This window comes from Psammomys obesus, unplaced genomic scaffold, assembly GCF_907164565.1.
Source record: "Psammomys obesus unplaced genomic scaffold, mPsaObe1.curated_primary_1811, whole genome shotgun sequence".
Lineage (NCBI taxonomy): Eukaryota > Metazoa > Chordata > Mammalia > Rodentia > Muridae > Psammomys > Psammomys obesus.
This window is the reverse complement of record NW_026596064.1, coordinates 3,141,451-3,211,712: the sequence shown is the minus strand read 5'-3', so window position 1 is coordinate 3,211,712 and position 70,262 is coordinate 3,141,451. Positions and strand designations below refer to the sequence as shown.

Genomic DNA, 70,262 nt, shown 5'->3' with positions numbered 1-70,262 from the left:
TCTAGCCACTTAACCTTTAAACCCTCAACTTTAGCTTCAAAAAACAAAAACAAAAAAAAACAAAAACTCAAAAAACTGGGTCTTTCTCTGTGGCTCATGCTGGCTTGAAACATGGCTGTTCTTCTTTCCTTTAAAAATTATTTATTTTTATTAATTACATTTGATGCACTTTTTTTATCACAGCCGTAACTCCCTCCCTCATCCTTTCCTCCCCCATCTCCCCAAGTCCTCCCCTTTGGGTGTCCTTCTATTTCAGCTGGAATATTTCAGTTGGAATTACAATTGTATACCAACACACTTTAACTTAAAAAAAAAAAAGTTGGGCTTGGTGGTGTACATATGGTTTCATGTGGCAGAGTACATTTTTAATCCCAGCACAGGGGAGCCAGAGGCAGGCAGATCTCTATGAGTTTAAGGCCAGCTTGGTCTACATAGTGATTTCCAGGCCAGCCAATGCTGCACAGTGAGGCCTCGTCTCAAAAACAAAACCAAACAAATAAAATACAAATAAAGAAAATCTATAGGGCCATGTTCTTAGTAACAACAAACCTACCCTCTGACTCTGTCTCTGTATTTCTCTCTTTTACACACACACACACACACACACACACACACACACACACACACAATCATAAGAGCCAAATGTCGGATGTGTTGTATTATCACTTGGCCTGGTCCTACTCACAATGAAGGATGCTTAGCCAACCCACCTCAAAGTTGAAGACTTCACAGGTTATGTCAGTGTTTTCTGGGGTTTCCAAGTCCGCTGCTTCTACACTGTAGGACAAAACTGCTCTGCAGAATCCAGAGACCTACAGAGGAAGATGCCTGTTAGTGTATGTAAGAGGAGTGCACAGTGACCGTGTGTGTGTGTGTGTGTGTGTGTGTGTGTGTGTGTGTGTGTGAGCACAGGGGTGTGAAGGCTTCTAGCCGAGAAAAGCTTTAAATGAATAAGAGGAAAGGGCTGTATCTTCCTGGTGAACTCCTTGCCTCACATACGCGACACCCAAAGCAAACAAGGAAATCTAAAGGCAATCCATACTACCATACGCCCATCAGTCAATACTTGGGTAAGGTACAGGCTACACAGGCTTTTTTTTCTTCTTCTATTTTTCAGGCTTCTGTGGGTTTCTTCCATGAGCAGACACGAGTACTGTATGTCTGTATGTAGTACTAGGGACACATACACCAGTGTTTCTGCACTAAAGACCTGGTTTGTTTGTGCCTGGGAGGATGGGGAATGCTGTTGAAGATAGATTTGTGTAACTTGAAGTGCTGGCAAGAGCAGAGCCATTGCAAAGATGGGTTTGCTTGGACCCTGTTAATGTCCGTGACTGCTGGCCCTAATTGGCTGGCATTTTATGTTCCAGAAGCCCCTAAGCCCATTTGTCAAAGGACAAGGAGACAATTCATCTCCACAAAAAGCTATGCATTGAGGCTGCCTGTACAGTTTTGAAGTCAAACGGACTTATATATGTCTTTACCCATTTACTAGCAGTGGGAAATAAATTGTGCAGAAGTTCTGAAATTCAGTGTTTGTAAATGAGTGTGATAACCATAGGTTACAAATGAGGTGAGGCTGTTAGAGTCCTTTCTCAGCCTTCACGATTCTGCAGTGGCTTTTTAACACCACATAAACACAGAGAAGGAGGAGGAATGGCTTGACTTTTGTGGCTTCTGAGCAGGGATCTAAAACTGGCACCAGTGGAAATTTGAGCAGTTGGAACCCGACAGACACAGTGACTGCTTCCTCCCTTCTGGCCGGAGAAGGTGAATGTGACATTAAACCCCAGGAAAGCCCTGGAGTTGAGATCAGAGCTGAGTTCCTGTTTGCTAACACATCCACCTAAGAGTGCACAGGTTAAGTGGTTAAGATTTCGAAAGCCTGTAATCCCAGCAGAGGCAGAGTTCGAGCCTGGTCTACTAAGTGAGTGCAGGACAGCTAAGGTTACACAGAGAAACTCTATCTTGAAAAACAAAACAAAACAAAACAAAACAAAAAGATTTTAGGTCTCCTCATCACAGGGTAACAGAGCCATACACTTGCATCTCTTGAGCAAAATTGTCGTGAATCTCGGCAGACAATGACATAGGAGGAGGTGCACCAAGACACCAGTGTGCGTTTGTTGCTTTCCCACCACTGGGACCCAACACCTGCTGATCGAGGACTGAAGCGAGGAAATACCCGGCATCATTTCCCCATCTGCAAATCAGAGGGAGTGTGAGTGTTACCTGCTAGGATGGTGTGAGTGTCAGTAAGTGAACATGTGTATGAAACATTTGGTAGAGCCTCCTAAGTAGTGAGCCCTCTCTAAGTAACAGCGTTTCACAGGCGTGTGTCACACTTACTGGAGGGTACCTGGGGAAATGCTGTGTGGAACAGTTCCTGGCAGAGAATTCCACGTAGTAATTGGTCCTTTCCCCTCCTCTCTAGAACAGAGGAACCGACATAGTTTCAGGAGCATAGAAAGTTAAGAGGAAAAATGATAGCTTCCCATCCTACAACATCTTGTAAAGCACTCTGGGAATTAAGATGATGAATGCATGCTATTTTCTTTTGATGTCTTCCTTATGAAAATGCATTACACCAGTGATAAGAGATCACCACTTGACAGAAACTCACCGCTCTTATAACTCTCTCTACCCGTTCCACTCTGAAAGAGGCAAAGTCATCATTCTCCCTTTTGTACTTGTTGAGGGCTTTATTGGCTTGTTTTCTGTAGAGCTCAGAATCCTCAAAAAAATCGAAGAGTACGGGACTGTCTTTGGTGTTGCTCAGTGCTGAAGAGACTAGAAGGAGAAGACAGACGGTGATGCCACGGTGTCAGAGTTGGAAGCAGCAGTGTCAAGGCCAGGTCTGAATACGGCATATGAAAGCCCAGCACTGAGGATGCCACTGGCTTCCTTATTACAGACGGACCAATTGAAGGTTAAAGTAACCTGTCAAGATCAGTCAGCCCGGCGGCAGAGACACCACCTGCCCTTCCCTGCTGGTCCTCGTTGTGACCTCCACCCATGATGCCCTTTCCACTCTGGCTTGTACAACATGATGTTTGAATTTGCACTTCCCACCTTTGCCAGAAAGAGAATGTCAGCTTCAAGGTAAAGTGACAGAAAAGATTCAGCACACTCTTTCAGGACTCTCCCTCCCTCCTCCCCACTCTTTCTTTCTCCCTCCTTTCTTTTTCACCCGCAGGGAATCACCCTGTAGCTGCCCTCAGACTCAATGGCCTACAGAGTGCTGGGAATATAGGCCTGTCCCATCATGCCTTGCTTTTTTCTTTCTTTAAGTAACTTTCTGTAGAAGCTGTTGGGTCATTGACCATGTCCAATCATGCTCAAATTTTCCCTTTTAGAACCAATTCTTTTGGAAAAAACAAATAGAGCCCACACTGTAGAGATTTAGAGATAGTCATCTTTGTCATGTCTCCATGTGCTTCTGAGAACACACTGTGTGTGGAACCTTTGCCAGCTGCTATTATTTTAATCTCTAAAATAGATAGTTTCACAGTGTCTACTGCATAGCCTTGTGTGAGATTAACCAAAATGATTAGCACTATATAATACAATATATAACTACATTGTATACTGTAGAGTAATATAGAACTTTTAACTATTGAAGCCAGTTCTTATCAAGTGCTAAGTATTCTGCAGAGTACTCATCCTATATAGTTCCAACAAGAATTCTAAAACAAGGAAAGCCTAAAGGGGTTAGGTAACCTGTTCCCCAAGTCACAGTTACTTTGGAAATAAAAATAATTGGGGCTGGCAGCCACCTGATGGCATGGCCCTGGGGGCAAAACCTAGACACAATGAAGACATGATTTCATCTCAACAGCGTTGACTCTGAGGTCACAGGTGAATAGTGAGGTTTGAATTTAATCAGGTCAGCCTATCGTCAGAGCTAAGTCTCTTCGAAGGATGCATTGCCTCTTTAAATCCCCACATCTCTGTATTAAATCTCTTTAGGTAAGGTATACCAGAGAAAGAGAACTGTCCTCTGTCTACTTTCAGGAGAATGTGTACTACCAGAGAAAGCCAGGGCAGGGGCCCTCTCTCATGTTCCTAATGTTATGTAATAAATAATGCTGTATGATCAAGTTCAGTTCTATGTTAATTTGGAATTACTTAGCAATTCAGCAGATGACCTGTTGGACCCTGCTGTTAAGGTCAAAGTCTGGCATTATTGGACAGCCGCTGAGCCCAGTGCTAAAATGACCAACTCCCTTCCTCACCTGAGTTCCTCTTTCCAGCTTGATCTGAGGAAACCCCAAATCCTCTAAGGAGTGCCTTCAGGAAGACCCTTTCCTGATAACTCAGTGTGTACCTGGGGATTCCTAGAAATACGCTCCCCCATGCTAATGAGATGTTTTGGTACCTTAGCTTTCAGCGAATGACCTTTTCCCATACCTCTAACAGTACCTGAGTTCTCCCCTCCCCCCTAGGATAATTAACTACTGCGTTCCCTTCTTAGGAGAGGACTGTGCTGCTGCTTGTAAATGAAGCATCTCCGGCCCTTCTAACCCCAGCCAATCAAACACACTCACCCCTGAAGCCCCTCCCACTTCCTGTTTCTCAAACCAAACCCTCTCTGTCTCTCACTCCATTCCTCCACCCTGACCGTCTGAGACTAGCTGCTTTGTCGCTGAGCCTTCACCTTCGCCTGCCTAGCCAGGCTTGCTCTGGGCCAAGCTCCCGCCTTGCCTTCAACTCGGGTCAAGACTGTTGGCTGTTCCCAACGAGGCCACCAGATTTCCCGGAGCTAAGTTGGGCTTCCAAAGCCACTTGGCTTGGCTCAGTTGGAGCTCCAGGCTTCTTGCTGCTGCCTGGCCTGGGGCCAGCAGCTTAGCCTAAAAGCTGTAACCCTCTGCTGCCAGTATGGCAGCTTGAAAAGAGCTATAATACTCGTTTCGGAGAAAATCCTTTTCTCCCGCACCCCCAGCGGAACCAGAGAGCGTGTGACATACAAATCTCGTCTGTGTCCGGGACTTCCGGGAGACGCAGAACGACAACGCGCTTACCTGAACTTGTGGTGCAGTTGTAGCCATTCACTCTGAGATCCTGAGACTCGTTCGAGTATCTTGTGGCTATTACCTTACATTGTCCAATCACCTGTAAAACAAGAGGATTTTAAGCCCTTACGGAGCTATGCTCCCCAGATTGCTTGTGAGGGAACACAGAGGCCGTATTATACCATCTCACTTAACATGCATTGGGTTTTTTTTTTTCCATCAGTCTTGTCACCTTAACCCAAACCCTTACAAGAGCATCTATTTCAATGGATTGTGACCATACCCCACGGATTGTCAAAGGAGAAAGCCCGTTGGCGTGTAAAACTCTCACTTCTGGACCTGACATCCAGTGTCTGCCTATTGCTTTGGGTTCTCTCCTGTGACAGGGAGTCTGGCCTCAGTATTCAGGTCCAAAAGCACAGCAAGCCCTCATTCCTCCCTGCAACGGTGGCCATAACTGCTAATGGGACCAGTCTTCGTGGCACACAATTATCCATTCATTAATTCATAGACTGTGTGGCCTGGAAATGACCTCAGAGTCTACCTACTCCAACTCTTTCACTTTAGAGTTGAGAAGACTGCAGTCTAAGGATGATTGGTGACTTGCCCAAGACTCAAAGCTGGTGGCGCTATCCCCGGAGGCCACAAGAGTACTTTTCAAGGCTAATGCCGTTTTTGTGAATCTTAAGGCATCAGCAGCTTTTCCCACTGTGGTGGCCCAACATGCCGCCTCTGAGTGAGCGGAGTAGATGGAAGAATGTTAGGAGGGAGAGGGAGACCCCCCTACTTACTAATTCAGATGGCCATCTATTCGGAAGACAGTCATCCTGGGGTTTTGTGGACAGGACCCAACAATCAGATTCTTTCACATTTAGGACGAAGTAGTAGACAGTGGCGGCTCCCTGAGGACAACGAGGGAGGTGAAGAACAGGTCAGTAGGGTGATGGAGCCCAGAGGCTTTCTGTTTTAGTCTATTTTAGTGTTTCATGATTTGTTTATTATTTTATGTGCACTAGTGCTTTGCCTGCATGTATGTCTGTGTGAGGGTGTTAGATCCCCTGGAACTGGAGTTATAGACCGTTCTGAACTGCCACATGGGTGCTGGGAATTGAACCCAAGTCCTCTGGAAGAGCAGCCCGTGCTCGTGCTCTTAACTTCTGAGCCATCTCTCCAGCCTCTATTTTTGTTTATACTAAAAGCAATTTCTTCCTTTCCCTTTCCTTTCTTTCTCTCCATTCTTCTTCACTCCCCTCTCTTTCTCTTTTCTCCTCTTCCCTATCTCTTGTTTCTTCTCTTTCCCTTTAAAGAACAGGATCCCAGGACATAAGAACCCAGGCTGGCTTTGAGTTGATCTTTCTGCTCAGCACTCCCAAGTGCTGAGATTACAGGCTTCTCTTACCTTTAAAAATCTGCCACTAAATGGCCCATTGGTTTGGGTAGGGTTGAAAGTGCAAGCCCAGAGTTAAAAGGGACAGTAGCCACTGCCTCATCTGGTTTGCATCTTTGGTCCTGCCCTCTGTTCCTGAACTGTCTTTCCCCCTTTAATCTTGTCTGCAGCTAAACCTGTTCTCTACTCTTGATCTCTGTGGTGTTCCTTTGTCCTTCTTAATGGCTTTATTGACCATTTATTTAGGTTCTGGCTATACAGATGTAAATTGCAAGGGCACTTGGCTCATACCTCTGATTCCAAAACTCAGGAGGATCAAGAATTCAAGACCAGCCATGTGCAGTGGCGCATGCCTGTTCCCCCAGCACTCAGGAAGGCAGAGGCTGGTGGATCTCTGTGAGTTTGAAGCCAGCCTATCTACAAAGCAAGTTCAGGACAGCCAAGGCTATACAAAGAAACCCTGTCTTGAAAAACCAAAACCAAAACAACAACAAAGAGTTCAAGACCAGTTTGAGCTAGTAGCAGTAGCATAAGAAAACAAGCAATGAAAAATAGAAATACATCTTGCAATTATTAGTTTCTTTGCTTTGGCCCATCAAAAACCAGGCTAACTGGACTTTCCTTGAAATGTCTCTCATGTCTTGTCTGTTCCTATTCTTTGTCACTGCGTCAGTCTAGTCTTCATATTCACATTCCTGGATACATGAACAGCTTCTCAGTTTATGTCCCTGTCACCTCAATCGCATTGTGTCCCTCCTCCCACCTCTCTGTGTTGCCATTCAGAAGTAGCACCATGCTCTTTGATCCTGTGTCTGACAAATGTGGCAAAGAGCTTAGAGTGGGACAGGTGGTCATTACAGGGTTCATTGTCTTACTGTTCCTCTTTTCTGCATTTTGCAGTATCTCCCCTTATCCAATGCTGGGAAGACTACAAATTGTTTTGTGTGTCATCAGCTGAGGCAGTTGTCTTCGGTCTGGCGTCCTGCTTTCAGACGCTCCACCAGAGAAGATGTACGAAATTGTTGTTGTCGTTACTGTTACCGCTGTAGTGAGAGGGAACAGCATCTCTCCACAGTCCCTGTTGGCCCATCAAACCTGTTCATATAATCTAAATGAAGCAGTAAGCTTGCTTGGCTTCAATCAAGAGAAGCCCATACTTTCCTCCAATGTCACACTCAACTCTAGCATTTCCAGAGCCCTGTTCAAGTTCCAGAATTCCTTACTTGCTTATTCAATTACTTTGTAATACACCTTCTGATCCCCTGCTCTCCTAGAGGAGATAATGCGCTTGGGAACACCTATTCAAATCCCACCCGTGGTCCAGAACCCACCAGCATGTTTCCCTTCATTAAATTGCTGCAATGTCTTTAGCACACACACAGTCACAAAACATAGGCTGTTTTTCACAGTTGGCCTATGTGCGTTTAGCAGGTTGTTATTTCCTCGAGGCGCACAGGTAACTCTAGTTTTCTTTCCAAAGTGTCTAATGTTCTATGGGCTCAGCATAGTGCTGCTAGGTACTTTCAGACCGATGCATAGTTAACAACATGCCAATGACAAAAATTAGTTTAGAGGCAACCCAACACTTTAGAGGGAGCCTCAGAAACTAAAGAGGAAGCCTGACAAAGCCATTAATTATGCGAAGCAGTCTGCTCAGGGGCTCCAGTCCCCTCGCCCTCACACAGGATTGCCCAGCTCAGCTTCTCTATCGGCAATTTCTCACCACTTCATCCAAGTGAGCGTCAGAGACTCTCAGCAGCTGGAAAGCATAGCCATTCCTCCGCCCTTTATTGATCAGGTCTAGAACTTTCTCAGCCGTAGACTCGGAAGCATTACAGTTGGTGGGACTCAGGGCGTGGACACCCTGCAGGATGACTAGAAGCAAAGCTGAGGTTAGCACCTTCATTGTGCTAAACCATCCCGGGCTGTGGTCCACCATAGGAGAGACTTTTATGGTGACACACACTCAATTGATAAAGGTCTTTATAGATTTTTGTTGTATAACTGGGGATGTTCACCTTGACCCCAGGTTCAAATATCTGTCAACAGTCTGTAAATAATTAGTGAAGAAAAAGTTGAGACATAACACTGATGAGTGGGTAAAATCATTGTTTGCCCAAACATGGCTATATCTTGTGGACAGCTGATTTGGGGTGTGTTTGACCATAAGTACTTATTGGGTGGTGTGGTGATGGAGTTGAGAGTAAGTTTTTTGTATCTGTCTCAGTTGGGAATCTCTCCCACCAGCTGCATCTTTGCATTACGGCGATAAAATTCCTCAGTGGAACTCAGCATTATCTGAGGGAGGTAACACATGCCTCTTGAAGGGTATGGCCTTCAGCTGTGGCTGTGGAATCAGATGGGAATCTCTAACCCTGGTGCTGCTGCTTTCTTGAGATGTGTAATGCTGTAGAACCCCTCAGTCCTAGTCACTGTTCTGTTGCTGTGAAGAGACACCATGACCACAACAACTCTTATAAAAGAAAACCTTTCATTGGGGCTGGCTTAGAGTTTCAGAGGTTTGGTCCATTATCCTCATGGTTGGGAGCATCGCAGCACACACAGATGAACACAGTGTTGGAGAAGTAACTGAAAGTTCTGCACGTGGATCTGAAGGCAGCAGGAAGAAAGAATCACTGGATCTGGCCTGGGCTTTGGAAACTTCAAAGCTCACTCCCAGTGACGCACTTCCTCTAAGTAGGCCACACCTCCCAATCCTTCTCAAGTACTGCCGCTCTCTGATGACTAAACATCCCAATATATATGAGCCAATGGGGGTGTCTTAGTTACGGTCCCATTGCTGCGATGAAACACCATGACCAAAAGCAGTTTGGGGAGTAAAGGGTTTATAGAGTTTATACTTCTACATCATTGAAGGAAGTCAGCACAGGAGCTCAAGGCAAGAAACTGGAAACAAGAGCTGATACAGAGGCCATGGATGGGTGCTGCTTATTGGCTCACTCCTCACTGTGTGCTCAGCCTTCCTTATAGAACCCAGGACCACCAGCCCAGGGGTGGCCTACCAACAAGGGGCTGGGCCTGTCCCCATCCATCACTAATTAAGAAAATGCTCTACAGGCTTGCCTACAGCATGATCTTGTGGAGGCATTTTCTGAATTGACATTCCTTCCTCTCAGATGACTTTAGCTTGTGTCAAGTTGACATAAAAATATCCAGCAGAGGGGACCATTTTCAGTCAAACTACCACATCCGTTGAGTCTTAGTTTCTTTATTTGTAAAGTGTGAATTGATAGTTTTTGACAGTTCTGTGCAGTGAACAAGAAGCCATGTCTATGTCAGTGATTGCAAACTTAGGCACAGAATAAGTGCTGGGCAACTGGTGCCACTTACAATTCCTAAAGTTCATGTTATAACTACGGGCCACTCCCATGCCATCCAAATTATCTGTGGCTCTTAAAGCAAATGGTACAAAGGAAGATAACAGGGACACAAAAAGGGGCTGAGAAGTTAGCTGACTATCCCATTTGGGGAAGGGCTCAGTGCTGGGAGCAGGGCTGAATACAGGAGCCCCTCTCAAAGTCTTCCAGAGTGTGGAAGCTCCACGCTTGCAGAAGCTGCAGTTGCTGAAAGAATCCAAGAGAGCCTGCCCAGGTTTCCTCCCCACCGCCGCAACAGTGTCCTCACAGCATCTCACTTCTTCCTGAAAACTCTCTACCGTGACGGTCCGCAGCGATGGTGACGGGCCTTGCCTTCAGCTTAGAAAACATTTGAAGAACCTTAAGAAAAACCCAGACTGAGATACTTCTTGGTGATAGACTCTTGCGGAGCATGTGCACAGTCCTGGGTCTCATGTCCGACAGAAGGAGAAATGTTAGTGCACCTGTGCCGATCCCTTCAGTTAGAGTTAGCGGTGGAGCCGGGTGTGGTGGCACATGCTTTTAATCCCAGCACTCAGGGAGGCAGAGGCTGGCAGATCTCTGTGAGTTCGAAGCCAGCCTGGTTAACAAGGTGAGTCTAGGACAGCCAAGTCTACACAGAGAAACCCTGTCTCAAAAAACAAAAACAAAACAAACAAAAAAGAAAGAAACTAACTAACTAGGGCAGAGACACATTGATGGAGTTCATATGTCGTGATACAGTATTATGAAAATATCTCTTTAATGCTAAGACACTGGAACTCTTGCTAAGCCTCATAGGCAGAGTTAAAAATAAATTTGGGTCACTTTAGACCTAAGACTATGTACTCAGCCTGTTTATTCAATGTGCTTTTAAGAAGACACTATAATAATCAAATTTATGTGCCTTGGATTTCCCATGAAATCAACTTTTTGTTTGTTTTATTTCAAGACTTTCTTTTTCTTTTTTAAAGTAACCTTGGCTATCCTGATCTGCCTGCCTCTGCCTCCCAAGTGCTGGGATGAAAGCTGTGTGCACTCTCACCACCTGTGGGCAATCAACTTTTTACAACCTAAGCCAACGCATAGCCATAACAGCCATATTCTAACATGTATCATTTCCATGTCCCTCCATGAGTAATGCACGTGTGTTTGAAGGTTGAAAATGGCCTTATGTAATCCAACATAAATGTTGCCGCAACATGGATATTGCTTGAGAAATAATGATGTTTGTTATCTGGGTCATTTAGAGTCAGTGATTTAATCCCTTGTAAAACTCTGTTAAAGATTTCTGAAAAGTATTCCTTATTCTTTCCCCAGGTGGTGCTTTTTGTGCTCTTCAATAAATACAAAACAGAAGCTCTTTGTTAGGGACACACACAGAGAGATGGAGACAGAGAGATTTACAAAACAGCCTTCAGGCAGGCACGGATTCAGACTCCTATCATAGACAGACAGGGATGAGGGAAGACACAGGAAAAGCAGAATAGATTATTCAAATCTGGCCTCACTCTTGGTTAAATGGCACCAAGGGGAAGTGCTTTGATTTCAGTCCGTAACACAACATGGATACATTATTGGTGATTATTAATAATAACTCATGTTATTATTGACATTGCTCACCAAAGGCCCAGGCTGGCTCTAGAAGTATAAGGCAAACAGTTAGGACAGCATTCAAGACTGCACTTTTAGAATCACTTCCATTGGCCTATGAAGAGCCAGTGTTGTGACTCAGAATCACAGGAATGGCAGGTAAGAGAATAACTTTCAGGAGTTTTTCTTCAAGTCATCAGGCTTGGTAGTAATCATATTTCCCCCCTGAACCATCCCACCGGTGCAGCAGAAACCAGTGCTACCAAACTAGATATGCTTGACACCTACAGTCCCAGAGCAATTAGCATTAGCAACGTGCAAACCACTGATTATTTGACAAGGATCTTGGTTGGCTTACTCACATGAAATATGCAGACTATAAAAAGGAGATTGAGAACTGAAAACTAAACAAACTGTATGCATCTAAGAGGTGAACCAGAGAATAAATGGAACTCAAGTTTGGAATTCTGAGAAGAGGGTGTTTTTGTCAAGACAAGAGGCACAGAGACATGGGAAGATGTCTGCTTGAGGAAGTTTGAAGAGTAGACCATTCAGCATGGCCACAGCTCGAAGAGCATGAGTAATGTAAATGAAGACTCTGCTTTGACCTTAGTCTAAGGATTGTAGAAAAGAAAAAATGGTAAGGAGTGGTGAGTATGGGAACAGCCTACTTCTTTAAGAAAAGTTCATAGTTAGAGAACACAAAGCCCAAGGCCCTTCCCCACCCTTCTTCCAGTGTGGATTATAGACTACCCTTAGGAAAATCCTCTGCTGGAGCTGGTGATGATCTTTCTCTGTTTGCCCCCACATCTGCCTCTGTTTGATTTTCTCTATCTGGCCCTATTTCCCAGGATTTCCAGGGATTAGTGAATACCAACTTCCCTGTTAGCCGGTTTACTATTAGGCTCAAAGAGCCAAGGTGTAGCGCAGATTGGAAGAGGCAGGAAGAAAGCAGCAGTGTTTATCCAGGTGATCAGCCTCAGATCCTCTATGCTGTCACCGAGGCTGCTCCCCCAAGGCTCGCCCTGATTCACAGCTCAGCTCACACTGGGCTTGGGAAGCCCACTTCTCTTCCTGCCTTCTTTGCCAAGATGCTAAAGGCCTTCTATTGTGGCTATCCTCCAGGCACCTCAAAATCTTTTGTCCTTCCCTTCCCTGGCCTAAAGGGTTTATTACAGATCCTCACGTAGCCCTTCTGCTTCTTGTCAGATGCTGACTAATCTTGCATGCATATGTGTACCTGTGTTTCCAGTTGAGAGGAAACTGGTTCCACGATGTTTTTAAATATAGAAAAAGGATGGCCACAATTGAATGTTATGATGAGTGCTTTGGTCTCTTCAGTGGTTGTTCTGAGGGTTTATATAAAAATGGAAAGTGGTATACCTGGTGTCACCAATGGATGGCACAAGACAGACAGACAGACACACACACACACACACACACAGAATTCTCTTCTTTGTGACCCTGTCTCACTGAAAGGGCCCACTGTCAAGACCCCAGGCAGATGAAAAGATGCTACGGGTTGGAAATAGTTTAGGCACTCCAAGGGAGTCCTTTAAGCATAGGGGAGGCAAAGAGAGCATTAAGGAAATGTGTTCATTTGTAAAGCTGAGCACATACCTTGTCTGATATGATAAATGAGAGGTCAGAAACAGAAAATGGGGTAGGAGAGTCCATGATACAGTACTCATGAGATTCTCATCTGGGATGGGAATGTTGGTGGTGATGAGCTATTTTGAGATCACTCATTCCTAAACACCAATTTGAATATTATTCATTCATGGAAACACTTTCACAGGAAAACAGACTGACCGCCACACTCTAGCCACAGGCCAGCTGTCCACCAACTCAAGCAGGAAGCCCATTTGTGGACCAAATTAGGTGGCCTGCCAAGAAACTACAGATGTTCTGACTACAATGACAGCAGCAAGTTCCCACTTCTTCAAATATGCAGGCACTAACACATGCCACATTGTTCAAATACAGTCATGGAAAGAAAGCACCGGAAATCTATCGTAAATGCAGAACTATGAGCTGCTTGACAAAGAGTTCAAAGTAATTACTTTAAGAGAAATGAAAGAAAAAAAATTAGGCGGTTAGGGAGATGGCTCAGTGGTTAAGAGCACTGGCTGCTCTTGTAGAGGACTCGGGTTCAATCTCAGCATCCACATGGCAGCTCATGCCTGTCTGTAACTACAGCTCCAGGGCTTGTGACACCCTTACACAGACACAGACACTGACAAAACACCAATGAACACAAAATGAGGATCAATTACATATATATATATATATAGAAATAATTCAATAAACTAAGAAACAAGACATTAAACATTCATGTTATCAAACAAGAAATTGACCTGATGCTCAACTAGATGCTTCTCCTTACTGACTAGCATTCCTGGTGCTGGGAAGGTACTCTGCACACTACCGGAGAAGAAGAGTAATCCTCAGTCTCTCACAGTTACAAACTCTGTGACCTAAAATGGCAGCTTGCCTGCAAGATAGATGGACTAGTGCAATCGTGGCAGAGACGTGGGAGCAACCATTCACTTCTTGGGTGGACCTAAGTCCTGCCCCACAAGATGGAACCTGTGCCCAACATGTTAATGAGACTTGAAACTTTGTAGGCCCTAAATAGGATGACTTTCTCAAACTCCAGGCTCAGGGATCTGTGGAAAATAGGAAGTGGGAGGATTCTAAGAGCCAAGGTGACAGCGGTTTCCAGATTCAGAAGGGCTAATGGGTGTATGGTGTCACAGAGAGTGCGGCATCACACACAAGACCTGCATAAGCTCAAGCCAGATAGAAGTCTAGCATGGAAAAGGGGGAAGCGGACGCCCCTAACTAAGAAGCGGCTTGCAGTTGAGGGTAACTGCTTGGAGTGATGCTGGGTGATTCCACCCCAGGACAGACCTCAGGCTCAGGAGTAGTTAACCAACAAAAAATGGACTCCATGGTCTTCTCTGTTATTTTTGTTCCTTTGTTTTGTGCCTTTTGGAGGGAGGGTTAGTTTTGTGTGTCTACGTGCCTCCCTTACCCTCAAGATAGGATTTCTCTGTGTTGCTCTGGCTGTCCTAGAACTCGCTTTGTAGACCAGGATGGCCTTGAATTCACAGAGATCTGCCTGCCTCTGCCTCCTAGAGTGCTGGGATTATAGGCATGCACCACTACACCTGGCTTATATGCCTTTTTTTTTTTAAAGAGAGAGAAAGAACATGAGGTTGGGAGGTGACTGGGAATGGAAGCAATGTAATCAAACTCTACTTTATGAATTTCTCAATAAAAAGAGAAAGCTAGAGGGTTTCTACAGTGCCTCATCTAACAACATTGCCCTTTTATCATTAAAAAAAAAAACCAACAAAAACACAAGGGCTGGAGAGATGGCTCAGTGGGTAAGAGCACTGTCTGCTCCTCCAGTCCTGAGTTCAATTCCCAGCAACCACGTGGTGGCTCCCAACCATCCATACTGGAATCTGATGCCCTCTTCAGCTAAAACACTCATACATAAAATAAATAAATAAAATCTTAAAAAAATAAAAAAAAGTTACCAGAGACTGAAGCTACACAAAGCATTTCAGACAACAGCAGGTCTCAGAGGTTACAACACACTCATTAGAGTAAATCATCTGGTGACGTTATAGCCGTTTGGCTTAAGTGTATCATGTCTGTTCTGCATGAGTAGAGATATTAAAAAGATTAAAAGGAAAGGAGAAGAAATGAAAGGGTGCTCAGAGTCTGAGCAGTTTGCACAGGATGCCACCCAGCACACAGAACCCAAACGGCGTGGCCCAGCATGGAGATTTATTCTCATTTCCTCTTCCAGACAACACGTTGAGATCAAGAAGCATCAAGAGGACACACTTTATTAGCCTGTCTACATTTGGTCATCTGTCCCATTCCCATCACCTCATCTGGTACAGGGGACCACACCCCTGTGGAGCCCTGTTTGGGATTCTCAGGGTGGGAGGAGCATGGGACTGGTCTCGGTGGCGGGCCCTGGGCACTCAGCAGAGCGCCGTTCCTTTCCTGGGAAAGGCAGTACCACCAGCTTCTTTTCCTCAGGCCCCAGGTAGAGGAAGGACACATCCAGCGTGTCCCCCTGGGGATTCGTGGTTAGATCCAGCTGCACGGGAAAGGCTTCCTCCGGACTCTTTTCCTCAGAGCCCTCAGGCTCATTCAGTTCAGGCAGGTGCTGGACAGATCCTCTCGGTGCCATTATGGAGGGGGAGCTGGTGGGGGCTGTGTTTTTCTGAGAGGCCTCATCCGCCTCCGGGAGTTTCTTGGACTCTTGGGTAACAGCAGAGTTCTCACCTCCAGGGACCTGAGCCTGAAATAACAATGTTTTCAAAGGCAGAATTCTACAGAGAATGCCCCGACACACACCCTACACCACGAAAAACTGTTTTGTGACTGCATATTTGTAACATGGTCTTGGACGGCCCAGGTTCAAGTCCTGCCTCAGGTCTCCTGAGTGCTGGGATTACAGGCATGGGCCACCATACCCGTCTTTGCTTGGAGCCTTTCTGAATGCTGAGAGAAACCAGTTACCACAGTGGCTCTCAACCTCCCTAGTGCTGTGACCCTTTACTCCGGTTCCTTACGTTGTGGTGACCCCCCCCCCCACAACCATAACATTATTTTCGTTGCTACCTCATAACTGTAGTGTTGCTACTGTTATGAATCGTAATGTAAATAGCTGTGTTTTGCAACAGTCTCAGGCAACCCCCATGACAGGGCCATTCGGTTCCCAGGGGGGTTGTGAAAGGTTTGTGTACCATTGTGCTACAGGGATGGGCCTCCTGATAAAGAGATTAATAGCTAAACAGTTATTTCTTAGAGGCCAACTGGAACCCAGACCTACAGAAGCTGCACAGAAGGTCTTTGTTTTCAGAGCAGTGGTACAGAGGGGCTGAAGGATTTTTTTCGGAGGCCCCAGTGAGTTGCGCTGGCTCTCAGGAGTGGCAGCAGGTGGCTTCTTAAATTGTTTGTTTTGTGCCAGGCTCAGGACAGTACCCTCCATCCAAGTCCTCTTTACTGGTCTTAGGGATCAGGACAGGCAGGTGATGACTGTGGCAAGACCCAGACAGGTAGGTAAATGCCAATGGCCACACGCGACAGAGCAGGGAAGAAGCAAGCCCAGGCTCCTGCGGGGGTAGGCTCAGGCTCCCTCACAATAACTACCTGGTATCTGTGGATTGAAGTGACTCTCCGTGAGGCCACAGATGTTTCTTGGAGACACTGAATTTAGCACCTTGAAGGCTTAAGCTTTGCAAATTTGTAGTTCACGGTTCCTGAGTGTTCCCGCTTGTCCTTCAGGTCCATACTGTGGCTAGGAGAGCAGGTTACATTTCTCTCCTAGTGGTATGGACTTATATAGCCTAAGTAAGGTGGTCCCGGATCTTGGGAAAAACCAAAAGGGGGCACAGGAACCTAGACATACGTCACCTGATTCCACTGAAAAACACCTGGGGTTAGAATGATAATGCTCAATGGGGGAATGTCACACTCCTGCATGCCCATCGACCCAAGTTCAAACCCCAGAATGCTTGTAAAGGCGGAAGGAGAGAACGAACAGCACCAAGTTGTCCTCTGCCTCCACATGTGTGCCATGGCCCATGTGTTTATACACATACATTCTACAAACACATAATAATAATGACATTAAAAAAAGATAAATACCTGAGATTCAAAAAACTCGCAAGTCACAGTGATGAACTTTTTCGATCTTTCTGCTTGAACCAGAGAACCTTGGCAAAGACCAACGGGCTAAGAGAAAGAAAGGCGTCACATGAAGATTAAGTCACTTGGGAGTAGAAATGAAAGCCCCTTACTGTCTGCTTGTGTAGACACACAGCTGCGCCGTGCTTTTCTGCTCCTGCCTTGGAAAGGCGCAGGCTCAGAGCTGGGTCCCTCTGAATTATCTAAAAACAACCGAGTCTAGCTTGCTTCTGGCAATGGGAAGAGCGATTTTTAGGAAGGACCCCCCCCCCCCCCCGTGTCTACATACTGTCCACTGCCTGGCCCTGGGTCTACCCTTGGATCAATTAGGAGTTTCCTGTTTTCTTCTGCACAGCAGCCCTTCATGTGTTCTGAATGAATTTTTTACTGTCTCAGTTTCTTAACCTTCTGTCCATTTGATAATAAAATTATTATGGCTTTTATTAAAAATGTAATTTTTTATTTAGAACTATATAAATAAAAAGAAAAAAATCATGAGCTGCAACTCTACAAATGGTTCTCACCACTGGCAGTCCTTTGATCCTTTCTTCTAATCTCTTCCCTATGTACTACATTTTTTCACTTAGACACTAAGCTCATATTATATATAATATTTTATAACTATTTTGTCACTGAATAATGTATTGTAAAAATCTTTATATGGCATTTGATAGTCTTCTATTTTTTTTCTTCAATGATTATTTTCATAATGGCTTCCTAGTATTCCTCTGTGTTTAATAGTCTCTTTTGTCAAACAACTAAATAGAACATTTTTTTTTTTAACACTAAAACTTTCTTTTCATATATTTCTAGTTTCTTCCTTAGAGTAAATCCTTATGTGATGTTTTGATGAGCCATAGGCTCATACATTTGAATGCTGGGTCCTCAGCTGGTAGAACTGTTTGGGAAGGATTAGGAGGTGTGGCCTTGTTAGAGGAGGTGCATCACTGGTGGTGGGCTTTGGGGTGTCAAAAACCCACGCGACTCTCAGTGAGCTCTGGCTGCCTCCTATTTGTGGATCAAGATGTGAGCTCTCGGACCGTGCCTCCTTGTCTGGAACCATGCTGTCCACCATGATGGTTATGGATGCTAACCCTCTGAAACTGTGAGCTCCCCCAAAACTCTCTCTTCCATATTTCTTGGTCATAGTGTCTTATCACAACAATAGCAAAGTAATTAAGACACCCTAAAGAATTATTTTGAGATCACAGTACATGTACATTTTCAACAGTAAGTGTAAAAGTCAATCCTGCCTCAAATTTCAAAGGACTCTTAAGTATATCCGCATAAAATTTATCAAAATCCATCTGAACAGGTTCTCTGAACATTACTGTATACCCTTCTCCATGTCACATGAAGAAAAGACAAGAAATTCCTCAAGGTGGGAAAATTTATTAAAGTAAAAGGGTGGCCCAGTCTTCTCTTTTCCTCATTGTTGCCGTAGCTCAGAGGAGCTCAGAGAACCTTCCAGAGAAACTGCCAGTGGCAAGAACAGCTATCCAGGCTATCTAGAATTTTCTGAACTATCAAAATGTGTGGACCTTCTGGTGTGAGCACTGGAGTGGAGCACAGAGAGCAGGTCTGTGGGGCTACTCTTTAGTGCCAGCGTTCACCGGAGTCAATCATTTCAGTTTCTTTTTAAGAGAAATCTCTCTCCCTCACCGCTGAATTCTGCATGATTCCATTTGTATGAAGTGTCCAAATGAACAAGGCTATTGAGACAGAAATCAGATTCACAGTTTCTAGAGGCTTCGAGGACAGCAATGGGGACTGACTTAACAGAAATGGGGTTTCTTTTGAGAGCTAAGAAAAAACATTTAAACAATTGTGAAGTAGTTATGGTGGCGCAGGCTTGTGGATATACAACAAAAAGTTATTATATGCCTTAAAAATATAAATCTTACTGTGCATGAACTGTGCGTCAATAAAGCACTCAAGAAAGTACCCAGCTGTGATCCAACGCACCATGCTGATTTACGTTCCCAGTACATTTCTGACAGTTTTGGGGTACTCATCTCTTATTTTACTGAGCGTTTCTGTTGTGAAGAGTGGTCTAAAGAACGGAACACCAGGCTCTGTTCCACATCCTCTCATGATCTTTCCCCTCCTTTGCAATTGTATTACACCGATGAGGAAAATCACACTGAGAATCAAAGAAATCCTACCACTGCATCGAGACCTGCCCAAGTTCTAACTACTCGAGGGAAGGAGAAGCAGCCCACACTTTGCGACACCCCTCCCCCTCCCCGTGTAATTTGTGCTCAACAAATCTTGGTGATCTGTGAACACACATAGATTGCACAGACAGTCGCCCACTCTCACCTCAGAGTCAGAGGGCTGGAGTGAACAGCTGGCCTGGGATTGGCTACACGGTGACTCTTTGACCAAATATTCCACAAAGTAAGCAGGTCCAACTACCCACTGTCATGAAGCAAGAGTTAAGACATTAACACCTCACCCCAGGGAAAACTCAGGATTGGTAACGTTCCTTGTGTAGAACTGATCCCGGGGCACCATCAACTCACAAACTCACTGTTCCTGCAAGTCCCTACAGGCACAAGACCATGCCAGTAATCCCACTACTTAGAAAACATAAATCGGTGCCCTTCCCTGTTAAGGATGTAAAGGACACTCTAAACATTTTTTCTCAGTCAGCTTATTTTTCCTTATGAAGATTTGTCTTTTAGTTTTCATTTATATAAGAGAGCTATCAACCCAACTGAAAATATAAACAAGCCTCCGATTCTAGAACTCGAGAAGCTCAATATCTACCCCAGGCCTTAGCGAAGCAAAAGTTGTCTTGCTAACTGGTCCATTATCAGCCAGAAACGGTTCACCTGTTTCACCCCAAGCCCACATGAGACCGTGAGTCTGTCTTTCTTGCTTCAAGGTTGGAGAAACAAAACCAAGTCACCTGCTACTTGTACAAACTCCAAGGTATAACAGAAGCTGTAGGGTGGCTGAATGCACAGAGGGTCTACCAGAGATGGGAATGCAGGGAGAGGCTCTCAGGTTCTGAGCAGACAGGATGCATAGGCGTCCTTCTCCCAACCTGAAGCCTCCTAAAGCTCCAGTCTGTGTGACTGACCCGGGCATTTGACTTTTACCTGGCTCGTAGCCTTGGTGACTTTGACGAGGGAGTACTGTTTTGAGGGGTGCTCGCGGTTGAATTTCCCAAGGGACTCCGTGGCAGCTTCCAGAACACTGGGGTTTGACAAGTCAGCAGGGCTTGGGCAGTCAGGGCATATAGAATGAATCTTTCTTCGAGAAACTATTGATGAGAATAGTTTGGAAATATTCGTTTTTAGTCCTAATAATAGTCATAATCATACAACTATACCGGAGGCAAAGGCTGGACTAAAATGATAATACCCGGCATGGCAAGGATACAGTGAGAAAGACATACTGCACAGAAAGCATTTAGTTGTTGATAATATGGCAGTTAGAAGTAATAGTACTTTTCTTTATCTTTGCTTTTCTTCTTTTCTTTTCCTTCTTCCCTCCCTTCATTTCCTTGTGAGACAAGGTCTCATGAATCCCAGACTGGCTTATGTAATCAAAGGAGACCTTTAACTCCTGATCTTTTTGCCAGGAGCTTGGCTCACAGGTAGCTGCCATTGTGTTTGGGCTTCTATGGCATGAAGATCCAGGATCTTCATGCATGCTTGATACTCTACCTCCTGAGCCGATGTCCAGTTTCTAAGCAGTATTACTTTTGTAATTAAAAGGAAATCAAAGTGAGATAGCCTTGCCCCCTTATGGACTTATTCGCTACAGGAATTTTGTTCAGAACCACATAGGGAATGCCCAACCAATCGTCTGTAGGGCTACACAGAGTCAAAGATGGCAATGAATGTGGCCCAACATGAAATTATAAATACAGTTAAAACATAAGTTTTTTTCTCCAAAGCCAAAACAGTGACCACATCAGTCCCCTCCCTAGCTCAATGTCCTTTCTCATCACTGCTCCTGTAGACAAGGGCCTGTGAAAGGCCGGCATTTCATTATTGCCATGACTTACTTATCGGTCGTCCTTAGCACCAGAAATAAAACCTAACACATCCTGAGTATCCAGTAGAAGCCTGTAAAGTAAGTTGATGACATTGTGATGGCAGAAGCATACCACCTGTGGTTAGAAAATGCAAATAACTCAGAGAGCAAAACTGGTCACACCACGATGAGACCACAGAGAATGGTGACACCATCAGTACAGCTGTGGCCTCTGTAGGAGGAGCTAGAGATGGCAAATGTGTGATCACGGAGCCAGGGAATTTGCCTCGAAGTGTTTTCAGGGAAAATCCACTGTCAAATGAATATTTGGGGGATGGAGGAGGGTGATGGGAGAGCTGTGTCCAGAGCTTGCCACTGGTGCCTCATCCCCAATTCCTGACACCTGTGAACTTACTGACATCTGAAAACAGGTGTCCTCTGACTTATTTCAGTCTAGTCCTGTGTTCACAGTAAGGACGTGTAAGCTGTGGCTTGTTCAATGTTTGCTCTGGTGGTTCCTCCCTTCATTCCTTCGTTTGTTCATTTGTTCGTTCCTTCCTCGTGGCCGTCTGGGGCTTGTTAGAAACCCAGGCTCTCAGGCCCAATAGGATAAGAATCTGTACTTTAACAGTATTCACAGGGAGAGTGAGTGCACATAGTCTGTAGACATGCCCCACTTTTCGGTGACCTGCTCTTATAAAAAGCAGGATCCAGAAGGAGGGCACACATTTATTTCAATTGTCCATTCATTTCAGCCTTATTCCTGCCTGTTATTCAGCAACAGTAATGACATCTGAAACTTGATGTAAATCGGGAAGTCCTTAAGTGGGGGAGAGGGATGTGGGTCTCCTATGATAGAAGGTATAAGACTATAAATCAAGGTCGTGCATGTTCTGTATTCTATGAGTGTTTTAGCCAAAGTGGGAAAAAAAAATGTACACCAGGAAAGCACCATCGTGAAAACAGCATCGGGGACGTCCCTTAAAGAAGGGATATGGGTTCTGGGACAGAGGTCAGCAAGGCCATACTCAGTGGGAGGAAGAGGCCTAAGCAAGTGCAGAGATGGGGAAGTGATGTGTGTTCAGACAATTGCAGCAGCCGGCTGGAAGGATGTCAGGGCCCTGGCTCAGACAGAAAGGAACCTGGGGCCCACTGCTGATGTTGTGAGGCTCACATAAGACTGGAAAGGTAGGATTTGGAGCGGGACATAGCTCTTGCCGGTGATTTAGGGAGAATTCCTCTGGGAACCCAGAGGGCTGCAGTACTAAAGAATTAAGCTGTGGTTGCTATGATGAATATAAAGTAAGGAAGGAGAAACCTCATGCCAACTTGACAAAGGCCTCATTAAACGCTCTCTTCTATCTTTCGTTAAGATGTACAAAACTCTTGACTCTTACCTGGGCGGACTGTACAGTTATAAGCGAGCAAATAAAGAACTCTTCTTGGCTTGTTAATGTGAAACATTGCTTTGCATTGACCGTACACCTAGAAAAAAGAAAACACTCTTGGTGGCGTGATGCAGAGAAACCATGAGGTTAAAACCATCCCCACTCCCAAGCAGAATTTTAATTCAATGTAAGGAGAAACGTAAAATCAAGGTCTGCGGTTTCTGACGGGAAGAACTGCTATTTATCATCAAACTGTTTTCCTCCCTTAGATGTGGACTGTTACCTTCTGAGAGTTGAAACAGCTTTCCATTGCCATGTTAGCATGCTTGGTTTTTTTCTCCATCCTTTTTCTTTCGATTGCCCGATGCCAGTGAGCATGGGAAATAGGCACTCACAGGTTGAAGGTGACAAACACAGGAGAAAATGGGGCCTCCAAATCGTATTCTGGGCCACCCAGAATAAAGCTTCCTGGTCAGGAGCTTCAAGTTTGAAATTACTTGAGAAATAACCTCCTAACCCGTGTGCTCCTGGTAGAGCAAACATGTCTCTGTGAGGTCCCCATGTCACTATATCAGCTACAAGATGGCACACAGACCTTTGGTTTTCCAAATCAGGTGCAGGTTGGCATGTTCAGTCCAATAATTACAAAAGGTAATTTTGATCAAAACGTCTACTTAAAACCCCTGAAGATCCCACCTCATCTTCCATGGTGGTCTGCATCAGTGCTCGGAAATGATGCCCGAATCACCGAGAGTCAGGTGAAAACTGACTCCGTTGGTTTCGAGTCTTGTCGGTGGCCATCTTTGAAAGGTTGAGCTCGAGGCTGGAGAGACGGCTATCTTTCTAGAGGACCGGAGTTTGGTTCCCAGTTCCCTCAACAGGTGGCTTACAACCACGCGAAACTCCAGTTCTGGACACATGGGGGATGGGGTAGATGGTGGAGGGGTGGGGGTGGTCTTATGTCACCTTCTAGGCTCTCTGGGCACTGCATGAATGTGGTACACACACATGCGTGCGAGTAGGGCACCCGTACACATAGAAAAATAAAATCTTTTTTTTTTGTAAAGGAGAAAGGCTGAGGTCTGAGGCCCTTTAGTTCTATCTTTTAGGAAGCTCTCTCAGGAGACCCCTCACAATCCTCACACTGTGAGGCCTCCCTTTCCTATCCGAAAACCTCACATTAACAGTCATTAAAACTAGGCAAAATAAAACAAGCCACCCTCCATCACTGCTGCTGTCTATCCAATTCAAACACCAGACTCTCTCTCTCTCTCCTTGAGAATATAAACATTGGCTCAGCTGCCAAAGGATATTAGGGTAGAAAATAATTTGGGGCGGAACTTTGAAGTCTATTCAGCAAGACTTCAACAAGACATCGCAGGATCCCCCACCCCATACTCTAAACTTAGTCTCTAGTATTAGGATTAGCACCCAGGCCTTTTGCCTGGGAGATAAGAAAGACAGAGACACGGAGCAGGCACCTGGGAACAAGGACTTACCGACTCGTGCAAAATCCTCGGTCTGCAGTCCTTCTGCGCCTTCCTGCTGAGCACATGACAGCCAGTCTCTAAGACATCCAGCGTGAGGTAGAACACAGATCCCATCTCCTCCTACAGCAGGGTTGGAGAAATACCCAACCCCAGGTGAAACAATTCCAGGACAAGTAGACAGACGACTAGACAACAGACTGCGTCAAAGTGTGTGCGTGGTGTGTGTGTGTGTGTGTGTGTGTGTGTGACAATGCTCCTATGCTGCTGAAACTTAGACCTGGTACAGCATAGACTCACTCTTATCACTTGTTCCTATTGACAGCAAGAGAGTCCTAGCACACCTGCCGACCACAGCAGCGTGTCCAGAATGGAAAGCACCCGTTGACAAGTCCCCTGAAGTTGCCACCCCCTGGCTAGTCTCTGCAGCCTGTCCAAATGCTGCCCCCAAGGCCGTCACTTGCCTGGTAGTGCCTGTGGACATCATGTACTCGGCTGAGGCTCAGCATGTAGCCCTCCTTTTGGTCTTTGTTGATGTTCTGCAGGGCGAAGCCTGCAACTGCCAGCACTTCAGAGTCGTTACAGCTCAGGGGAGTCTGAAGTAAGAAGTCAGGGAATGGCTTTCCGGGAGGAGAGCGAGCCATGCAGCACGCAGCCAGGGTGAAGAACGCCACAAGTTGGAGCAGAGCCATTCTGTGGGGAACAAGATGAGGTGCGTACAGAGCTGTCGGGAGTGGCCCTATTGTGAGGCCGAGAGATAGACTTGAGCAGTTTTATAACCGCAATCGGAATGGCTGAATGTGACTTGAAGCACTATGTCCTAACGCCACCTTGACCCAAACATGGCATTCTCTGAGTCAATATTTTGGAGAGGATTTGTTAGTGTTTGAACGTTAGACCTGGAGTGTGCCATTCATGTAAATAAGTCGAAGTTTCCTAATTTTCCTAGTAATAATACCAAATGATTGATGAAGACACAGATTGGCTTCCATCTAGGTCTCTATCTGAGTTGAAACACTCTATCTCTCACCACTTTTGATTTTCGCTGCAGATGATCTCATGCACCCACTGTTACCTGGGCAGGAGCAGGGAGGCTTCAATCTTCCCATCTGACCTCCCACCGCCCATGCAGATGAGAGTCTTAATCCAACTGGAACTGAAAACAAGCACTAGTCCCTTTCTAGGTCCCGTATCTGAGAGGGAAACATGTTTCATCTCAACATTGTATTTAAGGAGAAAAAGCTAATGAGACCCCAAAAGTTTTCCCAAAACACTTTGGGTCTCTTCTTCCTTTTGTGCATCTAAAAATAAATTCATTAAGAGACCAAAACATGGTGCTGTTAGGAGAAAGATAATGGTGGCCATCAAGACTGACCATGATTCTCGCCTCTCTTCCGCAAGTTCTGCTTACGAGAGCTACATGAGAAGCAATTTATTTTTGTTTTGACAGGACTGCCATGTAGCTGCAGACAGCCTTGAACTTGTAATCCTCTTGCATCTGCCTCCCAAGTGCTGGGATTCCAGGTGCACATCACCATTTCTGGCTACAAAACCAAGTATCTCTCAAAACTTCTTTTCCTCTAAGACAAGGCCTCCCATAAGCTGGCAATGTTCCTTTCGCTTCCACTGAGCTACATCCCAGTGATTTTTATTTTGAGACAAGACCTCAGTAAGTTCCCCAGTCTGGCTTGGAACTAGCAACCCTGCTAATTCAGCCCCTGAAATTTCTGAGATTATAGGTGTCTATCACCATAAATGACACATATATATTGTGTGATTATGTTATGCCAAGAATCCAACCCAGGGCCTCGCATCAGACAAGCATTCCACTTCTGAGCCATACTACAAGTCACGCTAATAAGTTTTTATTTCACACACACACACACACACACACACACACACACACACACACACACCACCCCAGAAGAACTACCTCTTGATCCTGGACAGCCTAATTCAATTCCTGGCATTGTGCAGTTGCTCAATAAGAACATGTGAGTGACAGGTAGCTGTAAAGCTGACCTTTACCATGAAAGCAAAGGTCCAAGCCAGAAAGGGAGCCTACAGATTGGGCTGTCTCTGAAAGCATTCTCTAACATGAGCAAAGCCTCATTCTCTATCTCCACCTCCACCCCTGCCCAGGCTTTCTGTGTCCAATAGATGGAGGCATTACTGTGCCCATTGGTGCCCATCTGGTAGGCCAATGCACATAGTATCTTAAAGACTCCGAAGCTTTGGGGACAATACTATTTCCAGCACAATTCTCCACAGCTACTAGAGCACACAAGGGCTTTTCTGAGTCATGCTCATTTTTAATCCACAACTATATTTTGGGAATGTCTGTGTTCATAAATAAGGAGGCCAGTCTGTGAGATGTTTTCATGGGAATGTGGTGAGAGGGACCACATATTTTACGTGGGAATGGGATCTTCCAAGCAGAAGGAAAAAAATGTCCCTCTAGTCTGGATGGAAATCCAACACGTAGTAAGCCATGGCTGACAACAGGGAACCAAGCAGAAGAAGGCTTGGTTCTTCTTAATGTTGCTAAAATGTCTGAATTTACTTAAAACTTTGATTTCATATTAAACTTCGATATGCTGACTTACTTATGTTTTTAGCTAACATGGCTCTTACTAAGAAAAACTTAATTTTATGATAAATTTACTAAATAACCTTCTATGATAAATTTAATTGCATCATAGTTGAGCAGAAAATGGATTTTTGCCCTCATTTGATAGCCACTCATAGACAACTAGTTAACAGCATTTGCCTCTATTTGCTCAGTGAGTGCTGTAGACCCTCACTGAAAACCAAAGATAGCTGTGAAGTCCAACCAGGTGAGAAAACCAAGGTTCAGAAAGGGTAAAACAATCCCGAATGAATCAATGCAATAACCAGCATAGAAGCCTTTCCTTTCAGAATTTTTTTCATCAAGGATAGGGAGATGGTTTAGCCAGTAAAGATGCTTGCTGGCAAGCCCGATGACCTGAGTTCAATTCCTGGGACCCTCATGTCAAAAGAAGAGAACTGACTTCTGAAAGTTGTCCTCTGACCTCCACATGTACACAGTGGCCCATGTACCCCCATCCTTCACCCCATGCACAAAAACAAACAAACAAACAAATAAACGAAAGGTATTTTTTCATCACAGTGATGATTAGAACACGGCCTGAACTACTCTTTCATTTACGAACCATCTGAGTTGGGGACGCCACTTACCTGCTCTAGGCCAAGCTGCCAACTCTGTCAAATGCACGACTCATGACCCTGCAGGAAGGCTAGAGCAGCAGCTGGGGCATTGCTAGATGTTGCATAATACAGCTACCTGTCACTCACAAGTTCTTATTGAGCAACTGCACAATGCCAGGAATCGAGTTAGGCTGCCTGGAACCAAGAGGTGGTAAGACTGACGTGATTCAGACATGTCCCCAAAGCTCAGATACTGGACATGTAATACGACTTATGAAACTGGCAGAGCGGTGACACCTTTAAGGAAAAGATTAAGTCCCAGGGGCCTGGTCCATTTCGGGTGAGTGAGTTGGTAATGTACAAACTCACCTGGGACACAGCGGGAAGGCTGTCCCCAGTGGACCTCCCAGCCTCCAGAACGGCGAGCAGGACTCTGCGACAGGACAGACCACATAAAGAAGATGCAGCTCGCATACAAGTTGTTAGTAAAGACTGATTTACAAACCCAGATCTGTGGGCTCTGGGCTGTGCTTTCAAATGGGAATGAGATGAGAAAATGGGTTTTAAAATGGGAGGGGGTTACTTTAAGAAACACAAATTGAGAGTCCATTAAATTGGGGAGGCTCTGGAACTTACCCCCCAAAAAAAATTTCTTTTTAACAACAACAGCAACAAAAAAAATCAAAGTCCGGTGTAAACACTGGGACTAGAAAACAATAGCTAACCTCTAGATAGGAGCTTTCTACTCTTAACCAATAAAATTAAGTTTGTTTCCCTTGTTTCTGCAATTATACTATACAAGTTTACCCTCTCGTAATCCCGGACTCATACATTAATGAATGCTTTAATTTTTTTTTTAAAGTTTAAATGTGCTTAAGTTTTCCTTTGTCAATTGAAAAAGATCAGATATTCAAATTCTGAGGTTGAACAGATTCAGTTTCAGCCAGCGGCGGACACACAGTCATGGGGCTCTCTCTGCTGGCATGTCCAAGGCCTGAGGAAACATACCCGATATACTCAGGTAGAGGCCACTGGGGCAGCCTTAATGAGAGGCAGGTACAAACAGGGTAAAGCGATCCCAAACCACACGGTAGACTGGACTTTACCCAAGACCCTGCATCAGCCCTTGTCCGTGTGTGCTAGGCTAGTGGACATCCCTGTTTAAGCCCAGTTTCCTCCTCTGTGAGGGGCTTTGAACCATGCGGTGGCTAAGGGCACTTTCAGCGGCCTGCCTCTCTCTGCACTGGACGCCGTTCCATCCCGGCAGCTGCTGCTCAGAGCCTTTGGGGTGGAACTTGCTCACTGCCGTCAGGGGCTGTAGGTTTTAATATACCTGAGCCCAGCCTCCTTCCAGCTTGCAGCGTATGGGACCCTGGGAGGGAAGAGGCCAGACTGGTTGCCCTAGCTAGAGGTGGTCTCCATAGCTCATGGATCTGCTCCTTTCTCCCCACCTTCTAGCCTAGCCTTTGTCTTTCCTTCCTTCCACAGACACTGAACAGCTTCTCCACATGTGGGTGAAGGACTAGGACTCTGTAAAAGTAATGCTGGGTTCTCAAACCATGCCCTGCCCTGTACTAAATATTGTGTTTCTTCTCCTGATCCAGGGATTTAGGTGGTAATATGATTTCTATGGTACAGGGAAGCTTAGAAAGCTTGCCCAAGACTTTCAGTGAGTTCCTGCCCTTAAGGAGTCCATACTATAAACATATGGTAGGAGACCTTCCTGCAAGAGGTAGCCTTCAGCCAGAGGCTGGAGCCATGGTCCAGAGGGTCCTGATGGGCAAGGTGGAGAGGATGGGCCAGGGATGAGGGTCATGGCAGTGCTGTGTAACATTTGCCTACAATCTAAATCTTCCCTCCTGGAATTTGAAGGGAGGACGACAAGGCCCAGGAAGCTCAAGAAGCTTAGGAAGTTCACAAAGTTACAAGACTCACCAGGCCACTCCCCACCATAAGTAACTGCTAAGATCTGAGGGGACTCTGGAGTGACAATTGCTCAATTTCTGTGGGGGGAATGACACAGCTTTTTCGAGCCAGAATAGAAAAGACCACGAGGAAGAAAAGGAGCCCTCGGTCTGGAGTCTGGTTGAAGCCTCTCACCAGCTAGGCAGCAAGACTTTTGACATAATTAATGTTTGTTGGGAAGGGTGATGGCACAGAGAGAATATTTCTTTCATGTATTGATGTTTCATATCAAAATGGCAATGAACCAGAGATAAAGCCTGGCTGCACGTGACCTGGAGTTGACCTATTCAGGAAGCTGTTAACGTTGTTTACAGTAAGGACATCTCTTCTTCCTTTAGCCCTGTCATTCATACTTTTCCCCTATTGGTTTTGATTCTATCAGCTTTCCCCAGGAACTGCCCTGTTCCCATGGAGGCTCATTAGCCACCCCTTGAAGACAATAGCCTCCAGAACCACAGAGCTGTGTGTGTGACTATTGCTAAGACAGTGTAGCATATCTGAGAAGCTCACACTATCTCAGGTGTGTCCTTCTTTCTTCCCGAATCTTTCCTCTTAACCCCGGTGTTTAAAAATCATGTGAGAACATCCCTATCAAATCCTGGCTGCTTCATGCTGGCTTGCCCTAACATCAAAGCCAAGGATCTGGTTCTCCCTGGGTCAGCTTATGGCAGGCTGCAGCGTGGCCACCTCCAGTGACAATCACTGCTTTCCAGTGATGGAGCTGCCTTTGAGTCACCCGTGCTTTCATGAGTAACTTCTCACCCATACATAATAAGTTCATAGGTCACCAGGAATAGACTCCAGTAAAATGGTTTCTTTGCTTTGTCCTTGATGTGGTTTCCGGGGTAAGTGTATATTTGTTAACATCTGCCCAGGAATAGTCACGCTCAAGCAATTAAAGAAAGAAATGGATCGTGACATCTGTAGGAAAATGGATCCAAAAGGAAATCCTTTTTAATTAGCAAAACAAGTCAGGCTCACAGAGACAAATATGACATCCTTTCTTTACAATGTGGAACCTAGATTTAAAATTGTGTGTCTGTGTGTGCTTGCCATGCTTTTCCTAACAGTCTCGACTTGCTTTCTATAAACTAGATGCTGTTTATTCTGCCAACCCACCAAGTAGCTTGAGGCCACCTCTTGGCATTCTGTCTCAGGTCCTTCCTCCTAGAACCTGGCTCTATGTTACTTTAATCACATCTAGTAACATAAGGAAAAATTGACTGTTTAAAGCACATTTTCTCCATCAACCGTGTCCCCGAGGAAAGTCTGCCTACTGCATTGTGAGTGGGACATCTTGTTAAAAAACAAACAAGCAAGACCTCAAACAAACAATCCTTTTTGTGGAGTGGTCAGTAGTAGAGACCACTGCTGGCTTCAAGCAGGCATTGGTTTAACTCCAGTTCTGTGCTTACCAATGGGAACCCAGGAAGAGTTTTCCACACCACGCATGTAGGCTGTGCGTGAGGATCAGTGAATAGGGTTTGACCCTGCATTTGACCTCTGTACTGCACCAAAAAGATCAAAGGGGAGGTCCACCCACATCACATACTCACAGTCCTGTTGATCTCAGAGATGTCTTCCCAGAGAAGCAGCACTCTGGGGGTGGGGGGTTGGGGGCGGCTCAGCCTTGCAGCTTGCAAGGTTTTCCTGAGGAGCCAGGTCACTTAAGCTGGGAACCAACTCACACAAGCCACTGGTGTAAAAACAAGAAGCTCACCTGTTAATTTACAAACCGAGGGATCCTCTCCTGGTGCTCCCAATAGAGCCTCAGAGATCTCGGCAGGAGCGCCCTCTGATTGCCTTTTTATAACCTGCAAATGAGTGAGCCATCCCTTCAGAACCCGGAGAATAATTCACTGCTTAGCTGGGTTTCAGGACTGGCGTACACCCTAGATGTGAGTTGGAGGCAAGGTTCTTGAGAGAATAGGCTCTAATTAGGTTCCGAGTCTTCCCAAGGAGACACCCAGCACTTTGTTCCCGCCCAGGGCTTTTCCCGGAGTGCTTCACAGGCCCACCCATAGGGCGTGGCTCCTCTGCAGAAGGCCTTCTACAACCGGAGGTGCTGAGCACGGGTCTCATCTGGCTGCCAGCGGCATTGCCAGGCATGGGTAAGTCCAGGGCGTTCACACAGAATGACAAGAGTGAGGCTACACTACGAGAGCATACGTGAGAGACAAGAGCAAGTGTGGATGGGAAGACCTAAGGTGAGAGGTGACAACCCAGACTGGGGTGACAGAGGAGAGGGAAAGTAATAGACTTTCTTTGCTGGAGAGACGGTCCAGGGGACGGGAGTACTGGCTGTCTTCCAGGGAGGTTGGGTTCATGTTCCAACACCCACAAGACGGGCTAATAACTAATCACTAGAGCCAGTAACTCCAGTTCCAGGGAATCTGATGCCCTCTTTTGGCTACCATGAGCACTGCACACATATGGTACACAGACATATATGCAAGCAAAACATCAAAACGTATTAAAATAAAAATCTTAAAATGAAGGCTTTAGGAAGCCTTTAGGAAGGCTCTAATTTTCCAACTCCTAAGCCAGGCTAACAGCTGAAGGCCTGGTGGCTGAGCTGAGCAGACCCCTGCAACTCTGTCACAGGAAGACAATGTGTCAGCCTCTTTGTCAGTGAAAATCCTAACTTACCCTTCATAAATCTCCTAGGAAACACAGAGGTATGCTCACCATGGATATTTAAGGACATGTGCAGAAGGGAGGGAGGGATGGAAGAAAAGAGGCAGGGAGAGAGAGAGAAATCATTGAGATTCCATGAAGGAAACTACTCAAAAGTCTGACTAGTTATTTCTTTCTGAGAAGTGGTTTCCTCCCTCCTCTGAAGGTTGGTGACAGGAGACTGTTGGGACATTAGAAGTCCATGCTTCCATCCCTCTGATGTCATGCCTGTAATATGATCCACATTTGATCATAATCACAAGGTTTGACAGGCCCTCAGAGTTGGCAGGCCAAGCTTACTGTTTTGAAGTGATATAATGAAAATCCTGAGAAAGCAGACATCCGTCTAAGAGCGCATCCAACCACGGAGTCAGGGAACGCCAGCATCCCCAACCTAGTGTGCCTCACAGCCTGTTGTACCTGGTGTTTGCTGTTCTTGGCCATCATGGGTCTTGGCGGGTCAATCTTCAGACAAACACAACTGCCCTTTAATACAGGATAAACTCCACATGGCTTTGATCTGGTGTCCTGGATGGAAGGATCACTGGCCTCTGGTGGGCTTACATCTGAGGACAGTGACCTCAGGCCCTGGGATCCATGTTGGTGCTGACGTTGGCCTGGGTGGTGGGGTGCTGAGTGGGAGGAGGGGACCTGGAGGGATGCTCTGTTGGGATGGACCGAGCCAGAGCTTACAGTCGGATGGACTCTGTTACTGGCTGTGTGACTTCAGGTACAGGTATTTTTTTTTTCTCTCCTGATATCAGTTTGCTCATCAATAAGAATGTAGAAGCTAGTGAGACGGTCCACGGATAAAGGTGCTTGCTGCGAAGTATGACAGCCTGTAACCTCCAGAATCAACCACAGAGGGAGAGAACTGTCCATCACGTGTTGTCCACTGACTGCCGCACTCTGACGAGCACACATCTCCCCCGACTCCTGTGCGCATGAAACAAATAAGCAAAAATGTAATTTAAGAAAGTAATTAAGTTAAAAATATAGACAACATTCATATTTACATGAGACCATGCAGACAGCGCATGCCTAGTGAAAACAGTAAAGTCTAATTAGTAATTGATTGATTTTTGTTCTTTTTTGCTCTTTGTCCAAAAATATCAATGCTTATAACAGAGGTGGGTCTGCTGAGACAATGTTCACTCTCAGTTATTAAACTTTTCTTCCCATTAGAAGATCATCACCAGGGTGATTTGTGTCCTATTAGAAATCCCAGGAGACCTGCAAGCTGGTGGAAAACAATCCACACTGCTTAGTAAATAATTATTCACTGTCTGAGATTTTCTTCTGCGCACATACCACGCCCGTTTTATATATAGGTAATATAATGTTATAATTGTGTGTTGTAGCTTGATTAAAAAAGCCAATAGTAGATTGTGAATAACTAACATATAGATAAACCCATTTTTATAGTTTAATTTTTAATTACTACATGGAAACTTTTGGACAGTTGCTGCAATTCTCCAAACCAGAGTTTTCTTTGTGAGACATTTAGATTGTTTCTAGTGTTCTTTTACTATGGTAAGCACTGTTTCAGCTAACATTCTCTGTGGGTAAATCTGTTTAATTGTTTAGTTATCTTCATTATTGTCATAGTATAACTGACGCAAAGGGAGCAACTGGGTCAAAGGTAATCTCCAATGTGAATGCTTTCTCTGTGACAGGTTCTCCAGCAACATTGTAAAGACAGAATTCACAGTGGCAGTGAGTGAATCATCAGCCGTGAGCTTCACTGGAATGCTACAAGCACGGGAAACACAAAACCTTTCTCATGCAAGGGCGGGGAGGGGCTGTGAAGCTCCTTGGATCTGAGGGATAAAAAGGCTGTCCCTTCACGTGAGTAATGTCCTAAGCTCTTCTCCAACGGAGCGAAACATCATTTTTGTGACAGGCATGGTGGCAGGTGCTGAGGATGAAGAACTAAACAGCTTATCCTACTGGCAAGATGGCTCCGTGAACAAAGCACAGGCCTCGTGAACCTGGTCAACCCAGCGAAGGTGGGAAGGGAGAACGGATTCTGAAAGTTGCCCTCTGACCTTCAGGCATGTGCCCTGGCATGCAACTCACACATTCTACACACAAAATAATAATAATAAGGTCCTTTTTTTTTTTTAAGCTTTAGAAAGCAAACCCATGCCCTAGGAGGCAAAAATTTTAGTTTTTGAGTTTAACCACGGATAGTGTAAAGCTTAGGCCCTGGCTCAGACCTGGGGGACTTGGGTGGGGATTACCAGGGATTCTTGAAGGACTTGGCGTCTGATGTGAACTTTGAAGAACCGATAGGGTTAGTCCATGAAGACCTAGGGAGTTCAGATGGATATTATGGTCATAGCCTCCAAGCGAGAACAATATTACAGGTTCAGAGAATAGAACCAGGAATCTATGAATCCAAACCCAAACCTTCAAGGCTTTTTAGGGTCCAGGGAGATGGCTCAGACAGCTTGTTCGTAACCACGAAGATTTGAGTTCAAGCCCTCAGCACTCACTCGGAAAGCTGGGCGTGGCTGCAGATGCCTGTGACTCCAGCTGGGAGGGCAGGGGAGACAGGAGGATCCTGGAAGCTCACTGGCCGGCCAGCCAAAAAGGTAAAGGTCCGGCTCAGAGGGACACACTGTCTTGTGTGAGTGAGGTGGATCACAATAGAGGCTTCTTCTGGTTCCTTCTGCATTCATGTGCACAGGCATGGCCACCTGCATACACATCCACATACAAGACACACATGCTCACATAGCATCCACACCCATGCACACATATATGTAAAACATATGTACACACACACACTTACATGCACACACACACAAGCACAGCACTCACATGCATATGTAATCACACATACACACTCTTATTCATACATATGCACATTCGAACACACTCACACATATACATACAAAACGCATGTACACGCTCACATATACACACCCACACATATAGTACATACGTGCACACATATACACAGGCACAAATGCACACGTGTCCTCACTTGCTCGTGCGCGCGCACACACACACACACACATATACACAAACATAAACCCTTTTAAATGAATGTCTGAATTTCAGCCCATTCCATGGTAAGAACTGAGAAACCCCTTGCTCCCGAGGCTTGCGGAAGACCTCAGTCACCACAGGACTGCCAACGAGCAGTCAGGGATGAAAGACAGCTTGCCTGGTGAGAGCAGGCCGGCACGCTTAGTGATGACCTCCTTGTACCGGGGGCATCTGACTGGGATGTTCGGCAAGTAGCAACATAATCTTGAAAGTGTTCTTCTTTGAATTAAGATGCCTGAACTAAAAAAAAAAAAAAAATTTTGGCTAACCAGGCCCCTAATAGTGTAAGTAGCTTTTTGTTTTGTTACTGGAAATAGAACTCAGGACCTGGGACATTCTAGGCAATTGCTCTGCCCCTAAGCCACAATATCTCCATATGTATATATGTACATTTTTTTTCCCATTATTTCTGTAGTGTTGGGGATCCAGTTCGGGGCCTTGCACAGGCTGAGACAGTATTCTGCCACTTGATGCATCTCCAGCAAAACTGACGGGCAAGCCGGAACCAGAGGACCGGCTGTGATGATTAGCATAGGCCTCTAAATTTGAAAGGCCCAGGATCTGTAGGATACCCTTCTCACCAAGGTTATGGCCAATGAGACAGGCACAGGCACTGTCTAGCCTGTGAGCTTTGGCTCACACACATGGCTTCCAGTCTGCCCTCAAGTCCTCTGTTCCAGATGCAGCTCTTTTCCTCAAAGCCCATTCTGGACCTCGGACCCCACCACACAGCATGGAGATAGCTTTCTGGGGACCATATGTCTAGGCCCCATAATTGGATAATGAGGTTCCTTACACTGCCTCTCCCTGGGTCTGTTGAATCTGGCTGGACTCTAGCTAATACAGTCCTGAGTGAGGGAAACCTCAGAGATGGAAATAACCATGGGACAGAAGGGATGGATTTGAGCTATTTTTGAAGAGCCAAGTCCCCATGGACAATCAAACATGGTGGCATGGGGGAAAAGGTTGAGAATGACCCAGACTGTCTGAGAGTCTGTGACTGTGTCAAGGACTTTTGTTACCAATGGCAACGTGCTATGGAGGGTTGCTGTCTGGACCAGCCGTGCACGGCTTTTAGACGCCTTAGCCAAAGGACGGAAGAAGCACACACAGGCTGCCTAGAGGCAAGGAAGATTTATTCAGATCAAGGAAAATTATAGTGTAGATCAGATGTGCTGCAGGTGATCAGGGGGCTCCCTGGGTTAGAGTCCTCAAGGGTTCAGGTTACTGTCTGGGGACTTTATGTTGTCTACAAGGAGAAGCTGCTTGCTAAGGGTGTGGCTGGGGTGTTTCTCTGTCCTGGCTGAAAGACTTGGGTTATATAAGCAGTTCTACTGAGCATGTCCCTTTCCCATGATGCATGCGGCTTTAATCACATGAGTGTTAATGTATAAACATAGGCGTGAGATAATAGACTCACCCTAAAAGTCGATTCAGAGGACACAGTTTGCTGTATTGTACACGTACCCCAAATAAGCATTGCTGACCTTACTTGTCCATCTACCACATAGTTTCAGGATCCAGGACTTGTCTGAATAGAATCAGGAAGTAACTTTTCAAGGGGTTGCTAGAAGGAATGAATTATTTCCATTGTTTACGTAAGTATCTGCACAGCCTGATGCAGGCGGGGGTTCAAGTTGCACACGGGTTGTTATGTGTATTGCTCGGAAGAGGTTGTGCTGATTGCTCAAGCCAAATGAAGTCCCAGGATGCTAACCTGTTCCTACACTTGCCTACCTCAGGAGTCCAGCAGAGTTGGAAGGGAGAGGTGTGAAGATTGCAGTTTTCGTCTTAAATTTAAAGGGCCCAAGGGATGCTTAAATGGTCTATGTGGGGATTTATAATTGCTGCTCGCTTTATGAACCTGAAGCCTTGTTTGTTTGTTTTGTGGTGCGATTTCATGTGTCCCGGGCTGGCCTGGAACTCGCCATAAAACAGAGGATGCCCTCAAACTCTTGATCTACTAGTTCTTACCTACAGAGGGCTGGGATTATAGGCACACATCACCACACATAATGTGGACCTGAAGTTTATTTATTTTTTTAATGTTTTAATTTTTTTAATATTTGTTACAGTTTATTAACTTTGTATCCCAGCTGTATCCCACTTCCTCATTCCCTCCCAATCCCACCCTCCCTCCCTCATCTCCTCCCTGCCCCTTTCCAAGCCCACTGATAGCAGAGGACCTCCTCCCCTTTCATCTGACCCTGGTTTATCAGGTATCTTCAGGACTGGCTGCCATGTCTGCCTCTGTGGCCTAGCAGGCCTGCTCCTCCCCACCCCGGGGTGGGGGGGAGGTCAAAGAGCCAGACATTGAGTTCATGTCAGAAACATTCCCTGTTCCCCTTACTAGGGTACACACTTGGATACTGAGCTATCATGGGCTACATTCGAGCAGAGGTTCTAGGTTATATCCATACATAGTTCTTGGTTGGATAAACAGTCTCATAAAAGACCCCTGTGCTGAGATATATTTGGGAGTTAATATGACCTGAAGAGGACAGGAGCTCCACAAGGACCTGAAGTTTAAAGAGAAGAGCAGAAGCAACATATGGGGATTAGGACATAGACTCTGTCAGCAGCAGCAGAGATGAGACTCTGAAAAAGCTGTGTTTAAGTGGAAAGCAGAGGAAGATGAGCTAGTGAAAGACTGTCAGGATGAAAGGCCCACAGGAGAAAGCCCAGGCCCAAAGGTAAGGAGAGAATGGATCTTATAAAGAAAAGGGCGGTCAGAAGGTGAGTTGCCATAGAGAACTAGACCAAAACCAGGAATTTATATGTATCCACTGGTTTCAGAGCCCAGGAGACACCTGGAGACAGACCTTAGAGCAGCAGTTCTTAAGATGTGGTTAGCGACCCCTCTGGGGAGAAATGACCCTTTTCACAGGGATCGTTTAAGACCATTGGAAAGCACAGACATTCAGAGTATGATTCTTAGCAGTTGCAAAATGACAGTTACGAAGTAGCAACAAAGTGATTTTGTGGCTGGGGGGGGGCACTATAACATGAGGAGCTGTATAAAGGGTCACAGCGTCAGGAAGGTTGAGAACCGCTGCCTTAGAGGATCTTCAGAGAGTGGTGAGGGAAAACACCAGGCCGTAGCGAAATGCTGCGTGGGAATGGAGGCATTGAACAGGCCATGTGCAGACCATGTCTTTAAAGCCTGGCTGTAAAGAGGAGAGCAACACGCAGAGGGGCCATGGGGTTGACAAAGGGTCCAGCGCCAAGCAGAAGACTGAAATTTTTATGAAGCCCACTGGATGCATCAAATCTACAGGATTCGGTAAGACTAAGAATAAAAGCATAGGTGAGAAGAGTAAGATGGGAGTCTTAGGTGTGTTAAAAATCTAGGGGTGGGGCAGGAGAGATGGCTCAGAGGTTAAGAGCACTGGCTGCTCTTCCAGAGGTCCTGAGTTCAATTCCCAGCACCCACATGGTGGCTCCCAACCATCTATAATGAGATCTGGTGCCCTCTTCTGGTGCAGCTGTACATGCAGGCAGAACACTGTATACATAATAAATAAATAAATAAATAAATAAATAAATAAATAAATAAATCTTAAAAAAAAGACCCAAACATTAAAAAAAAAATCTAGGGGTGGCAGAGGAGATAAAGACAGAAAAGGATGTCCCAGTTGGAGACAGACCATGAGACTAAAGAGCGTAAAGAGGAAACACACCAATGGTTTAGCAATGAGAATGTCAGCTCTTCCCCCTTCTCTGAGCAATCTTGTTGTGTTGGTGTGAATACGTGTCAAAGGAAGTGGCTTGAGATGTAATATAAATAATCAAGGCAGTTAAAAGTTGACACTTTAGGGGAAAAATAATGCCAAGTTTAAGTAATGGTTAAGGATCCCCGAGGTGGGAAGGGAACACTCATATTTTGGCTGTGCTGGTGAGAAAAATCTGTTTGGAAAGTTGGTAATAAATATCCAGGGTTAGGGGCTGGAGAGATGGCTCAGAGGTTAAGAGCACTGGCTGCTCTTCTAAAGAGGTTCAATTCCCAGCACCCACATGGCAGCTCACAACTATCTGTAACTCCAGTTTCAGAGGATCTGGCATATTTACATGTAGGAAAAACACTAATGTACATAAAATAAAAGAGAAATAATTAAAAAATACCAAGTTGTGTTGATATTACTGTGGAATATTGTTTATAGTTATGAATTCTGCCATAGAAAGTATTCGTTTAATGTAGGAAAAATTATGCAACATATCTATTGAAGGCCATGGAGGGTGCTGCTTACTGGCTTGCTTAGTCTGATTTCTTATAGACCCCAGGACCACCAGCCCACGGGTGGGCCTTCCCCCATCAATCACTAATTAAGAAAAATGCCTGATATTATGGAGGCATTTTCTCATTTGGGGCTCCCTTTTCTCTCATGTCAAGTTGACACAAAACTAGCCAGTTCAGCAGCATTTAGAAAATTTGTTTTTTAAAGGCATTAAAAAAAAAAAGACTTTATCCTCTAAAAGCATGGAGAGAAGTAGTGGAAGTGGCCTGAGGCAAATGCAGGCCACTGGTCAAGGAAAAAGTAACTTTTGAGGGTTTTCTGAAAATGTTTATAGTAGGTGCAAAGACTGAGGCTAATAGCAGAGAGGAGGGAGATTGAGAAGGAAAATCACAGTGATAGGCTGTAGAGATGCTGTGGTCAATTATGGAGCATATATGACACTGGCCCCTTAAGATAACAGAACACAATATTTCTCATCACCCAGTGACATGACGACAGTTGGAGCATCATAGCAACACATCTGTCATGTTTTGCTGGTGATGCTAAGCAGACTGTCAGAGAAGACTGCTCCAGCAACAGTTCCATACTTAGCCCTTGATAATGATAGTAAACGAGTTAGTTTCTGTGTTTACGACTCTATGCTTCTGTCACCAGAGCGCAGCCCTTCTGCTTCTTACAGGAATTTACTGTCCAACAGTAGGCATGTTCCAGCAGCTGCAGCTGCACACAGCTTCTGTTTACTAGGTCTCTAGACTGTGTCAAGAGACATGTCTGAGCAATTGTGTGTAAATCATGTCTGTGACGTTAACCCCACAAATCCCCTTCCTTTTCCAATCTGGACTTGGTAGAATAGCCCTGGCAGAAAAGGATGCTGATATAAAGAAGGATCCTTCTGCCGTCAATGAGGTAGGAACCCAAGAAAAACACTTCCAGCATTCACAAGTGCTCCATTCCACACAGTGGGCTTCAAGACATGTTTCCCCAGCCAGGTGTGCTGGTTTTTAATCCCAGCACTCAGAGGCAGGAGGACCTCTGTGAATTCAAGGCCAGCTTGTCTACATAGTGAGTTCCAGGATAGCCAGGGATACATAGAAAGAGACCCCCCCGGTCTCATGAAATCTAGAAATTTGCTGATAAGAAATGAGGGACTTCAGATGTGTGCATTAGTGCCAACTTCAACAAAGGATCTGAGTATGTTCCCTGCTTGACCCATGTAGGTTTGTCCAGAAGACGTAACAAAGAAAAGGATTAACTGAGCAAGCACTACACTTTGTGTTTTATTTCAACTTGATACAAGGTAGGTGAAGAGTTTAAGTTAGCCTGGGTGACTCCATTTTGATTGGCTTGTGGGCAAGCCTGTGGTGCATTTTCTTTATTTGTGATTGATTGGGAAGGGTCAGGCTGACTTTGGGCAGAGCCATCTCTGGGCTGGTGGTCCTCAGAGCTATAGAAAGTAGGCCGAGCAAGCCATAGAGAGAAAACAGGTATTCAGCAGCACTCTTCTGTGGTCTCTATGTCGGTTCCTCTCTCCAGGTTCCTGCCCTGCCGCCGTTATTACCCTGACTTCCCTCAGTGAGGGACTGTGATACAGAAGTACAAGCAAAATAAACCCTTCGCTCCTTATGCTGCTTTAGGTCATGGTGTTTTATCTGAGCAAAGGAAACTCTAACTAAGCCACTTTATAAGCTATAGCACCATCACCATATTAAAAACCTACAGACCATCCATGTGGGTGAGGACTACAGAGTGCCGGATAAAGTTACAAAACTGCCAAGAAAGGAAGAAATGAAGTAAGGAAAGAAAGAAGGAATGTCCCTGATGATGCACTCCTCAAGAACCATTACTTCTGTTACAAGATACACAACTATATTCCGGGAAGGCGCAGGTGGACGCTGTAACCTGAGGCAGGTAGGACTTACTCAGAGCTGCAAAGAAGGTGAGAATGGGTGACTTGAAAATATACTGGAGGAAATTCTTTGCTGATAATACTTCATTTGGCAACTGAGCTATTCATCTTTTGAGGGTTGCGACGTAGACACGTGATTGGGGACTTGAGAGGGGCAAACAGATCAGCCATTGAAGGGACTGGGAGACAGTCACAAGAGATGAAAAGAATGCTGACAGCTTTCCTGTGGCCTCGTCTAGAAGCACAGAGCAACTCGGGTCAGTGCATCAATAACAGAGGTAGGAAAACCCTTCAGTGGGATGCTCAGGCTGGAAGCAGGGAGGAGGGAAAGTAGAGGAAAGGTCAAGACCTGCAGAGCATGCTTGAGCGGGTGTCACTGAAACAAATGATGGGGACATAGAGCCCAGAGACAATGAAGTGAAACCAGGATGTGTCTAATAGATTGGACAATGTGGAGTCGGAGGGACTGGCACGCACGGCGAGGCTGAGAAACAAGTTGAGCTGATCAAAGTCGATGAGAGATGGACAAAAGGTGGGTGGGAAAAGAGAAAGAAAAAAAAATGAAGACAGAGTGAGGTGAGGCAACCTTTGTGACCAGAATAAAGACATCTGCTCCGTGAGGGTGTGACTCAGAGCAGAGGGTGGATAACAGAGGGTGACTGACGAATTCTAACAGTAACAATTAGAAAGAAAGCAGAGGTAGAGAAGACAAGATGGCGACATGGAGAAGATGGGCTGAAGTGGGCAGGGCATTGGAAGTAGCTGGGTAGGGAACGAGAGTGGCCATGGCTAATGGCTTATGGTGAACACAGAAGAGTCCCCGAGGGTCAGAGTAATTGAGGGAGGATGAGAATGGCAGCCTAATGCCAGTGACACAGAGAATTTCCCTGCACACCCGTCTGACCATCAGTGAGAACCTTCAGAAGGTGGAGGCAGAAGGAGTTATCTTACTGCAGTTAGTTACAGCAATTAAAAACATGGAGTCTTTCTAAGTATAGGACCACATCTTAGAAGAACAAGTAGAAAATAATAGGAAGATGAATTAAAACAGACCAGACCAGCTGCTGCGTGTGCACACAGGGAGACAAAACTTCTGTAAGGGTTCCGTGCCCTCAAACAGGTCCAAAGAGAGAGAGGGAGGAAGCTTTTCCAGTTGGATTTAGGGAAGGCTTTCGGAAGAGGGGGCATGTAAGATGGTCTATGTCAGTGATTCTCAACCTTCCTAACGCCGCAACTTTAATACACTTCCTCATGATGTGGTGACAAATTGATTTTTGTGGCTACTTCATACCTGTAATTTGGCTGCTGTTATGAAGCGTAATGTAAGTATCTGAAATGCAGGGTATCTGATATATGACCCCCATGAAAGGATTGCTCCACCCCTAAAGGAGTTTCGACCCACACGTTGAGAACTGCTGGTCTAGGAACCGAACCGTATTTAAGTGGATGGTGTTGGTGGGTGGGGGAGGAGGGTGGGTGTGGCACAGGAATTTGCATGGAGACAAAGCCTTGCCTTGGGGAAGTGTTCAGAGGACTCTCCTGGCTGAATTTTGTTCAAGTACAGTATGTGCCAGAAATAGGATAGAAAGGAGACTGAAGCAGATTCTGTCGGGTTGTAAGATTCTATAATGGCAGGGTAAGGAACATAGATCTTATTTATACATTAAAACTTATCCATTATGTAGTCATCAGTAAAAATAGTTTTTGCTTGTTTTCAGCACTGAGGATAGAACTCAGGGCCTTGCTTGAGCTGGCAATTCTCCCGCTATGCTACATCTCTAGCTCTGGAATAGTTTGTTTCACATTTCTAATATATTTTATGACTGTTAGTTAATTACGTACTTGTTTATCAATAATTTACATGCAGTTATAGGTTGGACCCGGTGTCTCTCAAAGGTATCTGATAAAGGCCAGACACCAGGCGGTGGTGCTGTTAGGAGACAGTGAGTTTGTTTTATTTAGAGCACCGGCTTTCAACGGCCCCTCAGATGCCCTTTTACCGGGTCACCTGAGATATTTTTCTGGTTGGGCGTCACCACAACTGGAGGAGCTGTATTAAAGGGTCACAGCGTTAGGAAGGGGGGGGACGACATTGGCTTAGAAGGAAGTACGAGTCTGAGAGGGGACTGTCTTGTCCCTGGACTATCTTCTGGGTCCTTCTCACTGCTGTCTGCTGACCCTCTGGGTCTCTCCCTTCCTGTGGTCAGTCTTCAGCACCTGGCTCGTATACCGTACACCTGCCCTCACTCTCCCACTGCCTTTATTTAGGGGAGTTTACCAGCCCACATAGCACATCCTAGCTTTTGCCTTGTTTGACCATCTGAACTCCAGGAGCTAGCACCCAATACTGTGTGAGCCCTGCCCTAGTCTCCGACCACGCATCTTTCTCCTAACCTCACCCACCCCCTTTTTCTTTAATTTTGGGCCATTTTGGAAAAGCACTCTAAGGCCAGTGCCACCTCTGTGCTAATTTTTAACACCAGCTCTAACTGGAAGCAGTCCGCATCAATTACGCTCTGTCCATGCCATCTCCCTCCCAATGTGACACAGCTGAAGGGCTGAGGCAGAGACCAAGTGGCCCATGACCTGGAAGTATTACTGGCTAGCCCTTTACAAAACAGAGTTGGCTACCCCTGCTTCTGACATACAAAATAAAGTAAAATAAAATAAAATTATTTTTCTTCAGAAGTAGCACAGGAGGGTTGGCAACACAGCTCCGTGGCTCAGCACTTGCCTAGCATGTACCAGGCCCAGTGTCTAATACCAGCAGCACACAAACAAACAAAAATCAAAACAGTAATGCTTGAGAGGATAGAAAGGTTAGCAAATAGAAGTAAATACTCATTGACTAAAGCAAAACCCTTCACATTCTGTAATCCAGACACAATCTCTACCACTAGTTTAGCATTTCCTCCAGGACCTCTGCCTCAGTTCCTGCCTGTACATTTCTACCTTGAGTTCTTGCTCTGTCATTGCTTTCCTCAACCACAGTAATCAGGACTTGTAAACCAGATCAATCAGTTCTTCCCAAGTTTCTTTTGGTCACAGTGTTTATCACAGAAACAGAACACACACACACACACACACACACACACACACACACACACACACGCGCGCGCGCGCGCGGGGGGGGGGGGGGGAGAGAGAGAGAGAGAGAGGAAGGCCAAGCTGTGCAGCCCAGCTCCTGCAGGACTGTCTGACCTTATTGCCTCCTGGAAAGTCATGAGGTAATTATATGTGTCAGCTAAGCAAGAAAACTTTGAGAATTTGAACTAAGTCAAATGGAACAAACCAGCATTTCCTAACCCAGTCACAGGTCCCACTGTCCACCCCAGTTTGCAAAGGCACAGTTCCAGACCTTGTCTTTTTTTTTTAGTACATTTGTTTTTTCACACCAAACCCAGCAGCAAGATCTGGGGCCTCAGCCTCTAAATGTGTATCATGTCTGCTGCTCACCACCTCAGGCCAGTCACATTCATCCCTGCCCAGAAGGTTCTAGTCCTGCTCTAACCTGTGGCTTCAATCTACTTCCCAGCAAGTGACTTTGTAGATACTATTAGCATGCAGGTAATGACTAGACATTCATTAATCATTGTCAGGGTTGTTTTGAACATTTCAGAATGTTTGCCAGCTCTAACATCTGACCTCTAAATGTCAATGGCATCCCCCCAAACAGTCTCCACTTCCAAATGATTCTTGGGGTGTGGTATGTTTCAATTTTATCCCCTCCCCAGGCTGAAAGGCACGGTGTACATGAGTGATTTTTTTTTATTTTTGTATTTTATGTGTATGATTTTTTTCTGCACACATATATGAATACCACATGTGTGCTTGGTACCCACAGATGCCGGAAGAGGGTATTGGATCTCTTGGAATGGAGTAACAGACCAGTGCCAGGAACTGAGCCTAGGTCCTTTGCAAGACTGGCAAGTGTTCCTAACTGCTAAGCCGCCTCTCCGGATACCTCATTCCCCAATTCTTTCATGCAAATCAGCCCATATTACCATTCCCATTTAAAATCATAAGTGTTTTTCTCTTTGGACTAACATTCCAGTTTCCCCTGGGGATATCAGGGCTGCTTGTGGCCTGGCTCTTGTTTTCATCTCCAGTCCCTCCCTTCTCTTCTTCAGCCCAGCTTTTTTTCTTGTTCTTAACCACATCAATCTCTGTCCTGCCACAGAGTCTCATGTGCCTGGTGTTCCGGCCCAGAGTGTTCCTTCCTTTGATGTCTTGGCTTGTTTTTCATGAAGGAGAGTTGGGTAGATGTGAGGCTGCTGTTGGTGGCCATGCTGGAGGGAGTGAAAGCAAGGAGAGAGAGGGATGACACTTGAGAATATCTTTTGAACTCCTGGATCCAGCTGTTTCTTAGGTAAGAACAGCTCAATAAATTTTTACTTAATTTGGGTTGTGCGCGTGCCATTCCCCCTGGGGGACTGCAATATTCAGCGTATTTTCTCACAAACACTCCTGTGTGCAGCAAGAGTAGAAAGGAGATGAATCTTTTGCAGTCCTGTATGAAAAGAACTTTTTTGGGATCCTCTGTGGGCTTCCTAAAAGACAGACTAGAAGTCCCATGAAAGAGCCCTACTAACACCTGCCCATCATTTTCTCCCCCTTCCTTTTTTTTTTTTTAGTTTCTCAAGGCAGAGTTTCTCTGTACAGCCCTGGCTGTCCTGGAATTCACTCTGTTTGGCCTCAAACTCAGAAATACACTTGCCCCTGCCTCCAGAGTGCTGGGATTAAAGGCATGTGCCACCACCACCTGGCTAGAGCCATTTTTCTTAAAAGAGAAACCTTTCTTCCCATTGTTCACTCTTTCAGAGGATATTTGATCTCTTGTACCCTTGATAATCTGCTCTACAGAGGGGACCTTATCTGCCCTCTATTTCCTCATTATGTTCTATTGGACAACCTTTGACCTTAAAGTTACCCCTCCTGGTGCAACCACACCAGCCAATGACCACCATAACCTCTCAGTCATCAACTAAACTCAAGTCCTTATCCCATCTGCTCTCCCTGCAGCACCCATCACAGCTGCCCACCATTTTATCTGGATGCTATGAGCCCCATGATTTTTTTTCTTTTTTGCTTTTCTGGACATTCCTTTTGTCTCTGTAACACTGACAAAACTTCAAGGCAGGTTGCAAGGTAAATAGCAGTGCCTGATTTGCTCTTCTTAGTTCAGTGTAGTCACTCAGCTAGTTTATACACGAAAACTCTCCTTGGAAAGGCCCTGGAGTGAGGCATCAGAATGACTTGATGCAAACAAAACTGACACTGCCCAGGACTCACCCGACACTGAGGACTTGCAGTGAGAGTTTTGGTTTCTTTAAAAATCCAGTTCTGTTATGTGAGTGTTTTTCTTTTAATCCCAGGTGTGGGGTATGGGGCTGCTTCAGACTGTCCACAGCAGCAGACTGTGATTTGTCTTGTGCTCTGGCAGGTCTGTGATAGTTTACGTTTGGAATTCTGGGGACTCTTGAGAGGCTATAAAGATGCCAGAGCCCTGAGAATAGTGGCTGCTGCTCCCTTCCCCTTTCTCTCTCCTGTTGTTGCTGTTGCTGGTTGCTGGTTGGAGATATCCTGACTAAGAGGGGACTTGTCCCTAGGAACTTGACACCACTAATCAGCAGGAAGTAGTCTAAAGAGATCTACACCCCCTTTCCCCTCTAACCTTCTTTTTCACCTACCTAGCGCTGGGGGGTTGGAAGGGATTAGGTGTGTACAGGAGGTATTTGTGGACGGAGTCAGTTCTCTCTCTGCCTATCCTGGGCTCTGGGGGGTTGGACTCAGGGCACTCACCATCTTACCAGCCCCATCAAGAACATGCATAATGAGGGAACCCAATGAAAGTGAGACTCCTGTATTGACTACCAATCCCCTGTACCTGAGAGTTGGGAAAAGCCAGAGTCTCCTCGTCTTTACAAAGTCTAATCTCGGGGCCCTGCTTTAACAATGTTTTTGATCCTTCACAGAATTGTTTTCTCATCAGCTATGAGCTTCAAGCCCATCTTGGTCTCATACTTCCCTGATTACTGCAACCCAGCAGATTTTTTTTTCCTCCTGCTGCTTCTCTGCTTCCATCTCATGCAGACTTTGATAGAGTAACATTGGTGTGCTTGTGGAACAGACAGACCACACACAGGGAGACAGGAGGGAGGTAGACAATAATCATGACCACACTTTGGCTCAGAACCTTCTTATGTAAGAAAGGTCCTCCAGGCACTTTTATTTATGGGTAGATATAAGATTGGCAAGAGCACCTTTCAAAGTTTGTTTTTTGTAATGAGGTCAGAGAGAAGGCAGAGAAACAATGGTGTCAGATTGTCATCACAGTGTTGCTGCTTGCTGGCTCTATGCCTTTTGTCAACTATAACCATCACCCTTCTGCCCCTGTTCTATGAGGAATGAAAAGAATTGCAACTCAAGCTGTGATGCCATACTTGCCTTGTCAGTGGACAAGCTCCCCTACTTCACATCCAATCCTGGACATAATAATGGCTATGTCCTCTCTGCCAAAACTGTATTTCACTTAGTCTAGCCTAGATCTTGAAGTGTCTGACCCTCCCAGGGCACAGGGGGACCGCTGGGCCAGCAGCACCAGCATTGCCAGCCTGCGCTGGGCTCTGAAATGCTTCTCCTGAGGCTGACTCCACGGAGGCCACAGGTGAGAAGGCATGGCGCAGGTCATAGTGGGTTTTGTGGGGTAGATGTTCTGCAGGAACCACCATGGGTCCTACCACCAAGGACGCAGGTGGGCCATCTGGTAGGGCTACAGGTATTCCTTTTTCCACCGCGGGTGCAGGACTTGCTGGGGTGACGCCGTTAGCCTGGGGTTACAGGGGCACAGGTAGAAAGAGGACATTTTCAGTAGGGGGATGGTTTCCTCCATCGGGGCTCCCCATGATTCTGGGCTGTGCCCTTCCCTGTTTCCTCACAGTGATCATTTTTAGCTGGAAAGAATCCAGCTTAAAAAGAACTGGAGAGCTAGTAAGGATAATCATAGGAAGAGGTAACTGGCCTATGGGGCCCTAGGGTCGCCAGCATTACCCCAGTGGCAGTAGATTTCCACAAACATAGTCCCATTTACAAGCTCCTTACTCATAGAGACCCTTCCCCCTTTACCACGTGGCCCTGGGAGCTGCCAAGCAGACCGGCCCTCTTGGTCTCTGTAACTAGGATAAGTGCTCCTACCTTTCACAAGTAACAAAGTGGCTTTGTCAACTACACATGAGGATTTCTCTGCCCGGTAGCCACCAGAGCTTGAGAGGGAAAAACGGGCTGAAACAGCCTTTGCCCAGTTCATGTGTCCACATACTGGGGTGTTACATTCTTCTTGGAGGCTTACGACAGAACAGCGAGTGTCTACTGCTGAAGGGTTAGGGGGTCAGCATTCTAAAGAACATCATGAAGTTACCTGTGTTGGGAATGCCGTGCAGGTCACTGTAACCTCTTCCCCACCAAGGTTTTGGAAGAGACTTGCCTTGCAGAAGCTATATTGCTGTTCCCAGAAAGAGAGGGGTTAATTTAAATAACATAAAAAGTAGTCTCCCCCAGCCTCAGTGATGGCAGAATTTACTGAAGCAAAGAAACCTACATTTCTAATCTTTTCCTTTTAAATTTTATCCCTTTTAAGTTTATAATTTCTGGGCACATCCATGTCCTAGGTAATGAAAGTCAGACACTTAAATCTAAGCTATCTCTTTCTTTCGTCCTTCCTTCCTTCTCTCCCTCTCTCCCTCCTTCCCCCTTCCTTTCTTTCTCCCTTTTCAAGACAGGGTTCCTCTGTATAGCCGTGGCTGTCCTGGAACTCACTCTGTAGATCAGGCTGGCCTCACAGGCAGAGATCTACCTGCCTCTGCTTCCCGAGTGCTGGGACTAAAGGCGTGTACCCTCAGCTAGCTATCACTTTTTTAACAAATCTTATATCTCACTCAATAAACCCTAACTTTGCTTGAAATAAAATTTTGGGGTTGTGTTTATAAAACAAACATATGGCATGCAGTTCTACATGTAACCCTGAATATACAGCAATACCATGAGATGAGATTTCTCATTTGCCTGTAATCCCTGAGATGGTGGTGACATAGGGATTGCTACTGCTGATACGGGTTTGCTTTTTTAATCAATTCTGCTAAACTTAGACTATGACTTAAAGTCATTGTGAATACGACTGTGGTGCCCTGCGTCATCCACATATCCAGACATGTTTGTCTCACACCTGTCATTACCCTGTACAATTTTTCTGTTCACTTTTGTGCCACACATTATCCGATGACACACTCTCATTGAACACTGGGACCCTTTGACCATTAGTTATACATCGTCTTTACAGGTAGGTAAAACACTTCTGATACTCTCTTTAAGCCATATCTCTACAAATGGCTGTGACTAGCTCAAAGACTCGATGTTTCCAAGTATCGGAGTCACATCTAGAGAGTCTACTCCTCACAATCCCAGTGGCCACAGGCACACCAGGCTGCATTGGGAACTGTCTTTCCTCTGACTGCATGTGCTCCTCATAGGTAAGAGAGTTTGATGGCTACGTTCAAAGGGTGAGGTGAGGCCAGAGAAAGGTCTGGCATGGCCCAGCCCCATAGCACATGGACACTTTTGAAAAATTAACATTTGATTTTATTATTCATAATGATGTGTATAGGTCTCTCTGTGATTGTGTATTTCTCTGTCTCTCCATCTCTCTGTGTCTCACTCTGTCTCTGTCTCTTCATCTCTCTGTGTCTCCCTCCTTTCTCTCCGCTTTCTTTCTTTGCTTAGAATTTGGAGGTTTCAGAAGGCTAAGTTCTTGACTTCCTCTTATGTGCAGGCATGTGTAGAGATGCCTGCAAAGGCCAGAGTGTCAGAGCTGGAGTTGAAGGTGAACTACCTGACAGAGGTGCTGGGAATTGACCTTGGGCCCTTTGGATGAACAGAAGTATGTGCTCTTAACTACTGAGCCGATCCTCCAGCTTCATAAGTGGACAGTTTGCACTTTTTTTTTTTTTTTTCTGTAAAAAGATGCTTTGTGCCACAACCAGGTTTGCCTGGTGGCAGGGGCCCCAGGGTCTGGCCTACTCACCTTTTCGGCCAGCAGGTTGCATTTGGCTGGATCTGTGACCTTCTGAGCAGTACAGTCAGTGGCAGCTATTACAAACTCCACGTGAGTAGAAGGTGGGAAAGGCTGAGAACAAAAAATGAAAACACATGTGGGGCAAGATGATCTGGTATGTGAGAGGCAAGAAGAGACTGGAGGGGTGGAAGAAGGGGGGGAAGGAGGAAGGAGAAGAGGGACAGAGAGAGGGAGGAAAGGAAGGACAGAAGGCACGGTCTGGCACGGTTTGAGAGAACACAAATCACACAGTCTATGTGTGTAGCCCTGGGCAGCTGGAAGGACTGGGTTCTGCAGTTAGGATGTAGGAGCTGAGTCCTCTCAAAGTATTGGCATATGTTCCCTGTCTGTCCCTCAGGGCAGAGGTAAGCTTCCACAGATGAAACAGGAAGCCAAAAGGCCAACTTTAGACGGGCAGGGATGGGATCCCAGCCTCTTCTGGCCCTCGACTATTGGAACCCAATGTTTGGGTCATTTCAGGCTGGGCGGGGGGAGTCAAGTGGTGGCCCCACAGCAGTTTCATATGCCAGGATCTGGTGAGAAATATGCTAGATGAAGGGATGGAAGTCATCGCTTATGCTTCCTTCCTCATAATGCATGAGGCCTTGCAAGCACCAAACATCTGTTACTTGGCGTAGTATGGAATGGGGATTTCCCAGGAATTACGGAAGCACTACCTATACTAATGTATTTGCAAGTATGTTCTGGCTTCCTTCTAGACTTCTGGGTTTCTTAAACACCAGCTCTTTTGCACCTAAATAGTTAAACTTTGGCTGTACAATTAGATGGGCCACCTCCCAACCTCAGCATCTCTGGACTTGAAGGACAGTTAGTTTTGGATCCTTCTGTGATCTGCTTGTGTATGTCCAGGCCCATACCTTTGTGGCTATTGACTCCCAGCCTGCTGCAGATGTTAGTGGTGGGTGGGGTGTGCGGGTGAATGTTCTATGTATTAAGTAGTAAGCGGAGCCAGGAAGCCAACTTGTTCTCTGCCTGCCGCTTGTGGCTGATTTATGTTGGAGTGGTCAGCTCGGACTAGGGTCGCTGAGAGTTTGGGATTCCTCACAGTCTTAGAGCCCCTCCTCCCTGACTTTTCAATCAATGTCCCCTTATCTAATCTGGTTGTCACCCCCCCACCACCACTTTTCCCAAGGACCACCAAATTGCAGAAACGACCAAAAGTCTTAAGTGTTTACCATAGTTTGAGCCCGAGCGACCTCCACTAGTTTGAAATAGGTTTTGTTATTCTTCTCATTGAAGGCACCCAGGGCAGCGTTGACAGCGTACACCACGTTGGAATCATTGAATGGGGTCAGGAGTGCACAATGTGGGCACACGTTACGCACGTCCTCCGCAGAGTCTAGACGGAAAGATGCACAGGGTCTTCACTGCAGTTCTCCAAGTCACCACGGCTTGCTTCTTCAGAAAGGGCCACCTATGCTCCAGTGCAGCACGCCTTTTCTCTAAGCCTTCAAGCAGCTATCTGAGGCTTCACCAAGTCACAGCCACAGGGGCAATGTTCACCCATTAGAATGAGCTCCTGGTGTTAGAAACCCAAGACCCGGGCCTGGAGAGATGGCTCAGTGGTTAAGAGCACTGTCTGCTCTTCCAAAGGACCCGGGTTCAATTCCCAGCACCCACATGGCAGCTCACAACTGTCTGTCACACTCACAACTGTCTGTTCCACTCTCACAGAGACATATATTCAGTCAAAGCACCAATGTACATAAAATAAAAATTATAAAAAAAAAAAAAAAAAGAAACCCAAGACTCAAAATCCTCACCAACGAAGTGAAAACTATTTGAGTTCAAAACTATTCTGGTTCATTTCTCATTCTATGAGATAAAAATAAACGGAAGTATTATCTGACCTGGGTTGGAATGACATTTGGTGTGCATCACTGAGAACTGGCCATCTTGTTTCAGAACGTGGAAGTCACAATCTCCCTCCACCGCCTGGAAAAAAAAAAAAAACCATGCTGATGACCAGGAGCGCTGCACCTTGGCTGTTCATCTGGGGAGCATCCCGGCAGGGCTGTGGGAGGTAACCCTTCCAAAGTCATCTTCACAGGTCTTACTGAAACAGTATAATCTGCTTTCAGGGAGGGCTTCAAGAAGAAAGGCTCAAGTGTTGTGGAAATCAGCCTCAGGGAGGAAGGCAGCATCTAAGAGCACTTTTTAAAATGGCGCGCTGGGTAGCCAAGATGGCTTCTGGGAGTCAGCTAAAGCTCTCTGCAGAAACACGGTGGCCAGGCACCACCCGCCCACCCACCCGTAAGGTAGCACTCACATGCTGGGCTAGCTGCCTCACAGAACAGTTTGCCAGGGGGGTGGGGTCCAGAGCATGGCAGGTGGTCTCCAGTGTGTCTAATTCCAATTCGTACACCTCTCCAAAGGGCCGCTGTGGAGATAGAAGAAAGAGGTGAACAAGAGAGAACCCCTGGTGGACCTTGGGAGGGTGGGGTGAACTTTGGGAGGAGTGAGGAGAGACCAGCCCCAACAGTCTCAAACCCCTTCTAGCTATGCAATGTGTTTTGGTTTTTATCTTTCACAAAAACTTTGGAGCAGGTGTGAAATGGGGAAAGGAGGGTGGGAGGCTTGCGGGGCTGTCCCAGACATACTCCTTAGTCTGAGCTCCCTTTACAGTTTATTATCTTTGCTATGACTTTTCTATTCCTCACTCTGCTTCATTCTTTCTTCTCTCCAGTTGTCCACTTTCCTCCCTCTCCTTTTGGTTTTCTTTTCCTTCAAGGTTTCTATTGCTGCCCTCTTGGCTTTTCCTATCATCTAGCTTATTGGTCCTTTGGGTGCAGAGAGAGTCCTATCTCCTGCTACCTTCCCAGCTGTCTATTCTGAGGCTAGCAAACTGTCATCACTGGCATGAAAGCAATCTGAGAAACTTTCAGGACCTCGTGAGGAGTTCAGTACCCCACCTGTTTCTGTATCCCCCTTTTTACACCCTGAAACGCCCCCAACGGTCTGAAAAGTCTCAACTCCTCTTAGTTTACCCCTGGCCTCAGCTCTGCCTGAGACCTCAGCACTGCCATGGGTAGATGCACTGCGTTTTACAAGCAGGGATGTCCCAAATGACTCCCTGAAGACACAGAGCTTCCTGCTCCACTTGGGCATCCCACAGAGAGCAGCCCTCAATCTCTGCACATAACACACTCTATTCACTCATGGCTTGCCTTCCAGTAAGTATCCTGGGTGTAATCTGCACCAAACTGGTATGTCTTTTGCCAAAGTGCTACTAAAACTCACCCGGAAAACCCTGTTTTCAAATCAATGTCCTTTGTAATGCTGTATGTCAGTCCTCAGTCTGAGCATGCTGTTTATCCTATTTTCCCCTCCAAATCACAAGTCTCAAACTTGTCCTCCTCATGTTTATGTTAAGCTGAAACATACGGAATTTCCAACTTTGCATCTCAAAAGCAGACAAATATTGGAGGTGTTATGGCTTCAAACTGCCAGTGCCATATTGGTTGTACGAGGACAACAATACTACCGCACAGGTCTGGAAGGAGGGAAGGTGGTTTGATGAAATGATCTGTGTTCAAGGTCTGTCACACATAGGCACTGGTCAAATGCCACTTCCTATTTCCATCAGAGATAAATGGAAGCCGAGAAAGTGATTCTCAAATTAGCAAATAGGAGCCCACACTTTCCCAGGCAGCCCCACCTTTCGCCTGTGGTCCATGTAACTATGCTTCCCACATGGAGCATCCTCTGTGAGACTCACGTCTATGACACTGATGTGGCCCCTCCTTCTCTCCTCTTTCCCTTTCCTGCTTCTAGGATGAGACCGGTCCTGCTGCGGTTTCATCCACGCTGGGAGATGCTAGATCCCATTACAGATGGTGGTGAGCCACCATGTGGTTGCTGGGCATGGTTGACGGGCACCTCGTAAGTCCCGAAACAGAATCTTTCAGCTCACTCCTGGCAGACTCACTTACCCGAGACCACACCTTGACCTTGTCAATCTGATTCAAGATATGCTTGAATCCCTGGAGAAGATGTTGATTGAGGTAGTCCACCGCCATCAAAGCTACTTGCTCTACTTCCGGCTCATCACAAGCCACTTCTCTAAAACCCAGCCCTGTCCCCTGTGGGGCAGATTGGCATCCCCAGAGCAGAGTAAAACAAAGAAGCAGGACCAGGGTCTTCATGGCTGCTCCAGAGAGGCCCTGGAAAGTGGGCAGATGTCAGGAGGAGCCCAGATAATCAGCTTGGAGAGCTAGACCAATAGGAGGGGCAGACGGCTTTATTTATCCCGTAGAGCCTTGTCAAAGGAGTTGCATAAGAAGCAGTTGTTCTGGTGCCACATAATCCCTGCAAACAACAGCTCTGGAAAAGCAAACAAGTTAGGACATCAGCTATCCCCAATAAATGTGCCAAAGTCAATGCCGCTGCGGGGGCAGGTATTCCAAAGTCTGCTGCTTGGAACTTGGTGATAGTAGCAGAACGAGGAGGCGGCTGATGGATGAAACGGACATGGCCGGCCCAGGGCACAGCTGGGTGTCAGCAGAGGGAGGACCATCTACCTGAACGTGAGCGTGCTAGGGCGATATGTCACAAATGGAACAGTCTGAGCTCTGGCTGTCCTGGACTCACTTTGTAGACCAGGTTAACTTGGAACTCACAGAGATCCACCTGCCCCTGCCTCCCCAGTGCTGGGATTAAAGGTGTGTGCCACCATGCCTGGCTTCCTAAATTTTCTTTTTTTCTTAAAGATATTTATTTATTTATTATATGTATATGACTGCTCTGTCTTCACACACACACCAGAAGAGAAAATCAGATCCTATTACAGATGGTTGTGAGCCACCATGTGGTTGCTGGGAATTGAACTCGGGACTTCCGGAAGAACAGTCAGTGCTCTTAACTGCTGACCCATCTCTCCGAGCCTTGATAAATCTTTTAATGTCGGTGATTGAGCTCCCTTGGAATACTTGAGGGGGAATAAGGTCCACATATTCAGTGAGCCAGGGGAGATGCCAAGGCCCTCAGTAAGGAGGATGGAGGTAAAAGGGAGGAGTTCTGATGGCAGGGAGAGGTATGAGGAGCATAACTGTGTGGACTTCTCTTTCCTCTACTCTCCATCCTGCAGTCCTTACCCTTAGGCCTGGCAGGGAACAGCACAGACAGTCACTGCTCTGTGTCTTCTGGCAGGCTGTTTGGGATCAGTAGCACTCTTGTTCCAGCCAGGGCACAAGTGGAGTGTGGTGGAGTTCTGACCTATGAGCCGCTCGTTTGACACAGATCTGGGTTGGACTCCAGCCTTCCAGGCTGAGGTACTTCAAGGGCAGTTATGAACAAAGGTCCGCTCTCTTGGCAGCTTCAGCAAGATGATAGTGCGTCTGTGTTTGACAGTCCCCAGACTTCCAGGGAGCATGGGCAGGACAGTGACAGGTTTCAGGAATGTCGTGCCAGGGCCCCGAGCTAAGAAGCCTTCACATGGAGACCACTGTGTTCTTCAAATGCTGAGAAGTCCTCATTGTGTTTGGGTGGATTTACCCTGTGGTTTAATATTGCTTCCGAGGGGGGAAAGCCTACTTTTTATAAAAGAAGAGGAAGAGAAAACCCCTGAAGGAAATCTTAATGGTATCGACTTGTAGGATATGATCGGGTTGTGGGTTGCGAGGGAGGGTGACAAGGAAGAGACGGTGGCTGCAAGCACTGTCTACATCTGCTTCCAGCTCTGCACACATGTGTAGACCTGAACGGGAACTCTCGGTTCTCTTGGAGAGGAATCATACTCTCAGAGACATATAGCTACCAACTAGCAGAGCCGGTTTCCCGTTAGCTGTGTGCCAATTTTATTTAAGGGCATGACATAGGAGCCCTCTGGGAGGGCTAAGCTTTTCTTTGAGAACGCTAAATCTGGACATTACTGAATATTTGGAGAGGACGGCAGCGCTTTCAAAGTTGTAAGCTCGGGCGATTAAACCACAGCTCTCCACGGCTTGATTGAAATGTCGACTTTGAAACTTCTTTTGTGAAATCTTCACCTACTCTCTTTCACATGACCCAGTTCTCAGACACGTGGATTGAATCCTGTCCCATGTGGTGTTGCTTGTCCCCCACTGGGGGCAGCAGACTGACTGGTTGCCTTGGCTGCTGGGGTGGGAGGGTGTGGGGTGGAGAGGTGTGCAGACATCTGCTTGTTCTGTAAGGGCCTGTTCTGGGCTCCTCTGTCAGGCAGCCGGTATCATCCATCACCAGCCGGGCAGCTCTACCTGTGAGCAGCATACTCCTTGTCTCTGCATTAGCCAGAGCGAGCCAGCTCTCCCGTCAGTCAGCTCCAGGTCGCAAGCGCCCCCAAACCCAGCCTTTCAAGCCTTCTTGCGACCCCTCCTTCAGTCCTGGGGAAATGGAGATGCTTTGTCCAAATGACAAACGGGGAGCTTTAAAGAGCAGCCTTCACGCCCCCGTGCGGGAGCACGCCTGAAGTAACTCACAGCTCTGGTGTCAGTCAACCACTCAGGGGCATCTCCTAGTGCCGCACCTGTCTGCCCCGGAAGTGATCTAAACTTTATTAAAATTAGATTTTGAATTAAAAAAAAAAATACAAGGTGGCAATGCTGACTGCCTGTCGCCCGGTGGCACAGTGAGAAGGATAGCAATCACTCTTAACCACACGCCTCACTCTTCCATAGCATATGGAACGTAGAGCTGTTTATTTTTTTCCGTCTAACATTACCCTGTGACTATTGCTCCACGTTACTCAAAACACTTAAAAACATGTTCGTAATGACTGCGTGCGATTCTGTCGTGCACCTGTGTTATTTTAATGGCTTCTGTGTAATTTTTTTCCCCCCTGAGCACTCATGTCACGATGGGGCAACTGTGCTCTGTGTTCACACTAAATACGATGCAGCAAGGTAAAGCTTGCTGAGGGGAACAGGTCCCAGGCTCAGGAGCACAAGAAGAGCAGCCATTCCTAAGGTGGCATCAAGGTAACTAGACAGAGCTAATGGTGGCACAAACCTCAGAACAGAAGTTAGGAATGGCATCAGGGCCTCTCTCCATGCGTCATTAAACTAGGTGATAGGTTTGAATCATTCCGACATAAGAGCTTAATATTTAAACCAGGCCCTGGTGACACAAACCCGTTATTCTTAATCCTAGCTACTAGGAAGGCTGAGGCAGGAGGATCACAAATTTAAGGTCAGCCTGGACTACAGAGCAAGTTAAATGCCAGCCTGATCAGCTTAATGTGATTCTCAAAGGGGGAATAAAAAAAGACGGAGGCTGGGCATATAGTTCAGTGAGAGAGTATTTGCTTAGCATGTTCAATCCCCAATATAGCATGTTCAACCCCCAGCTGATAGAAGGGAGATGAGACAGGAGGAGAGGGAGGGGAAGAGGGAAAGGAGGAGAGAGAAAAAAAAGAGAGAGAGAAAGAGGTGGGGGACAGATGAGAATTCAATATTTACAGCTGTGAATGTGGCCCAGGAAAATTAAAAGGATTAAAATTCCGGGCCAGAGCTCTCCGAGGCGGGTTCCCTCTGTGGTCCTACCGTGGGGGAGGGATCTCAGTAGGGAAGGATAGTGCTAGAAGTAGGTGAAATACTAAGAGAGGCAGCAGGAGGGGTGATAGTTAGGAACATAGCTTCTGACAAACCGGAACATGAATGTGTTCATGCCAGCAAAAGCCAGCAGACTGACTGGTTGCCTTGGCTGCTGAGGTGGGAGGGTGTGGGGAAAGCCTCAGTGATGGGTTAATCACAGGCCAGTTACCTGACTCTGCCCTTTATGATTCCTGAAGGACCAAAGTCCTGCAAAGGTAGACATTGGGCTTTCTGATAGACACACTGTTTCTTCACAGCTATGTTCAGAGAAAAAGGCTTTTGGGGCATCTACTATCTGTGAGGTCAGGTGCCTGGACACAGAAGGAGGAGAAGACACCAGCTATCCCGAAGGCTCTCTTTCATCACACTGGGGTCAGCAACATCTGATCTGCTAGGAACCATGGGCCGTTATACAAAGCTGTCTCACTGTTAGTGTATGAATTATCACAACATGTGCCTGTCAGCCAACAAAATGCCAGTTAGCCTTGGCCCAGGATCCATCAGGTGTCTTGGGAAGGTAACCCAGCAGCAGTTGTCCCAGAAGACACTGGAGGAACCATCCACACAGCCAGTGCCAGTGCACTACTGTTGGATAACCCGAGCCTGACCACAGAGGCAAAAAGATGAAAAATTGTATCTTGGTCCTCATGGTCACAAGCCTGGCTCTGCGGATCAAAATCCAAAAGAAGGCTGCAACCGAGGGAATCTGTGAAGGGGGAGAGCAGGGACAGACGGAAGTACAGCAAGGAAGAGATGAAGGCTCCAGGTTTTTAGAGAAGCCCCCCCCCTCAAACCCCAAGGGGTTGCTTGCCCTGCCCTTCCTTTCTGAGCATTAGGCTCTTCCTTCCGGTCCAGCTTTACGGAGGAGGCAGGGTATCCATACAGAATGGCAATAAAAGCCCTCAAGATCTCAACAGATCTTTCTTCTTTTTCTCTCTTCTTTCCTCTCTTTCAAGGGACCTTGTCATCACTGCAGCTGCTTTTATCCTTTGCGCTGGTGAGATGCACCCTGGGAAAACCACCGTGATTCATGTGGCTGGTTTTACTTGACCCACAGAAGGAATGATGGAATCCTCCATTCTCTTTTGTTTGAAAGAAGGCTTTCCACGCTATGCTACTCACTGTGGCCTTGATGCCTATCACATGCTCCATCTCACGAAAGAGAAAACCAGTTTAGTGTCAAAGAAATGAGGCATGTGGTTTTTGAGGCTGGGATCTCACCCCACAGGCAGCTAGGATCGTCTCCATCTTGGAGAGGAGAAAAGCAGAAGCTACACTATCCCCGCCCCCGCTCCATTTTTTCTTTTTTGCTTTGATTTGGTGTTTTCGAGACAGGCTTGCCCTGTATTTAGCTAGCCCTGGCTGTCCTGGACTTGGTCTGTAGACCAGGCTGGCCTTGAACTCACAGAAATCCACCTGCCTCTGCCTCCCGCAGGCTGGGATCAATCGGGCAGCACCACCACCCAGCCCACCCTTCCTTACTTTACCTCAGAGGAAGCAGAGGCTCCAAGAGGTTCTAGAACCTGACCTTGGCAACACATCAGGAAATCAGAGCCTGAATTTGGCCCAATCAGGATGCTCCTCTATCAATTCCAAACCAGAATAATATAGAGCCCAAAGAAAGCTGGGGATTTGGTTTCTGGCCACTACTGATCAGCTAGAACTTCTTAGCAGAAAAAAAAAAAAAAAAAAAAAAACCCAAACAAACAAAACAACAAAAGGGGGAAAAGGCTTTGAGGGGGAAAAGGCTAAAGGAAGATAACACTGGAATGAGTTTGGTTAACAGTAGGGGGAAGAAAGATTAACAATGGGTTTGCCCACATAATTTCAGTCAGTGAAAAATACTTTTAAGTCCTTTTTTCCCCTGGGGGAAAAAGAAACTCTATAAACTTTAGTGATGACTTGGCTGGTACTGACATTTATCTCAGCCGCAGGTTTGGAAGGTAAACAAGAGGTAAATGATTACACTATTTCTAGTTGCATGGTTTTCAGGGAAATTCTAGCTAGTGAAGAAGTAACCCACCCCCTCCCCTGCAGCCTGCAGCCTTCGTCATCACCCTTTGCCAACTTCAAGGTGAGCGTCACTCTTCAACAGAAGAGAGGCGAGAACGATCCATGTCGTGTGCTTGCTGGGATTTGCACAGGAAGACTTTCAGAAGAGCCATGGCCTCACCCTTGAAAGTCATCTGGGGCCACTGACCCCAAGTAACTTCTGGCACCTTGTTAAGTTAGACACTCAATAATCTACTCTGTTGCTAGCTGAGGTTGCAGTGTGTCTGTTCACGAGTGAGTTAAGATTCTGTGAATTTTTGTACTGATGTGCAGAGACATCTCTGGACACACAACAATTCACTCCAGAACTGTCTATTTTCTTGCACTCATATGACGTGCTGCGTGCTAAGGAAACACAGCTAGAGAGTGTTCCTTCCAGTTGCTCTGTGCTGTGCGTGACAGCATGGCTCTCTGCTGCCTGAACACAGAGAGGTTTCCGCCTGGGACCCAGAAGAACACAGCCCTGGCATGGGAAGAGTTGTCTCTCATAGTCAACCTTTGACCACAAAACCTGCCTCCTACCCTGCACAGATAGAGTGAGGCCCACGGAGGGGCTGTAGAACAGCCGCCCACACAGGAATTTTCTCTAGTGCCTGGATCCCGCTTGAGAACGTTCAGATACAGGGACATCTTCCGCTCTGGCAATCCGTTCTGTCGTTCTCTCACTCTAGCTGTGAAGGAGCTTTTCCCTTTTACACCAGCCTGATTTCAAACCTCACCAGGAGTCCCAGGTTTTTGTTTTGTTTTGTTTTTTTGTTTTTTTCCCTCAGGGGTTACACAGACTAAAAGCCCTCGGGCTCCAGAGCATCATGTTGTACCTGCTCCGGTTTCTAGCCCCCGTTATCTCTCTTCTTCCAATCACTGCTCAGCTAAAGCCTTGTTGAGAAGATCTCGTCATCTGATTGAACTGGCGAGACTGACTCCAATGGCTAAGCAGTGAGACAAGTCACCTTGTAGATATAAATCAGTTAGTTACATAGTTGGGCGGACATGGCTTGTGTCTGTAGAAGTTCTGCATAGTTCACTGATGAACTGATGGAAGCTGGTCAATGGCTGTTACAGAAGGGGTTCTCCTGCTTCCCAGGGATTTATCTGGACTCTCAAAAGGGTTAGCAATGAAGCCAAAACACAGACATTCCTCTCTGTGGATTGCCTTGATCAGGTGTCTTGAACATGTACGGGGAAAATACGGACTTCAATGAAAGGCTTGTGAGTTGGCATTGGTTCTAAATGTGGCAAAGCTGGTAGCATTTTCCCTGCTGTCTGATATCTTGACTGCACTTGAAAAGGGTTCCCATCTTTTATGGTGTGTGTTCTTATCAAATGTTGAACAGCAACAGGACACTAGAGAGACAACTTGAACCGAAGTTGCAGATTTCGGGGCTCTGGTAGCCTTCTTTGTGTGCTGAGATTTATAACCAGAATTGCAGCCATTTGATGGCTAGTAAAGACACCCCAAGGAGTTCCTGAGATAAGATTGGCAGAGTGCTAACTGTGAAGCCTGGCATGGGGTTGGTTACCAAGAAATAGTAGTTTTTAACAGTCCTAATTCTCCAGTATGGAAAGTACACAGAGGTAGTGCGGAGAGTGCTAAAGAGGTGGCCTTTGCCTTCATACAGCCCATGTCAGAAACAGTATTGCCTAATGGCTAAGGGTAAAGGATCTTTGGGTTTTATTCCCTTGGGCAGTTTGCTCAAACTCTCAGAGTCTCATTTTACTCATCTGTAAAAAGAGCAATTATAGCAGTGAATACTTCAAAGATGGTTTCCAGTACGAAATAAGCAGCACCCTTAACGTTCCTGGCAAGCACCATCTAAACATAGATGCTATACCAGTCGCACAGGAGGGATATGCCAGGTGAAAGTGATACGCACCACATATGTGTTTTACCTTTGTATCAATATGCTGTCCCAGAAAGCCCTTGTGTTCGTAATGTTTGGCAAAGGAAGGAACCAGAAGAAGGAAGGCAGCCAGTGTTATAAGAAAACAGTTGGTTTCCTACCCAAGGAAGTCGGCAGGACAAGGTCCAAGACTGTGTGCGGTAGGGCAACAGGTGTAAGTGGCCAGAGAAGCGGTATCTAGTGGGCACAGATGAGCTTCCTGCGGCCGAGCTGGCTGTGGCTAAGCTTTCAATGTCTTCCTGCCGCAGGTGCTTTCAAGTCACGGGATAAACAACAGAAACCTCTGCTGGGAGTAGTTCTCCAGGGTACGGCTGTTTTGCTGTATTTTTCTCTCTGTTACAGGGATTAGGGGGAACGGCCTACTCCCAGATAAGGGATATTGGAGAACACTTTGAGACAAACATGCTTGGGTCTGAAGCCCTGCTTTCAGAGGCAGCTTTTCAGTGAGACAAGCAGTGAACGACTATTTAATGCATGCCACACTCAGCCCAGGCAGCACGGCCACTTTTCTGGGGACGGAGGGGATAGAAAACCTAATGGAAGGGTGAGGAGCTTGTGTGGTTTAGATGAGAATGGCCCCCGTAGGCTCATATGTCTGGACGCTTGGTCATCAGGGAGTGATGCTACTTGGGATGAATTGAAAATTATGGTCTTGTTGGGGTTGGTGTGGCCTTGTTGGAGGAAGTGTGTCACTGGGGTTGGGCTTTGAGGTTTAAGGAGCCCAACCAGGCCCAGTGGCTGTCTCTTCCGCTGCCTGTGAGTCCGGATGTAGAACTCTTAGCTACTTCTCCAGGAGTAGCTTCTTGGGCAGAGCGCGTCTTCTTGGAATAAAGCCTAGACTAACGGGCTTGGCCTGGGCCTGGAACCTCTGTGGTCAACTGGAAAAGTGCAGCAGTGCCCGTCACTTGGGTTTACCTCCTGAAATAAATATTCGAGCTCTGTTATAAGAACTGAAGAGGTGCTGTCTCAGAAGACTTCAGAGGTCCAAATACGCTTGTTCTGATGCTCATTGTCAGCTGGGGACAAAGGGAAACAAAGAGGCATTATCTTACAATCTTTTGTAATGCGGTATGGCCTTGGTGTTCAAGACCTCAGCCGGGACAGGGGCAGGCCAAGAGTCAGGAGAGTGCCCAGGGCAAAGGCCAGCAGGGCTTAAGGCAGACAGCGTGGCCAGCAGCATGCAGCGGCTGACCAGCGCCAGGGAGCAGCGTCCAGAGGCAGGCAGCTGTGCCCTGAAATGGGTTAGTGCCCAGTCACAGGCAACAGTGCCCATAGCCAAGCGGTGGTACTCAAGGCAGGTGGCAGGATTCTCAAGCCAAGAGCGTTCCTCAAGAGAATGTGGTAGCCAGGCAGGCGGTAGTGCCCAGGAGACGGCAGCAACACCCAGAGGTGTGCCAAGGAACTTGGAAGGGAACAGGCAGGAGTCCTGGGGGAAGCCGATTGTCAAGAATCAGGCAGTAGTGCTCAGGGGAACACTCCGGTTCCCTAAAGAAGAAATTAGTCCTTAAACCCTGGCACGAGTTACCAACATCAGACAGCAGTCCCTGGGTGCAGACAGTGCCGTCCATGGACAGACATCCTGGGATAAGCAGTGATATTTGTAGGGCAGGGGAGGCCTCTAAACTTAGGCAGAAACATCTTGAAGAAGGGCACAGAGCAGACAGGTGGGCAGCTTTCTGTGGGGGAAGGCAGCATGCCCAGCAACGGGCTGTGATACCCAGGGACAAAGAGCAATTCCTTAAAAAAAAAAAAAAGACATGACACTCACATGGGTCCCAAGTCTTTAGATCACTCTTAAATAGTGTCTACTCATATAAATAGGTACCATACAGCACATTTTAAGAAATACACAGATTATAAAACATTTAAGTAGAGACATCTGGGAACATCACGTCTCAGAAGGGACAGGAAATGGTTACTGAGGACACTGAAACCCAGAAGCTACGTGTACCAAGGGGGTGGCTGCACTGTCTCTTGTAGACCATCCAAAACTAACAGGTCAAGGTTAATTTACTTTGTGATGCAATGGAATGCAAGTCCACAGTCAGCTTGTTATTCATGTGTCCTCAAAAACAAGTCCAGGGAAAAGCTATTGACAAGGGAACCTCGGCGGGAGATGAAGAAAAAAGGTGATCCCGACTGGGCGGGGAGAGGCTTGGGCCACTGGTTCAGATCAGCAGTCTCTTCCTTTACTGTGACTGAGTAACATTTTCCCAGTGCAGCGTGAAATGTCACTTCATGGCATCTGCTCTTAACCCACTTTGCTCTCCTGCACCTTGTCAGAGTACAGATTTCATTCAACAGCATGCCCCAGCCTCTGTCCTCCTCTGCCAGTGTCAGATGAGATCCTAGTCTCCCTCCATGGTGCGAGCATCAGTACCAACCCTGGGAAGGGCATCCCTTCCTCTACAGACCCCCAGGCCAAACCATCTTGGGATCAGGAAAAACAGCGGCAGGAAACCCTGTTTGGCATGCCCTAATGAAAACCAGCTGCCAAGTCAGGAACCACACAGACCCAAACATCAGTTCTGAAACCTCTGGACACATCAAGGAGGCTCTTGGTCTCCAGACAAGAAAAAATCAAAATATACTATGCTAGGCTCTGGCGAGGCTCTTGCCAAGGTCATTTTAAGGGACCCTACCCCTACACACACACACACACACACACACACACACACACACGCACACGCACACGCACACACACACGCACACGCACACATGCAAGCAAGCAAGCAAGCAAGCATGCACGCATGCCAGTATTGGTTGTCAGACCTGGATTTTTTTCACTATATCTCAATTGCTCTTTTTTTTTTTTTTCCTCAGTAAAAGGCATTTTGGTCAACTATTTAAATAAGCGTGGTTTAAAGCTGATGGCATTCTTATACTTTCTATTCTGATAAATGTGTAAACAGGTGGTGTGTGTGTGTGTGTGTGTTATTTTTCAGAGCTCATGTGATGTGCTGTGGCATGGGATGTCCCAGCTGGCATGGGACCTGCTATTTCTGTCATGATGTAGCCAGGATCTGGCTCGGGGCTATAGGTCTATACCCAGGAGAGGTGCTGGTGACATTGCCAGAGAAGAAGAATGTGTGTAAAGGAAGGAGAGGAGAGGGAAAGCAGAGAAGCCAGACTCCAGGAGTGAGGCAAATGACCTAACAATGGGCTCGGCATGCCAGTGGGAGCAGCCTTCCCCTGAACCAGAGCCATCTTCATCAGGAACTGGACCATATGGCCTCATGGGTTGGAAAGCCCCCACCCCTCCATGATCTGTATGCTGGGAAGGTATCTGAGCCCAGAGACCAGTTATGGAGGACATGGTAGAGTAAGGCTAGCCTCAGGCCATCCTCGGTTCCCCAGAGTCTCCTGGTGATTGACCCAGCAGCAACTTAAAAGACTCAGTGGATCTCTAGAGTGCAACGTTCTCATACCAATCCCCCCATGGAGAAAGGCCTTCTCAGCTGCTTTTTATAACTGGCTGTGCGAGAGTTCACACACCCACCGTGATGTGAGAGAGTTCATTTACCCACCGTGATGTGTTTTCGCTCCTCTCTCACTCTCTGCACCTGAGACCTTGGGCTTTTCACCTGCTAGAAAGATCACGGAGAACCCCCACCCGAGTCAAGAGGGAAGGCAGGCACACGCAAACCTGGCTGGCAGTTCTAGAGCCGGAACTGACTTGACAAACACCGGGATGGACTCAAAGCCAGGCAGGAAGGTTACTCTCTGTGACTGTATACTATGTCAGCTCCTGTCCATTACCTTGTCATCAGCATCCCCTCCCCATTCTCCCTACCTCCCCCCCAAACCTCAGAGCTTGCTCCTCCTTGCTTAGGAGATGCTTCATGCTTTTGGAGTCTTAGCTTCGTTTCCTACGCTACGAGCGATGTGGCTTTCCCGTTGCTGCTCTGGCACCCTACAGCTTCAGCTTGCTCGATTACCCTTTGGGAGCAACTAGGATCTTCTTTTCTAAAGATGGTCACAGTTATGCTTGCAACTTTACAGACTCTTTCAAGATTTGAAGGCTTTTGTTTTTATTTTCTTTTATGGTCAAAAGAGCAAATCAACTTTCTCTCCCATGGATGAGCCCTGTGACCGCCTTTGTGGGCAAAAATGCAGCACGGTAGTTGCTGACGGGTTATCGGGCCAGATCATGGAAAAGACCCCATCCTGGTCTCTCTTCTTTTTGAGGTATGTGTCTTGAGACTGTGTGTCACAGGAGCTCTGTCCTCCTAGAATCAGCTGTCGCATATGAGAAGAGGGCCTTTAAATGAATCCAGTCCCCAGCCCCTGAGCTACCACAGTGACACCAAGAAGAACAAAGCTGTCTCCATCAAGCCCAGTTGTCATGTGGGCTTGAGGGGATTAAAAAAAAAAATTGCTATTTTGAGCCGTTATGTTGGTAATTGGTTCCATAGTAACTGAACGGGACACAACCCTTATTGTCTCATCCGCCCGTCCTATCACCTGGGAGATCCTGACCTCTCTTCTCTGGCAGCTGCCGAGCATACTGGGAGGAAGTCCTCTGCTCCTAACGGTCAGCATTCTTTTACCAAACCACAGAACACACGGTACTCAGGCTGTCAGAACATGAAGTCCTACAGCGTCTTATAGTGCCCCTGATGTTAGGCCCTTCTTTCAGGTAGCTTGTTACTCTGACCACACATGTAAGACAAGCTTGCCTGTAACTGTGTCAACAGACATCAGTTCGGGGGGAAAACCTGACGGTGTTGCAGTCAAACCGCGCCTCCTCACCGATGCTCCTGAGCTAAGGTGCTTCTCTGCCCTGAAGCATCAAACCATCTTGCCTGGCTGCTGTTAGCGTATTCTGCCCTTTCTTGAGCTCTTCCGACTGGCAGGAGTTGTGAGAACTCCTTGCCAAGGAGCAGTGGGCTTACAGGCGTAGCGTGCACTTGACACTTAAGCTCTCTTCGTGAGATACTCAGGGCCAATAGAAATATTGAGCCGATCAGAACACCACTCCTTCATGCTGACGGACTCTGCTTTCCATATTGGCTGATCCATTCACCTACTACAGCAGGTGCCTCATAATTAGCAAGGTAGGAATCCCACCATATGCCTCCCCAGGAATATTCCAAGATGGCCTTCAAACACTTTACAGAAACCTTGTCTGTTGCATACATGCCCTGTTCTCCCAGTTTAACAATGTAGCTCACAGAGAAGGCCAAAGCCTTAGCTAGCTGGTAAGCTTTGTTCTTGTTTGCACAATCCAGGCCTTTGCAGTGGTCTCCAGGACTGCCATCCATGGTTCTCAGAAGTCGTCTTTGCTTCTAATTTAGGGTTATTGCTTTTATATTGGGCAGAATCAAGCTCCGAATACAAACCCAGCCCATGTTGGGCCTGCAAGATGGCTCGGTATGTGAAAGATCTGATGACCTGAGTTTGGGATTCCTAGGACCTCAGTGTGGCAGGAGAGAGCAGACTCCCACAGGTCGTCCCATGACCTCCCAACGTGCACCGTGGCACCCATACATGCCCACATGGTGCACACACAGAGAGACAGAGAAACAGAACAACCAAAAAACCCAACCCAGCCCATGTGGAATGTGCCATCTCTGTGTTAGCATTAAGGGAGGCTAAAAGGAGGGCAGGCACGGTTAGGATACATTATGTAGTTGAATTTGCATTTAGATCGTTACCTGTTTTACAGAAGAGCTTGACCTTCATTGGCAATTATAGAAATAGGTCTTTAAAAAAATATATAGCCTCAGGGCTAATTTTTTTTTTTTATAGTTCAGGCCATTATTTTAGCGCCACCTGGGGGCGAACATAGTTTACTGTAGTGGGAAAACCGAAAAGAAAAAACCAACAACACACACACACACACACACACACACACACACACACACAAACAAAAACAAAACAAAACAAAAAACCCAAAACAAACTAAACTCACCAAACCTTTGATAAACAGAGATACAAACTTGCTTCTTTTTGCCTGTCTGTCCAAGAAAGGTACCCCAGTTGTGAGTGTCTAATTGTTCAATAATTTTATGAAATGTGTTTATTAAACCCATCATCCTACTATGGAGACGTCGGGGCACTTTGTGATAAAACTGAACGTGGACATACTGAATATGAGTCTAGATACATATTTTCCCAGTACAGCATGAAAAGTTCGAATTTTACTTCCCTCTTCTTTCATCAAAACAAACAATGCTAGAAACAACCAGACAGAATGAACACCAGTAAGGAGAAATGGAAGACTCTTGGGGAAGCAGGGATTGATGAGACAGCAGGAATATTTGAAAGAAAACCGTGTTGTCATACAAAGTGAGGTGTGTTCAGGGCGGTATGGCCATCGGCAAAGCATGTTGAGAAGGTTGCTAAACATGTCTGTGGCTTGAAGACATTGTGAAGAGAGTGCTGATAGACTGGAGATCATCAGAAACTGAAGTTCTAACCCCAAGGCTCCCGAGAGTATGCCATTCTGCCAGGCATACTGGATCTCAGTGAGCTTCTCCACACACCTTTGAGGGCACGACAGGAATCCCGCTAGATGGAAATGACATGTTTTCATGGAAACATTCTACTGCTTGTCAGTCTGGAGAGTTTCATTCACAAAATCCATGAGTTGGTTTTAGTTCTCTGGCTGCAGTTTGTTTGGCTTTGGATGAAAATGGACCTCAGAAAACACAGTATTCAGATTACAGTGCAGAGGCAGAGATGGAATATTGGATTGCCCGGTTGGAGGACCCCAAACAGCCTGGGATGAGAGACGCTGGATGCAAGCCCCTAACAACAGTTCTTACCTGGGCAGCCTGGATACAGACCTATGGTCAGCAGGAATATAGTGTGAACTACCAATGTGCTTCAACAATTTTAGTAGTCACATTTTGAAGTTTTAAAGGAATTTTAGGTGAATTTTAATCGTATATCCCCTTTTTAAAGCTGTATTTTACTTTACCCAATATAGTCAGTATAAAAAAAAATTGAGATTTTTACATTTTACAGTTAAATCTTCAAAATCCAGTGCAGGGGAGATAGCTCAGCTGGCAGCGTGCATGCCTAGCATGAACAAAGCCCTGGAGTTGACTTCCAGCACTAGAAACCTGGGCATGGTGGCTCATGCTTGTAATCCTAACACCTGGCAGATGCAAACAAAAGATTCATGCTCAAGGCTAGCCTGGGCTACACAGTGAGTCTGAGGCCAGCAGGGCTACATGAGACTCTGTCTCCAAAACAGAAAAACCCAGTGAATATCTGGTACTTCCTCACCCTTGGCACCCAGTGCTCCAGGGAGACTGCCTTGCCATTATGTCAGGAAGGCTGCTTTAATAGGGGGCATGTGTCTATTTACTATTTGGAAGAATTTTGTCTTTCAGTGGTCCAGTGTTTTGATTTTTAAATTCCATTTATTTGCTAATGTTGAGGGGGAGAATATATACAAGGTTTTCTTGTGGTCAGAGGACAACCTGGAGGAACTGCTCCTCTCCTGCAGTGTGGATTTCAGGAATCAAACTCAGGTCGTAAGGCTTGGCAGATGTCCATTACCCACTGGGCCATCCTCTTGGCTGGACATGGGCTTTTGATGTATAACATTCATATAGAAACTGTACTGATGATCACTGTCTATGACTTTATTCAAGCTTTATCACTTGTGCTAGGGCAATTATGGTGGGCAGAATTGAAGAACACAAACATTACATAATTTTTTTTTTCCTTTCTTATTTTGGAGTCCCTGAACATTCTTGCCTTTTCAGATCTCTAGAACTAGAGGTTTTTTTTTTTTTTTTTTTTTTTTTTAAAGAAATAAGATTCTTTCTACTCCCACTTGTAGTAACACCAAAAACTTTCCATTAGAGTGTAATTTAAAAGAACATTATAATTATGCTGTGTGTAGTGGAAGTTTTGGTTTCTTTATAAACTCAGTTATGTGAGCAGGTTTGTTTGTTTTGTTTTAATACCATGAGTGGGATATAGGACTGCCTTAGTTTTTCCACAGCTGATAATTGCCTTGTGTGGCTTGGAAAGGGGTGTGGTCTTTGCCAGCTGCAGTTAGTGGAATTCTGAAGACTCTGGGAGGGTATAAATACCAGAGTCCAGAGAGAAGAAGGGGCTCCGAGGAGGAAGAAGGCTGCTTGTTTGTTCTGCTGCTGCCATTTGCTGGACTGCAAGATAGCGTGATGACTGAGATTGGTATTTTCCCAAAGAACTTGACATCGCTCACCAGCTGGAACTAAGTCTAAAGAGGTCTATGTCCCCTTTCCATTCTAACCTTTCTCTCCCACCTAGGGTTGGGGGCGTGGGGAGGAGGTTGGAAGGGAGGCAGAGGCTTAAGGAACCCCAAATAAAGGAAAGTTTAAGAAGTATGACCTACAGTCATGGGTGTAGTTATGTGCCTGGATGAGCCATGACACAGGTGTGCAGATCAGGGGACAACTTTTGGAATTCTATTCTCTTCTTCCACCTTGTTTCTGACCTGATTCATCTTCCATGGCAAGTGGCCTGCAACCTTCCCTGTATGATTTTCCAGTCTCTGCCTTCCACCTTGCAGTAGGAGTATGTGAATACAAGCCACAAGCCACAGCGACTGGCTTCTGGTGGGTTCCAGAGGCGGAATTCAGGTCATCAGGTTTGTATAAGCCCATAGAGCTACCTCCAAGACTTCTGAGCACAATATCCAACTACGCTGGGAATCTAAACACTTAGTCA

At 46.2% G+C, this 70,262-nt stretch overlaps 3 protein-coding genes and 1 long non-coding RNA gene across 8 annotated transcripts in view; 1 reads left to right on the top strand and 3 right to left on the bottom strand.

Moving 5' to 3' along the window:
- The window catches only part of Hrg (histidine rich glycoprotein), a 9,863-nt gene extending 1,505 nt beyond the window's left edge, over nucleotides 1–8,358 (bottom strand). Inside the window, exons 1-6 of the mRNA XM_055625153.1 lie at nucleotides 8,123–8,358; nucleotides 5,804–5,914; nucleotides 5,022–5,112; nucleotides 2,624–2,790; nucleotides 2,350–2,430; nucleotides 711–812 (exon numbers count right to left, since the gene is read on the bottom strand). Coding sequence (XP_055481128.1) covers nucleotides 711–812; nucleotides 2,350–2,430; nucleotides 2,624–2,790; nucleotides 5,022–5,112; nucleotides 5,804–5,914; nucleotides 8,123–8,338 — 768 coding nt within the window. The 5' untranslated portion in view covers nucleotides 8,339–8,358. The remainder of the gene's footprint in view (nucleotides 1–710; nucleotides 813–2,349; nucleotides 2,431–2,623; nucleotides 2,791–5,021; nucleotides 5,113–5,803; nucleotides 5,915–8,122) is intronic.
- Nucleotides 8,359–15,195: 6,837 nt separating this feature from the next.
- On the bottom strand, nucleotides 15,196–31,049 carry Fetub (fetuin B). Of its 5 annotated transcripts, none has more exons than XM_055624919.1 (9): nucleotides 30,806–31,000; nucleotides 27,490–27,553; nucleotides 24,396–24,624; nucleotides 23,944–24,054; nucleotides 22,454–22,541; nucleotides 20,174–20,337; nucleotides 19,389–19,487; nucleotides 17,028–17,114; nucleotides 15,196–15,675 (listed from the first exon to the last, which is right to left on the bottom strand). In XM_055624919.1, exons 3-9 carry the CDS (start codon nucleotides 24,621–24,623, stop codon nucleotides 15,304–15,306), a joined length of 1,149 nt encoding a protein of 382 aa, XP_055480894.1. In that variant the 5' UTR covers nucleotide 24,624; nucleotides 27,490–27,553; nucleotides 30,806–31,000; the 3' UTR covers nucleotides 15,196–15,303. The 5 variants fall into 5 exon arrangements, with proteins under 5 accessions (XP_055480894.1, XP_055480895.1, XP_055480892.1 ...); XM_055624920.1 differs by lacking the exon at nucleotides 30,806–31,000 and adding an exon at nucleotides 30,642–30,745; XM_055624917.1 differs by lacking the exon at nucleotides 27,490–27,553 and having other exon boundaries at nucleotides 30,806–31,049.
- A 5,946-nt stretch (nucleotides 31,050–36,995) lies between these two features.
- LOC129689758 (uncharacterized) lies at nucleotides 36,996–41,231 on the top strand. Its single transcript, XR_008722168.1, has 3 exons — nucleotides 36,996–38,101; nucleotides 40,271–40,350; nucleotides 40,773–41,231. It is a non-coding gene; the product is annotated as an uncharacterized LOC129689758 (long non-coding RNA).
- A 5,911-nt stretch (nucleotides 41,232–47,142) lies between these two features.
- On the bottom strand, nucleotides 47,143–54,332 carry Ahsg (alpha 2-HS glycoprotein). Its single transcript, XM_055625164.1, has 7 exons — nucleotides 54,019–54,332; nucleotides 52,356–52,466; nucleotides 51,937–52,021; nucleotides 51,262–51,425; nucleotides 50,036–50,137; nucleotides 48,377–48,460; nucleotides 47,143–47,789 (listed from the first exon to the last, which is right to left on the bottom strand). The coding sequence occupies exons 1-7, from the start codon at nucleotides 54,229–54,231 to the stop codon at nucleotides 47,502–47,504; spliced, it is 1,047 nt and encodes a 348-aa protein (XP_055481139.1). The 5' UTR covers nucleotides 54,232–54,332; the 3' UTR covers nucleotides 47,143–47,501.
- Nucleotides 54,333–70,262: the final 15,930 nt, after the last annotated feature.

Coding starts and splice junctions, on each gene's coding strand:
- Fetub (XM_055624917.1), bottom strand. CDS start 24,623: ATGGCTCTGCTCCAACTTGTGGCGTTCTTCACCCTGGCTGCGTGCTGC. Junction 22,542..23,943: donor CGAGGATTTTGCACGAGTCG/GTAAGTCCTTGT, acceptor TCTTTTTTCTAG/GTGTACGGTCAATGCAAAGC. Junction 19,488..20,173: donor TCACCAAGGCTACGAGCCAG/GTAAAAGTCAAA, acceptor GCTTCATGACAG/TGGGTAGTTGGACCTGCTTA.
- Ahsg (XM_055625164.1), bottom strand. CDS start 54,231: ATGAAGACCCTGGTCCTGCTTCTTTGTTTTACTCTGCTCTGGGGATGC. Junction 52,467..54,018: donor AGGTCAAGGTGTGGTCTCGG/GTAAGTGAGTCT, acceptor CTATCTCCACAG/CGGCCCTTTGGAGAGGTGTA. Junction 52,022..52,355: donor TGAGGCAGCTAGCCCAGCAT/GTGAGTGCTACC, acceptor TTTTTTTTCCAG/GCGGTGGAGGGAGATTGTGA.